This window comes from Schistocerca gregaria, chromosome 4 (assembly GCF_023897955.1).
Source record: "Schistocerca gregaria isolate iqSchGreg1 chromosome 4, iqSchGreg1.2, whole genome shotgun sequence".
Lineage (NCBI taxonomy): Eukaryota > Metazoa > Arthropoda > Insecta > Orthoptera > Acrididae > Schistocerca > Schistocerca gregaria.
The window spans coordinates 113699705-113771793 of NC_064923.1; positions in this window are offsets into that span (position 1 = coordinate 113699705).

Sequence of the window (72089 nt, forward strand, 5' to 3'; positions counted from 1 at the left end):
AAGTAAAGGCACGAGAGAGGCAATTCTGACCTTACGGCTACTAATGGAAGCTAAGCTAAAGAAAAATCAAGACACGTTCATAGGATTTGTCGACCTGGAAAAAGCGTTCGACAATATAAAATGGTGCAAGCTGTTCAAGATTCTGAAAAAAGTAGGGGTAAGCTATAGGGAGAGACGGGTCATATACAATATGTACAACAACCGTGAGGGAATAATAAGAGTGGACGATCAAGAACGAAGTGCCGTATTAAGAAGGGAGTAAGACAAGGCTGTAGCCTTTCGCCCCTACTCTTCAATCTGTACATCGAGGAAGCAATGTTGGAAATAAAAGAAAGTTTCAGGAGTGGAATTAAAATACAAGGTGAAAGGACATCAGTGATACGATTCGCTGATGACATTGCTATCCTGAGTAAAAGTGAAAAAGACTTAAATGATCTGCTGAACGGAATAAACAGTCTAATGAGTACACCGTATGGTTTGAGAGTAAATCGGAGAAAGACGAAGGTAATGAGAAGTAGTAGAAATGAGAACAGCGAGAAACTTAACATCAGGATTGATGGTCACGAAGTCAGTGAAGTTAAGGAATTCTGCTACCTAGGCAGTAAAGTAACCAATGACGGACGGAGCAAGGAGGACATCAAAAGCAGACTCACTATGGCAAAAAAGGCATTTCTGGCCAAGAGAAGTCTAGTAATATTAAATACCGGCCTTAATTTGAGGAAGAAATTTCTGGGGATGTACGTCTGGAGTACAGCATTGTATGATAGTGAAACATGAACTGTGGGAAAACCGGAACAGAAGAGAATCGAAGCATTTGAGATGTAGTGCTATAGACGAATGTTGAAAATTAGGTGGACTGATATGGTAAGAAATGAGGAGGTTCTACGCAGAATCGGAGAGGAAAGGTATATGTGGAAATCACTGTTAAGGAAAAGGGACAGGATGATAGGACATCTGCTAAGACATGAGGGAATAACTTCCATGGTACTAGAGGAAGCTGTAAAGGGCAAAAACTGTAGAGGAAGACAGAGATTGGAATACGTCAAGCAAATAATTGTGGACGTAGGTTGCAAGTGCTACTCTGAGATGAAGAGGTTAGCACAGGAAAGGAATTCGTGGCGGGCCGCATCAAACCAGTCAGTAGACACATGAAAAAAAAAAAAGGATGCGATTTATCGTGTCGCTGAGCGTCTCTCTCTCTCTCTCTCTCTCTCTCTTTCTCTGTGTCTGTCTCTCCCCACACTCCCACCCTCCCCCCTACCCCCACCCTCACCCCCACCCCCACCCCCACCCCCACCCCCCCAAAGTCCATCGCCATGGACTGACCCTCAATAAAACGTAAGAATTGCACCGATTAACGATGAAGTACATATTATTACAAAAAGTTATTGTAAAGATGGAGTGCTGATGTTACGCATTCTCATCAACCACATCGACAACTGGATTGCTGTGTGGGTCATATATTCAGATTAAAACAGTGCGTGTCTCTATTTCGGCGAATTTTACCTGTGCTTAGACATGAATAGACAAGTATGGTGAAGATAGTGACTGTCTCCTATTGTGTTTGATGATAATATATGGCCTTACTTAGTGCCAACACACATGAACTTGGTTACAACAAACCTCTATTCCTTAAGTACAATATTACTAACCAGCCAAAATCTGAGTGAAACAGCTCCCCTAGCAGTTAAGACTGATCAGCTATTATCCATTAGGTAACAGTCATCAAAATAAACTTAATCAGGTGTGTTTCAGAAGCTCGATCTTTAATTTTCTCCCGACATAGAAGTCCAGAGCTATTTGCTATTGTGAGAGTGCAGGTCACTTTGTCTTTCTCAAATGACTGATCCAAAGATCTCCAAGCGTTTTGCTAAGAATGTCTGCCGTTACCTGTGCTGAATGATCGGGACATCAGTCTTGTTGATACCATGTTGGCTGCATTGTGTCCAGTAAGAGGTCTTCCAACAATTACAGCTGTATCTGATATTGTATGTATCTTTGCATATTCAAGCGCAAGAGAAACTGATAGAGCAGTACTTGGATACAGTAAGATGTCTTAGGACGCTGCGAAGGTTTTAGAAAACAGTCCAGATTATCAAGGGACAGGTATAAATCTCTTCGTGCAGTGTTATAAATGTGTTAAGGAAAGACGTGTGATCATAACGACGCTGTCGCACTTACCAACATACACCTTCATGCAATGAGAGTCGGGCCAATGTCTGATATGTTACTAAAAACTTTGGTCCGTCCTCTGTCTCAGAGTTCTCAGAGTCGACCACGTACGTGCCTCACATTTGTTCCAAAATTTGAAGTGTTATTTGCAGCGTATGAAATAATTAAATTTCTTTGGAGCAAGTGTTTAGTTGTAAATTACGTGCACTAACATAAGCAATGTCATGTTTTAGAGGTACACACTTCTCCCACAAAATAGCAATTTTCAAGTTCTGCGAAACACTCCTCTGGCAGGACGATGACTTCCTCATATGTACAGAATTCGTTACCTGAAGCCATTTCATTTTGAGAACAAGAAGGACGCTCAGGAAGTCATATTCGGTGAATACGCCGATACAGCAGCAACCCATGATCCATTTCACGCAGTTTTGCAGTGACAGATAGATACAACTGTGTTGGGGCAGTGTCGTACTGAAACAGCACTTTTGTTCAGTTTCATGCGGGAGATGACAGATATCTCACAGTAGTAATTTACAGCGATTGTTTTTACTTTTTGTAATAAGTGTATGAATGTGACACACTTTGCATGACAAAAAAATTGTTGCCACAAATTTATGGCACCTATCTTTGAAGGAAATTTAGTGGAGACAACCCATTGTTACTATTACAGTTTGATTTCCGGGGTTTTAATTACGATCTCATCGATGCTGACAACGCGACGCAAGAAGTTCTTCGGATTTCGTTACATTGCTCCCAATTCCTGTGAAGCTGGAAGGCATACCCGGTTCTTGCCATAAATCGCGGCAGCCGTAGACCCCTAGCAGTTGACTTAAAGTTATCGTGTGAAATATTATTTGTCGTTCCCGTCAACACACTTACAGACTCTTACATCTCATACTTTCGTCCTACGGCAGCGAAAATCATATTGACTTTTCAGTTGTTTCTTCGGTAACAACATTTGCAAACAAATGGAGTAATCTTCATGAAAAAACAGATTTTCGATCACTTTCATCCAGTATCCAACCTTCACCATTGATGACTTAAATTATACCGAAATTTTCTTTTGTTTCCTTGTCATGTGTTTTCCATACAAACCTCAAAAAGCGAATTACTGAATAATAATGCTCTTTTTCCACCTCAGTGAAAACCGTAACACAAAAAACTGAAATGAATGCAGAGTGCAAACTAAGCAATGGATCAGTGTCATTTTAGTTTTAGCGTTGTCTAACAGTTGACGGCCACGTTGATAACGCCAAGATGCATTTGCAATGCCATCTGTCTCCAAACGCGAATACCAATCGAAACCTCTCTAAGGAGAAATACAGGTTTACACAGTGGTATCCCGCAGCAGATAGCGGTGCAGCATTAATTGGCCTTCTACTAGATTTACCGCTATTCCTTTCCTTCATTTAAACCATCTACTCGTAACCATACCTCGTATGTGGGAAACTTCTTGTCTTCATAATCGATAATAATGCGTCAGCGTACGCTTCCCAATACGTTCCAAAACGCAGCGTATAAGAACAGGATTTTTCCGTGTCTCATACCTCGGGGCTCTGTTGGCGATAGAAAGATTGGATCAACTGTTTTGGATAGCCCTTGGGTTATGGTCCATTTGGACACAAGAGAAGTATCGTCTTACTCCAACTTAACCAAACGGAGCAAATCGGTTCGGTCTTCTTGCGGTAGATGTGCTCTACGGCGCACCTAGAGGAGCTTATGGAGATACCATTTAGTTCATGAACGGTTCATATAAAAACCCAAGAAACATGTTTTCTGGGCCCAAAAATGGAGCCGCGGTTTCCAAGATAGCAATATACAGCAAATTGTTGTAATTTTTAAGACATATTCCTAAAATCCCAAACTCGAACCACCTTGAAAATTTTCTTCATTTCTTTACCTGTTTTTCCAGATACAGAGGTTCAAAATTATCGTTTTTTACACACAAAAAGAAACGTCAAATCCAGCGTAAGGCGAAAACATTATTTATAAAGCAACGTATCCCGGAGAAAAATGCTAAAATTGTCTCAAACTCGTGAGAATAGTTCTGGGAAGCACATGCAGAATTTTTGAGCACCCAATATCCGGCCTGAGGTATAAAAGTATGTAGTTCTGCGTTGTTTCAATTCCCCATAAGTAAACTATAAAATTTTTACTGATACGCAAAATTCTCTTCATATGAATGGCATGCCCTGCTGTGGCAGGGAAAAGAAGGGAAACAGCGAGAAAAAAATTCCTGTCAGAGCACAAAAATTACGCTAAAGGCGAACACGCTACTTTTTATTGAAAGCTAGTTCATTGTACCTTCCTCAGCACCTTTAAAATATTTCGCTAAAATTTTGGCTTGTGGACATAATCGTGCTTTCTATGCTGAGAGAGAGGGAGCCAGTGGTAGAAGGAAAGAGACAGAAGGGTATCGAATACTGGAAGATAGCTGACAGTGGTTATGGTACAGAAAGAGCGAAGGAGACAATAACAGTGTTGTAGAAAGAGAAGGACACAGTGGCAGTTGAACATAGTTGACCGTAACAGTAGTAGGAAGGGTGAAGGAGACAGTGTCAATGGGAGACGAATAAAGAGAAGGAGAAAGTAGATGTGGCTGAGAGCCATTGATAATGGGAGACGGAATCTATGAGAATGACAACGAGGAAGAGTGGGATAGTGACAGTTAGGACAGTTAGAAGAGACAGAAGCAAAAGAGTGAATGAGCTGGAAGTAGTAAGAGAAAGGGGGAGACAGTGAGAGTGAGACGAGACAGTGTTAATAGGACAGAACGAAGGAGACAGTGGCTGTGAGATACGAGACAGTGGCAGAGAGACACAAGGAGACAATGGCAATGAGTTAGGCTGAATGAGTGAGTGGGAATGGGCACTGGGGAGTGGATGGGTATGAGAGAATTACAACGATGGACTAGTGGGTGTGAGGGAAATACAGTTAGGGGAGATTGTGGGGGTGAGAGTTGCATTTTAAAAAGAGGTCACGTATGTTCGCATGCCAAAATGCTTGGGAAAACAAGGCGTGGAAGTCAGTAGATCCAGGGGAATGCTACTGCAGTTGTGGTGAAAACGTCGGTTTTATTCATTCTGAATAGTTAATTTACAACAAGGAGAAATTTTGTTTGAAGTTTAGGCTTGCTACATTGACGGCTGTTTGGCTTATGCATGACTACAGCGCGTTGAAGATAAGACTAGCATTTTCTGATAGAACTCAATACTAACACATAGGATAGTTCAAATGACTCTGAGGACTATGGGACTTAACTACTGAGGTTATTAGTCCCCTAGAACTTAGAACTACTTAAACCTAACTAACCTAACGACATCACACACATCCACGCCCGAGGTAGGATTCGAACCTGCGTCCTTAGCGGTCGCACGGTTTCAGACTGTAGCGCCTAGAACCGCTCGGCCACCTCGGCCGGCTCATAGGATAGTAATAAATATACTGTATGTTAATAAATATGAACATTCACATAGCAGATGCATAACATATATATATATATATATATATATATATATATATCAATTTATGCTTTGTCACTATTGCTATGCTCTATAATATCACCAGCGGAGAAATGCTGCCATCAGAGCACGAAAAGACGAATATGCTCCTCTTTACTATAAGACCCTGACTGAAAAGTGTGGAAGCAGCTACCTCATTCTTCTTTTCTCATGCTGTAAAATAACTGTCTCTGGGGAGAACAATCGGCGTTACATCAACGATACCAGTGGTTGAAACGTCCATTTCATTTATCCAGAGATAATTATTTTCCATTGTGATGCTGCTCCACAGCCAGAAAACTTTTATATTACCAACTTTCATATTAACAGTTATAATGTTGTTACAGGTATTATTCGTGTGTCTGGATTATAGTACACGTATGTAGATGAGATGTCCTCGGTGGCAATGTCTATGGTGATGTGAAGACTCGCGTCGTCGTTTCGAGATGTGTATTTCTTAATGGCCAGAATTTTGTACGAATGTTACTTCGTACTTGGATATTTTCAAGGCGTATCAGCTATGTTCACTAGAGCAGGATTCCTGGTTACCTTGTTCATGTTTTAGTGAGTCAAATGTATATAGCAACATTTAACTGTATTTCTTTTGGAATAGGTTTGTATTACGTCGCCATTACCGCTCTTAATACCAATACTGTCTGTGTGGTGTGAACTCCGAATTTTTCGTCGACAAATTCCTGTTTCGGAATTTTCTTAGGTTTCCCCTCTTGCTCTTATAAAGTGTACCTATGCGTTACGTCGGTTGCTATCGCGATGGGTTCGAACACAAAGTGATAATTGGAGATACGATAATCAGCGTCCCGTGGTCAAGAAATAGTCAGTTCGAGACATTGCATTCCCAACGATTACAGTGAACTTGCAACCACTTAAACTCTCTATTACAACATCGATTTTCTATAACAGAAATGTTTTGTTTTGATAGCAACCTGTCAGTTAACAAGAGGAAATGATGTATTTTCAGGTGTTACTGATTCCATTTTTCCTCAGGATATTTTGATGAACAACTCAGTTGGCCTATTCAGGTGCTGCGAGTTGTGTTGTATTCGTGATTGAAGGTCTCTGTTTGTCCACGTTTGTTTCATAATATATATTTCTGAAAATTTTGTTCTGTCTTCAGCGAACGCAAATTCTTCTTGTCGAACACCCAGACACGTTTCGGTGAAGTTTCCATATCGTCAATCGCTTCATTTAATTATAATGTCAATATTCTCATAGCTTCACAGATAACGAATACGGAATTAAAATTAAAGAAATAATTTTAGAGGCTGTCAGAAAACTACGGAACATTTGAGTATGAATCTCTCGAAATAGATTAACGAACACATAAGTCCTAAGAGTGGTTGTAAAAGTATTCATTAAACTATTTCAGCTGTGAAGCCTCAACTACCTCAAGACAAATAAAATCTTGCAACTTCTATCTCTGAGGATGAGTGTAAATTGGTGAGTATCCAGAGAACCATGTAGAAAAGTGTAATACGTATTTACGAAAAATAAAGAAATATTTACATACCTTCTACGAATAGTAATTGAATGGTCTCTCAAGGATAAGAAATAAGTGAAACATCTGAAATACGTTTTAATTTAAAAGTTATTACCAAACTTCTCACAAACATGGAAATGTATAGGCACTGAAGTGCATAAGACGATGTCGATTTCTCGCGTAACAATCGTGTGGGCGTGAGTGTATAAGCATTTGCCTGACACAATTTGCCGTTGTAATCTGATATTACACTCATGCAGCTCTTGTGTGCTCTAAGACGTTTACGTGAACGCCTGCTGCTCCCTCACTGCTGCCTATGAGCCTCCCCCCCCCCCTCCCCCACTCCCTCCACGATCCTCCGCCCTCAATCCACTAATCTTCAACTACCATTTTAAGCAAATCTTCAAGGTCACATCAGCGGCAGACGTTCGCGGCAGAAAAATGGGTCTCGATGTTCCACACCTGTTGTCTCATTCAGGTAATTAAGATGAATGTCAGGGTCGTTCTTGGAAAGAGACAGCACTGGCCTAGTTCGTCCATAGGTTATTGAACCCTAATTTTGTTGTTCCTTCCCGGTGAGAATACGTAGTATCTTCCAACACTACACAGTGCAATACTAACCTTCTTGCTCTCGCTCTTCCGTGGTGATGCAATCTGTGTACTGGACTCGGTCACCGACCCATAACCGCGCCTCTGATGACAGGTGGTGATTCCTGCTTGGACAAGGAATGATTAACCCTAATTTCACTAAAAGTATGTGTGGCAAGAAAATGAAAACTTTCTGGTACCTACAAAAGACCAAATCACTTATATAATGTCATTTAATACTTTTTGACTCATTTGACTATTAATTTTTCATTCAGTACGCTGTAAGAGGAGATCATAATCATATAATATGAACCACCAGTAAGGAAGTAAATAGGACCCACCACACCAGACACAACCAAACAGCGAGGGAATCCGCAGCTAACTGATACAGGTGCATCCTCAGTGAAGATACAGTCTTCATTTGTGTCTCGAAAACAATGAATTCCTCTGGCAAAGAACACACGTCGTCTTCAGAGTAGCTGATTTGAAGAGATTTCTTTATCATAAGGTTCTGTAGCACCGGTTAGCTAGACCGAAATGCCCTATTTCTGACGCAGAATATGTATAATGAATATTTCATTGTTTTAGGTCTGACTTGCCCTTTGCGTGCAGAGGAACCTAAAGTTTCTGCCCAGTTTTTATCAGTGTTTGGCGCGAGATACTTTTTTCATTGTCGTATGTCCAAGCGAAAATGTTGTCAGTTGAGGAGAAGGCACAAATGGTGCTTTGGTATGCGGAGTTTAAACCCATTGTTATAGACCAAACGCAGGTTCGTTCTGTTTACAAGAAAGTGGCATAAGCCACCAAAAAGGATAAAAGAATGGTGTAGGTAGCTTCTGGACACTGGCAACGCTCTGAAGTGGCATTCATGGTGTCGAAGTGTCTCTGAAGAGTAAGTTGATATTGCCTCCCAAAACGAAGTCTACGCAGATCTATTCGTCAGGTTTTGAACTTCAGATGCCACGTATAGCTATTTATAAGGTCTTCAAAACGCGGTTGTATCTGTATTCACACTACGTGCAGATTCTGCAAGCCATAATGCGGCTCCGCAACAGAGCCGGAGTTCGGGTAGTACCTAGCATGCGCTTGTATGTGATGGAGACGCTTAACATTTATAATGTCGTCTCTCTTGTGCTACCCTCGGCAGTTTTGTAAGGCCTGCGTGTTATAGGCAACTAGTAATATCACCACTGTTTGCCTTGACGTTGTAACCTGTATGTGTCTTAAGGTATGTAACTAATTTATATGTATACATGTTATATAAGTGGAATCCAAGCCCACTTTTATAGTGTTCTCTGTCCTCCCAAGATCCGATGATGGCGGCACTGTAATTAAATGAAGCGATTGACGATATGGAAACTTCACCGAAATGTGTCCGGCTGTTTGACGAGAAGAATTTGTGTTTGCTCAAGGCAGGACAAGATTTCCATAATCATACATTATGAAACAAACGTGGACAAACAGAGAGCTTCAATCACAAAATGAATATAACAACACAGCTCGCAGCACCTTAACAGGGCAATTTGGTCGTTTACCAAAATATCCTGCAGAGAAATGAAATCAAAAACTCGACTGAACACCTGAAAACACACCATTTCCACTTGGTTGTTATCATAACCAAAGGTTCCTGTTATAGAAAATCGATTTGTGAGAGAGTATTTAAGCGCTCGCAGGTTCACTGTAATCGTTGGGAATGCAATATCTCGAATTGACTTATTTCTTGACCATGGGACGCTGAGTTATCACTTAGTGTTCAAACCCATCGTGAAAACAACCGACCTAACACATAGGTATACTTTAAATGTGCAAGAGAAGATAACCTAAGAAAGTGCCGAAACAGCAATTTATCAACGAAAAATTCGGAGGTAGCCAGTATAACTGAAACACTGAGTGGTTCACACCACACAGACAGTACCAGTATTAAGCGCGGTAATGGCGACGTAGTACAAGCCTATTCCAAACGAAGTACAGTGAAATGTTGCTATATATACTGGGCTGACTGAAACATGAACAAGGTAACCAGAAATCCAACTGTAGTAAAGATATCTGATACGCCTTGAAAATAGCCAAGTACATTCGTACAAAATTCTAGCCATCAACAAATACACATCTCAAGACGACGACGCGAGTCTCCACATCCCCGTAGACATTATCAACGAAGATAACTCATCCACATACATATACTATAATCCAAACACACGAATAATAGTGTAACAACATTATAACTATTAATATAAAAGTTTTCTGGCTATGGAGCAGCGTCATATTGTAAAATAAACATCTCTGGATAAATAAACAGGACATTTCAACCAGTGCTATCAACGTATCGTCGATTCTTTTCCATAGACACAGTTTTACAATATGACGTGGAAGTCAGTAGATCCAGGGGAATGCTACCGCAGTTGTGGTGAAAACGTCGGTTTTATTCGTTCTGGATAGTTAATTTACAACATTGCTTGGTTTTACATCCAGACACAGGCTGTGGAAGCAGACAGACAACGTACTGACGCTAACTCTGATTCACAGGTTGTATGAAGCATAGTACTGAACATTCAGGGTTAAATGTGAATTTCTTCGTACTGTTTAATTAAATTCACAAGATCTTCCTTTCAGTACAGCAGTCTTTCATAAGATTTAAACTGACGTTAAATAATGTAAATATATTTATGCTTGTTCTACATCAAAACTTTGTCTCTTATCGCAAACCACAAAGAAAAATGAATTCTACAGGTATTTTCAATTTCAGTTTTTTCACGTAAGCTTCAGTTTCCAAGTATTTTGTGGAAACAAAAACGATATTAGAACGTTTAGCGGAAGTTATTTTGAAATGCAACTGAAAATACGTGAAGTGCGAAACATGATAAGTACATAATTATCTCCAGAATGAGATTCTCACTCTGCAGCGGAGTGTGCGCTGATATGAAACTTCCTGGCAGAATAAAACTGTGTTCCGGACCGAGACTCGAACTCGCGACCTTTGCCTTTCACGTTCACGTGCCCTACCAACTGAGCTACCCAAGCACAACTCACGCCCCGTCCTCACGTACTGGGAGAAGTAAAGCTGTGAGGACGGGGCGGGAGTCGTGCTTGGGTAGCTCAGTTGGTAGAGCACTTGCCCGCGAAAGGCAAAGGTCCCGAGTTCGAGTCTCGCTCCGGCACAGTTTTACTCTGCCAGGAAGTTTCACATAATTATCTGATCTAAATCATCCAGATTCTTCAATGTAACAGGAAACTGACTATTAGATGCCACGAGAGGCCAACCCATTACTATAAAATGAGGTGGGGAGCACTGAGTTGTCAGAGTGGATCGGTCAGAATATCTCAGCGACTTCAAATTTGGACAAGTATCGTCTGAGTAAGAAATCCATGAGGGACATATGAAACCTTCTAGAGCTGCCCAAGTCGATCTTTGGTGTTGCGACTGTGCTGTGGAAACCAAGACGAGGCGCACCTCAATACTACCCAAACATTGATAAGGCATAGCCGAGGCGCTGACGGACAACGACCATCGAGCATTTCTATGGTTGCTGTAAAAAAATCGCACGAAATAAGAAGAAGGAATCACGGGAGAGTTCCAAAGTGCTGCCACCAGTGCACCTAGAACTGAAAAGGAAGGGGATCAATGTTCGAGGAGCTCATCACATGACGTACATTTCTATAGTCATTGCTAAGGAACGCATCAGGTGGTGTGAACAGTGGCACCACCCAGTGGACAATGAGCGACTGGAAACGAGTGATTTGATATGATGAATCACATTATATCCTGCCCTAATCTGAAGAGAGTGCTTTGACAAAAAGGTAGTGCCAAATGTGGAGCATAGAGGGGATGGTGTTGCGGTATGTGAGTGTTTTTCGTGGATAGGGTAAGGTCTCTTTATTGAGCTTACGAAAACGCTAAAATTGGAACAATAGCAACAGATTTACAGCACTGTGTATTGAATAGAGTAGAGAACAGGTCTGGAGACGATGAATCTCTGTGTCAGCATGAAAAGGCACCCTGACATAAAGCAGCATCTGAGGGGCCTTGGTTTGTGGATGAAAACATTTCTGTAATGGGCTGGTCTGCCCAGAGGCCCGACCTAAACCCAATGGAACACGTGTGGAATGACTCAGAACGTCACCTTCGCTCCAGACCCCAGCGTACAACATCGCTACCGTCTGTGGTTTTTGCTCTTGAAAATTAATGGTCTTCGCAGACACTCAGAGTACTTACTGACAGTGCACCCGGAACGGACGAAGCTGCCACAAAGTCTAAGTGTGGGCACACCCCGTACTGTGTCCAGATGCTTTTCATCAGACAGTGTACTGTCGACAATGGTAGGTTGATTTGAATATGTCAATTCTCCAAAAATTTACTCTCGATTTTTAATTTGTTGTTTACAACAAAACACGGGAGCACTGGCTCACAGTATCAGTAACACTTCCTGTACTCACCTACTTGTGGTGAGTTAGCAAACTTCCACCTGCAGTGTCTAAAGAGCGGCTAGATACGGAGGAAGGTATGGTCCAGCCTTCCACTATTATCGTCGCACAACAGTCTAACTGTCTCAAAGTACTCCATAATCGATATTTATAAACTGAAATCGTAAGTTCTTGCCTACACTCACAGAAACCCTTTCATTTACAATTAACACTTCCTTTAGGACATTTACGTCCATTTAAGTTTATAAACTATGTAATCACAATAAAGAAAATCAGGTTGTTGAAAGAGAAAGGATAACTTAAACAAAAATAGTATATAGGTGGCACGAAGTGCTTATGTTATAACAACATGTCTATTTTCTATCACATTGTGTTACCTTATTGAATTATTGCTTGCTGGGAACTGACACAGGATAAAGTGATTTACCTATATTATAAAGAAATTAATGAACTAATCTGGACTATCGTAAGAGTTTCAGATCAGTAAACTGAAGTGCGGTGTTTCTTCTTTGCAGATCCTGCAGATCTTGCAGTGGTGTAGAGACGGTGCTATCAACAGCACGCTGGCTTCTATTCAAAGAACGATGTTTTTCCATCAGATTTCACAAGCAAAAACAAACACATGTCATCCCGTCTTTCAACCAGTCTTCAGTCAACAAAACGCTGCAATACTGTCCAACTTCCCTTAAATGTCTAAAATTTCACTATGGTTCCATTCCCATTTCTTCGTCATAATTCATGTACCTTAGATATCATTAGTGACTCAGCAAATGGCGATAATGATTTCACGAACTGCTCTAAGCGATACAATTTGTTTGCATGTCCTGACACTAAGTTATGGACACATGCGATCTGTAACAGTTCACTATAAATTTATTTCTCTTGGTCGAAATATAAAGAAGCAGTTACATAACCGATTGCGATACTTAAACACCGATCAGCACAAATAAATTCGTATGCAATATAATTCTTGCTTACGCTAAATGAAAAACAATGCCCTAGTTATACCACAGATCTCTTCATCACAGTTTATGTGTCAATTGCTTCAAAAAGTAAGTATTTTCTTCATCTTGTCAGTTTGAACTTGACGTGTCTTATACGAATAATTAATTTATGAATCTGTTTTTCTCAAATTGAATATATAAACGTAAATCTGCACATTTTTCAAGAACGGAGAACTCCTCAAAGGTGACCCACATGACTAAAATACCGTATGTTGTGTTAGTAACTCTGAGGCACTGTTTCTCTCAGATGGATCATTCTCCATGGTTAACTGATTAGAGCATTTCGTTTGGCCATATTGCAGAAATTATGGTCGTGATATTTTCTGTGTGGTACTCGATATCTTGATGTAAGAAAATAAGTATGGTATATTTAACTGACGGTTTGTACGAAGTGCCGAATTTGCTAGTTTCAGATTCTGTGTAATGTATACCTCATTTTATAATGTTAGTATCTTTCAAATGAGTCTCACTATTTGCGCTTTTGGAAGATTTCTTTTTGGTCTCTAATACTATTTCATTACAGTTCTAATAATTAAAGTGAAAACAGCATTTTCTACTGGCTGATACACTCATAAAATTTTTTTTAAATATAAAGAATTAGTGTATATACTAACAATGACTCAAAGATTAATTGGATATTAAGTTATGCATAATCGTGAGAATATTATTTGGTATTAAAGGTTTCGTTTGTAGTTTCACATTGTAAATGTAATGTATGTTTCTAACACCTGTTAATCATAAAAGAAATAAATGCTATAACTGCAGGAATACAATACAGCACATTTCTTTTGGAGCAAAGAGAGATTTATTTTCTTTATCATTTACAAACCTTATACTCACACATTTAATGCACTTCCACCAGAAATCATAATTTAAAAACGGAAACAAGTATATTCCGATTGTGTTAATCATTGTGTCAGGATCACTTTCACGGAATTTAATTACGTGGAGACAAGTGGAACACAGCCAGCTGGACTCTTAGTGGACTTTTCAGAGAATGTCATTACTAAGTGATGAGTGGTCTGCTGTTGCTGGTGGACAACTCTCACTCTACACAAAAAATGCCAGGTAGCACATCCATGGGGAACGTGGTGCGTGAATTCTGCAATAATTAGCTGCAACTCAGTCAGGTGCCCACTGGCAGTGTGTACGTACTTGCTTCAGTACACAATTACTCTTGTGGAATATCGCAGCAAGCGTCTGGCCTTGACGTCTTGCAGAAAGAGTCTCACATCAGGAGTACCTCGCCTTCGGCATTCTGGCAAATTGGCCGTACACTATGTGGCGCAGGAAACAGTTGGATTGTGGATTGTGTTGGTGGAAAACATTAACAGGTTTTAAATACGTTTATTAATCAAACTCAACAAATGACAGCACGCGTCAAGATGATAATATGAAAATAATCCAGACATCAGTTCACAAAATACCACCGTAGTATCTAGCATAATAACACGCGATGAAATCCGCTGCTCTGTAAGTGTCTTCAATTTTACAATAAGATAGCACAAATGAAAGTACCAGAAATAATAGAGCATCCGATAAGGATGACAAGAACAACCACAATAATCATATCTGAAACTTGACTACAAAATTCCAAAATACACTTCACCAAAAGCCGACACCCAAAACTAAAATAATAAATGAACAAGAAAACAGAGCGTAACTAATAAATAACAGCAACGAGGTTACCCACTGCTGACCACAGCACAGAAAAACTGAAAGAGTAATTGACTTATCAGCAGAAGTAAAACTACCAAAACACAATAAACAATAAGGGCAGGAAATGAAGAAATGAATCAAAATTTGTGCCAAGTCCAGGACTCGAATGCAGGTCTCCGACTTACTAAGTACATATGCTATTCACTATGTTGTGGCTAGTACAGCTGCACGGACTACCCTAATCAAACATCCTCCCCAACACACACTGCAGTTCACTCTTCAGCCTATCTTTACTTTCCCCTTCTAAAATCGTCAATAAGTAAAAAAATACAGATTCTCAGGGTTCAACACCGAGCGAGGTGGCGCAGTGGTTAGCACACTGGACTCGCATTCGGGAGGACGACGTTTCAATCCCGTCTCCGGCCATCCTGAGTTAGGTTTTCTGTGATTTCCCTTAATCGCTTCAGGCAAATGCCGGGATGGTTCCTTTGAGAGGGCACGTCCGATTTCCTTCCCCATCCTTCCCTCACCCGATCTTGCGCTCCGTCTCTAATTACCTCGTTGTCGACGGGACGTTAAACACTAATCTCCTCCTCCTCCTCAGCATTTAACATTCTATGTCCTTCAGCAGTGTAGCCAAAAACACAGTCAACTGCGTGACTAAGGTCTGCAGTGGTTACCAAGGGCCCCCATACAATGTTTTATAGCGGGGGGATAGGGGGGGGGGGAGGGGGGTTGAGGGGTAGAGGCTAGATCTGGGGGATGGAATACCTTTAATATCTTGGAAGATAATTGGCAGCCAGAAAAAAGTTTCAGTTCCGACCATGTTACAAAACTGCACAGTACCAACTTCTAAACAATTTTCTTGAAAGCAGACACCTGACTATATTTTTTCGTTTTCAGAGAGCTAGTGGTTTGGGAGGGGGCGGTCCCCCTGGCCCCCGGTTCAGGCGCCATTGCTGCATACAACCTTTACAACCTGCTTTAACTATAGTAGGCAAGGACACAGCACAGCTGAAAACAACAACATGTAGCTGGGCGGCACCAGGATACTTATATCCACGAACCCAAGCACAATCTATTCGATCAGGTAGGAATCGATGCCCCATGTAGACGGCACGCTACCACAAACCCAGCCCCGGACTTTGCTTGGCTTCCTCCCCTGTTTTGTTGCATCAACATGCCGCGCGGGATTAGCCGAGCGGTCTAGAGGGCTGCGGTCACGGGCTGTGCAGCTAGTCCCGGCGGAGGGTCGAATCACCCCTTGGGCATGGATGTGTGTGTGTGTTTGTCCTTAGGATAATTTAGGTTAAGTAGTGTGTAAGCTTAGGGACTGATGACCTTAGCAGTTAAGTCCCATAAGATTTCACACACACTTGAACACACTTGCATCAACTTTTGATCCCTCTTTTTCCGCCAGATGCCCTCTTAGATAATCGCTAGCTGTTTTGCCTTCTTCATGACTGTCTTTGTACTGCCGCCTCTCCGGTGAGGCTCCATCTGGTGACGACAATAATCGCCCCATAGTCCAGAAACAGGGCCCGCTACCACCAGCTAACTCCACGAGCAAGTCGCATCAGAACATAAACACTTCCCTCGTAACCATCTATCCTCCCACTTCTACCACCATGGTTACCATACGCTTAGTTGTTTAGTTATGTCAGTATCAGCAACGCAATATCCATGAGTGCAGTGTGTGCATGTTCTCCCTCTCTCGCCATTGACGGCGAACTAAAATAAACAAACAAAGAAATACACCATCAATTAGTCAAGTTGTGCGATGTACAAGCTAAACGTATACCCAGGGCTCTGTCTCTGCACTTGACATAACTGTTGAATCCATCATCATTATACTTGAACTCTGTCAGTCGCTTTAGAGTTCTTACCGCCACAATCCCTGTGTTCGCTTTTCCACCATGTCGTGGTCTGTATCGATCTCAAGCTGTAAGCAGAGCGTATAACGTATTTTGTTTTTCTATCGTTTATTTGTACTACCTACGTAGCAAAAACACATTTTTTAGACTGTATGTCTTCTATCCGTAGCCATATTTTTGTGTTTCAAGAAAATGTACATAATATTTCGACCAAATGATATGGCTCGATGGCTAATTCTCATTCAACAGAACTGGGGGTTAGAAATACCGGCTAGCCACCCAGATGTAGACTGACCATGATTCGTGTGATTCAGTTGAGGCTACTGCAAAGACGACTCTTTTCGAAAACCCATTATCACCTTCCCGTCGCATTCTAGTCCAATCCGCGCTCCATCTCTAAGAACATCGTCCGTAATGGGGCACTGACTTACGAGCCCAAAACACTGACTCACCAGCTGCCAGCACCTTTTTCATAGCGATGTTATTGCAACTGAGACAACTGTGCATGTCACATCAGCATTAGAAATTAATTGTCTTCAGTGTCAGTCCAGGAAAAAATTACGTCATCATCATCACATCTGCGCACGTGCCAATGCCAGAGAGGGGGCACCCCCGCGCACAGTGCACTCGGCAGCTGGATACATAAAACTGCACCCAGTCAGATATGCATGGAAACTGCTGCTCACTACGTCACGGCCAACCTGCGACCCGAGTCGTCGCTCGCTCTTTCCCTGCTCCTACTGTGTGGAGTGCCGTGTGGCCCTTCTCGAGGCGCCTTGCAAATGACCAGCGCAAACAAAATATGCTACTGCCGGAAGAAGACCAAGAGTGCCACCAATTGTCTGCATAACGTTCTACGATATTACTGCTTAAATATGCATGTATCATTGATTCTACTCTTTTTTCCGTGTGTATCCTACACTTCCTCCTTTTACGATGCATACGTACACCTACCTCTATGTCACTACTCTGCATTTCAAACTTAAGTGCCTGGCAAAGGGTTCATCGAGTTACTTTCACAATAATTCTCTAATGGTAAAAACTTGCGCAGCGCGCAGGAAACGTGGACACCTGAACCTTTCCGTGCGAACTCCGATTTCTCCCATTTCATCACGATCTTCATTTCTTCCTATGCAGGTATGCGTCAGCAAAATATTTTAATTTTGTGAAAAAATCCTGCAGCAACGAGAAACAGCTTAAAGGAAAGAAAAGAAAAAGTAATTACACACCATCTTAGCCGCGATGCTCTCATACCTCATATTTCGCGATAATATAAAACGTGCTGCCCTTCTTTTAGCTATTTCGGTGTCCTCCACAAATTCTATCTGGTAATACTCCCAACCCCACAGCAATACTCTAGCAGAAGACGGACAATCGTTATGCACGCAGTCTCTTTGGTGAATTTGTTGCATTTTTTAAGTATTCTGCCAATAAAATGCAATATTTAGCTCGCTTCCAGGCGACATTATCTATTGGAACGCAAATTGAAGTTGTCTGTAACTCTTACCCCCTAGATATTTCCTTTAATAGACAGCCTGTACATTTGTGTGATTTATCGTACAACCGAAATTTAACGAATTCCGTTCAGTAATCATGCGGATGACGTACATTTTTCATTATTTAGAGTCAATAGCCACTCTTTGCGCCATAAAGATATTTTGTTTAAATCATTTGGCAATTCGTTTTGAACTTCTGATGACCTTATTAGACGGAAAATGTCAGCGTCATCTGCAAACAATCTAAGATGCTTGCTCAAATTGTTTCCCAAATTATTTATATAGAGTAAGGATAGTAGAGAGCCTGTAATACTTCTTTGGGGAACTACTAATTTTATTTTTGTTTTAGTCAGTGACTCTCTGTTGATTACTACGTACTCCGACCTTTCTGACAGGCACTCACGAATCCAGGCCCGCAACTAGGACGATACTCCATTGGCTCACAGTTTGATTAGAAGTCTCTTATGACGAACAGTATAAAATGTCATCTGAAAATTTAGAAAATGGAATCAATTTGAGAACACCTGTCTATATCACTCACAGCTTCATGAGAATAAAGAGGTAGCTGTGTTTTCCAAGACTGATTATTCTGAATCCGTGCTGACTTTGTGTAATAGATCGTTTTCTTGGAGGTAATTCATATTGTTAGAACACAATATATGTTCCATAATCTTACTTCAAATCGACGTCAATGATACAAATCTCCAATTCAGCATATTAGTTCTGTTTCCTTTCCTCAGCACTAGTGTGACGTTTGCAACTTTCCCAGTCTTAGGGTACGGATCCTTGGTCGAGCGAGGGGCTGTATATGTTTGCTAAATAAGGAGCTAATATATCAGCATACTCTGAAAGAAATCTAATTTTTATTCAGTCTAGACCGGAGGACTTGCTTTCACTAAGTTCAATGGTTCAAATGGCTCTGAGCACTATGGGACTTAACTTCTGAGGTCAGCAGTCCCCTAGAACTTGGAACTACTTAAACCTACCTGACCTAAGGACATCACACACACCCATGCCCGAGGCAGAATTCGGACCTGCGACCGTAGCGGTCTCGCGGTTCCAGACTGTAGCACCTAGAACCACTCGGCCACCCCGGCTATTAAGTTACTTAAGGTGCTTCGCCACGCTGATGATAGTTACTTCTATGCTATTCATGTTGGCAGCAGTTCATGAGTCTAATTCTGGAATATTTGCTTCGTGTTTTTTGGTGAAGGAATTTAGGAAAACTATATTTAATAACCCCGCTTTGTGGCCCTGTCATCGGTAACAGTACCACGCTTATTCTTTCCTAATACGAAAAATCGTTATGCTTTGTCACCTTAAAAAAAATTGTTTTTCTTTTTGTTACGTAAGTTACGATGTTATTTGAGTTGTGATGAATACTATCATCTTTTAAAGTGTAGCTTAATACACAACTTAATAATATTTTTGATTCTCACACTTCGCAATAACGACTGTTATAAGCTGAAATACCTAGGAATATGGCTCTTATATAATTCTCGCACCACTGCTGTCTGTGGTGTACGGAAACCTGAAATCGCTGAAATTTAACAAAGCTTCAGTATCCGATAGAACTCCTACCAGATGTTGTACCATACTTCAATCTGAGTTAGCCCCACTTTTAACCGTAATGTATCATAGACACCTCGAACCAAAAGCGGTGTCCAGTGTTGGAAAAAAGCATCAATCTACAAGGAGCGTATCAGAAGCAAATCACAAAAATTATATCCGTTATCCTCCATTTTTTGTAGGATCTCCTCCATGCTATACAGCACGAATTCCGAAAACGTCGGTCACCTGAAAGCCAACTGCCCGTCTTCACACATGACAGACTGAAAGCTATGGATCAGGGCAGTCAGGAAAATGCACTTTCTCTCGATTTCCGACAAGCATTTGTCTCAGCACCTAACCTGCACTTACTGTCAAAACTACGATCGTATGGGGCACCAAGTGAAATTTGTGACTGGACTGAGGATCTTTAGTGGGAAGAACACAGCAATTTATTTTGCATCAACAGAAATGGAAGAGACTTCGAATATGCTCCACAGAAGTGCGTTGGGACCCCTGCTGTTAATGTTGTATAGTAATGACTTTGTGGACTAGATTTTAAAAACGTCTGACTCTTCACAGATTATGTAGTTACCTGTAATGTGATACTACGTGAAAAACAGCTGCACAAAAATTCGGTTTGATAGAGAAGAAGGAGATTAGTGTTAAACGTCGTATCGACAACGAGGTCATTGGAGCACAAGCTCGGATTGAGGAAGGATGGAAAAGAAAAGCGACAGAGCCCTTTCATAGGAACAACTCCAGCGTTTGCCATAATCGATTAAGGGAAATTAGGGAAAACCTAAATCAGGTTGGTTGGACGCGGGTTTAAACCGTCGTTCTCTATAATAAGAGTCTATTGTGCTAACCACTGCGTTTCCCCGCTCGGTGTACGGGGTTAGATCTTGATAAGATTTCAAAGTGGTGCAAAGATGGGAAACTTGTTTTATATGTTCAGAAATGTGAACCCGTTCACTTCAAAAAATGAAAATAATTACCATATCAACGAGCCACAATTGGTATCTATCAGTTTATACAAATACCTGGGCGTAACGGTTTTTAGCGATATGAATGGAATCGATGACTTAGGATCAGTCTTAGATGTAGCAAGTAACTTACTTCAGTTCAATGGTATGATACGTGAGAAATGTAATCAGTCTACAGAGGAGACGACATACAAAAGACTCGGGCGACCCATACTAGAATACTGCTGAGGTGTGTGGGACCCCCACCAAGTAGGACTAACAGCTGATATTCAACGAAAAAGAGAAAGGCATCACTAGTTTGTTTGACGAGTGGGACAGTGTCAAGAAGATGCTGATGAAAGTGGACTTACAGACGTTTGAAGATCGAGGCAAACTGTCCCAAGGAAGACTAGTTAGTAAATTTCAAGAACCAGCTCTAAATGATGAATCTAGGAATACAGTACAACAGCCATGTATCGGTCCGCGAGCACTGAGGCGCTGAAACAATGCTTATTGCCGCACTCCATACGTCAATGGAACGTTAAGAAAGCTTTATAACAGAAAGAACGAGAAGTAACCTCTGTCACACTTCACAGCGGTTGGCACAGTACTGATGTACATGTGGAATTATATTTATAAAGAAAATTGTTTTCTAGTTTTTAAGTCACATTTATAGGACGGGGGCACATAGCGCTAGGAGTAGGAGAATAAAGTACGTACAACTTACGTTATCTATACAGGGCGAATCAGAACTCCAAATTTCTGAGACTGTCAGTTATTTTTCTGAGTATTATGACATAAGGGGCCTCTGTTATCCGATGGCTCGTTACAAAGTAGTAAACGTACGTAGTTATGACGTATTTGGCTTTGTTATCAGAATTGTTTCTGCTTATGTGAAAATATTATTGCAACCGTGAAAAATCTTGTAACTGTGAGTCAGCAAAACGTAATAACGTGAAAGGATCCAGTTTTTCGTGGACACCTACGCACAGGAGCAAAACTTCTGTTTTGGTTGCCGTCGCTGCGGGAATTGCTGAGCATATATCATCATCGTACAGCTTTTCCGTTTCATTCAGTGAACCGAAAGAGGAAACGCATATTGACCCATTTTTCATCAGTTAACCCATCAATACCGTTGTGTATCACTGCTGATGTACAACTGGCAATGTCGGAAAGAATAACCCAAGCGGTAGAGAATTCGAGAATCGGGGCGGAGTGGAAGTTGTTAACAGCAAGTACCCTGACTGAAAGGAACAAATATGTTTTCGAACAACACACACAGCACATATGGTCGACATTTTCACTGATGTACAGATATTTTCAAGACACTGTCGACATGAGACGTGAGAAATCAAACGAAACGTAATTCCTCTGTAACGAGTTACCGGAACCACGGGTACAATACATGAAAATACTCGGAAAATGTCTCGGGACAACCACCGAAATACATGCATAACCCATTTAGGTAGAATGATAACTTATCTTGAGTACATTTCCTGTACTATATGCTGTTCCACGAGTATCGGTCATATTTTACTTTAAAGTATTCTTTGTCAAGTAGGAGAAATACGATTTTTGAAATCCGTGTTTGTAATTCGGTGTTAGTGTTTTCTCGATAGTTTTTGCCGACGTGGATGCAAGTAAAAATATTATTGGATCTGAGAGAATTTACAAGAATTACCCTTTCCGGTTTAAAATGTAGGTTTTTCAATTCTTGTTCGAGCATCTGCAGTTCTCTTCATCAGCACGCCACGTGAGGGGCCTGAACTCTTCTGCCTGCCGGGCTAGTCGTGGATTTGGGACGGGGGCGAATAGTGCATCCTTCCTCGACCTTTGCAGGGTGCAAATATTACTGGATGCCAACTTCAGTGGGTGCCGTCTACAGGACACCCGGCAGCCAATGGCGTGCGTGTTGTCCGCACGAAACACCCGTTCCACCTTGAGCACGCTCACACTTGGCAGCCAGTGGCGTACAATTTGCACGCATGATGTTACACTGCCCGGCGATAGCTGCAGCGCTCTGTTCACGCGTTCGAGAGAGCGAGAATCGATTGTAGTTTGCATACGTATCATACTTTGCCAACATCAGCATAAGCGCTTTCTTATCGTTACGGGAACCCAGACACCACACGCCCGCTCTCATGCTCTGCGTGCCCGCCAGCCGACGTCTTCGTCTATGGCGTGCGAGATAAGGAGCCCCTATTGTTTTTCGAACAATATGCTCTCCATTTTAGCACAGTCCTCAGGTATTTGTTATAAAAACAAATTGATTAACTATTGCCAAAAAGTATTTGAAGGATCTTATGATGTCACACACACTCCTGTGTAACGTAAGGACAACGTACATAGGTAATTTAGTGCTCAAAAATTACCTTGTAGTATTTATCAGCCAAGTGCTGTCCATTCGAGGTCCCTGCTGTGCAGTGATGAGCAGAGTAACGTACTATGTCAGTATAAAATAATGACGTCAGAGAATAGTCTTTAAAAAAAATTGTCGAATGGCACCAAAATTGGAGATTGGTGATATCAGCAGTTTGGTGTGACCTCAAATCGGAAACAAAAGTAAACAGCTTGTTGATGATTTCAACGCAACTGTGACTGCTTTATGTACATCGAGCAACATGGTCTCCATTCTAGCTTATTGATCGGGTATTTGTTATAACACTCAATTAATTTTATTTTGCTCATTAGATATATCCAAACGATATGATTAAATCTCACCCAAATCAGCGTAACGTCTCATCCACGTCCGAAAGTTCAAATTGCTCTTACTATGGGACTTAACATTTGAGGTCATCAGTCCCCTAGACTTAGAACTACTTAAACCTAACAATCATGACATTACTGATTTCCTGAGAGACGGTAATTTCGACGTAATAATACACAGAAACAGAGATGAAATAATGGGAGTACAGTAGCAATACTGGTACGCAATTGCTAATAATTGCTAAAGTAATGTAATTATATTCCATAAGAGAGTAGTGAATTGACCCACCAATAGACATTGTCTAGCCGCGAGGGATTAGCCGAGCGGTCTAGGACGCTGGAGTCATGGACTGTGCGGCTGGTCCAGGCGGAGGTTCGAGTCCTCCCTCGGGCATGGGTGTGTGTGTTTGTCCTTAGGATGATTTAGGTTAAGTAGTGTGTAAGCTTAGGGACTGATAACCTTAGCAGTTAAGTCCCACAAGATTTCACACACACATTTTGAGATTGTCTATGAAAAATTTTGCCATAAGTATAACCGTCAGCTTCTAGCAGCTACAACCCCTAACGAAGCAGTGAGAGAAGTGTTTCAATATGTACCTATAATAGTAAAGCGTGCACGTATGCCACAGTGTGCTCAATGTGTTCTAACAGTGTACAGTAGTACTTCTATACTCCGCACGCCAACCGAAAACTGACGAGCAGTTCTCAAGTATCGATCTAACGAGCTTTTTGTAAGCTACCTCCTTCATTACTGAACTGCGAGACCTGACGACTCTTTCAATGAATCTGTCTTTCTTCTGCCTTACCTGCAATTAGTTTTATCTGGTCATTACACCTTAAATCACTCCGGGTCAACCAGCAAACCGCCCATCTACCGTCCACCCACTGTTTGTCTTAGTGTATTTCGCCACAGTTTCCTAGCGTTGCTTCTTGTCTGTGTGCTACAGCATTATCCGCGATGAACCTTCAGATGTTACCTGCTGAGTCTTTTATCTACTGTGAGGCCACAAAAGTCGTGGGTTACCACTTAATATTCGGTCGCATGGTATAGTGCAGTAACTGGATGTGGCATGAACTCAGCAAGTCATTGGAAGCCCCTGAAGAAATTCTGAGCTTTGCTGCGTCTACAGCCGTCCGTAACTGCGAAAGTGTTGCCGGTGCAAGATTAGTACACGAGCTGACCTTTCGATTATGTCCCATAAATTTTCTACGAGATTGAAGTCGGGCGATTTGGGTTGCCAAATCATTCGTTCGAATTGTACAGAATGTTCTTCAAACCAGTCGCGAACATTTGTGGCTCGGTGACATGGCGCACTCTCATCCATAAAAATTCCGTCGTTTTTTGGAAAAAGAAGTCCCTGAATTGTCGCAAACGATCCTCAAGTAGCAACACCTAACCATTTCCAGTCAATGTAAACATACACATGGCATTACGGAGTCTCCACCAGCTTCCGCAGCGCCTTGTTGACAATCTGTCTCTACGGCTTCGAGGGGTCTGCTCCACAGATCCGAACCCTGCCATCAGCTCTTACCAACTGAAATGAGGAATCATCTGATCAGGTCACGGTTTTCCAGTCGCCTAGGGTCTAACCAATATGATCATCAGGCCATCAGAGGAGCTCCAAGCGATTGCGTGCTGTTAGGCACTCACGTCGGTCATCTACAGTGTGTGAGGTAACGGGCGAGTTGTGGCGCTCTGGAAGTATTCTGCCGCGTCCACGTGGTGCCGAACGTTAGCCGGGGTCCCAGGAGCACGTGGCTGGGAATTCCTTGGTGACCCTGTGGCGGTGAAAGAGACTTGTACGCCAAGAGTGCCAAAGATGGCGGACTTTGTAAAGCCATCATGGCAGAAATTTCACTGTTCATACGGAAATTAATATTAGCCAGATGAATAATGATACCTCAGAAAGAGAACATGTACATTACCATTATTTGCACAACAATTCTGATAGTGTAATCAGATTTTCAATATCTTTATTAGTTTCAAGTTTAGTTTCTCACTGTAAATTATACAAGTAACACCCAGCAACGAATTTCCAAAATCTAAACGGTTCATCCGGTTTTGTCGATCGACATGTCTTTAGGAAGCTATTTTTGTAAACCTAAATTTGTATGAATTACAGGCATGTAATTTGAATAGTGCATGAGTTATTGGAGGTCGAAGTGGCCGATTACTATCGATCGTGTCAGGCCATAGGTACTCCACATTTACACGAAAAAACTGTAGCCGCATGTTTATAAATATATTTATTCATCTATCTCTTTGTTTATATCCCATATATACTATTTATAAAGAAATTGGTCAATTACTTACTGTGTTTTAGAAAGCACAGGAACATTAGGCTACTGGTCTACCTTTTGTTGCTATTCCTTTGATACATGTTTATTTAATTTGTTTATGTATTTAATAATGTGTGTTAGAGCAGTACGGGAGAGTACACGAGAGTTAAGGACAGTGAGGCCCAAGGGACAGTGGCACAGGAAGGAGAGGCTGGGACAGTATGACGCGACAGACGCACGGTCGCGAGAGAGACTTGAAAAGTGTGGAGCGGTTTTCGGGTGGTCGCGAAAGATAGAAATACTTCGGAGTGCCGATATGTCAACTTGTGACATTTCCGAGCCTTCTACAGTGAAGACGTAATATGCATCTAGAAGTGAATATCTCGCGAGTTATGTTGTCGTTCATAACTAATTACGTGCAGTAGGAATCTATTGTTCCCTTGTTATTCAACTTGTATTTTATTCAGTTGCTGGACCATCGTCAGAAATAAGTGTTTTGATGAAATATACCACATTCTCAAAAGTACTTCTACTATATCGTTCTCATCATTTAAAGTCGTTAAGGTAGTACCTGCAGATTTTATTGAACTGTAATCTTTTATTGATAAATTTATATGTTATATTCGCAACTGCCGTGTGATAGGAACCTTCGACCATTCGATTCATGTGTGTTTTCATATTGTATACTGTAGACTCATCAGTATTTGGCTTATAAATGCGGCAACTACGTATCCCTGCCCCTAGACAACGAAACCAGCCAAAACTTTTAATGTTTCAACTCTAAGTCAGTGGGTACGTAGTTGAGGGCTACATCATACCACCCTCATTTTCTTTTGATAGCCCGCCAGCGATAGTCTTTTAACACCGACTATCGCCTCATGCCCTAACAAATACGTTCACAGTACGTCTCGCATTTATTTCCAATGTTATTTTGTGCAGTGTCGTTCGTGTTTTAACACTCACAACTCCACGCCAACGTCGCTGCTCTCAGTCATTATGTTACGGCTATTGGCCACTGAGTTGTCCCGTCGTGAGAGGTAATGCCTGGAATTTGGTATTTTCGGAACACTCTTGACACTGTGGATCTCGGAGTATTCAATTCCGTGACGATTTCCGAAATGGAATGTCTTGTGCGTCTAGCCCCAACTAAATACTTGCTTTCGAAGTCTGTTAATTGACGTCGTGCGGCCGTAGGCTTTTCGGAAACGTTTTCACATGAATCACCTGACTACAAATGACGGAGTGGCCAATGCACTGCTCTTTTACATCTTGTATACGCCTTACTACTGCCAACTGTATATGTGCGTATCGCTATCAAAAATGGTTCAAATGGCTCTGAACACTATGGGACTTAACATCTATGGTCATCAGTCCCCTAGAACTTAGAACTACTTAAACCTAACTAATCTAAGGACATCAGACAACACCCAGCCATCACGAGGCAGACAAAATCCCTGACCTCGCCAGGAATCGAACCCGGGAACCCTGGCGCGGGAAGAGAGAACGCTACCGCACGACCACGAGCTGCGGCCCGAGGCAGGATTCGAACCTGCAACCGTAGCGGTCGCGTGGTTCCAGACTGAAGCGCCTTGAACCGCTCGGCCACTCTGGCCGACCCATATCGATATCCCATGACTTTTGTCGCTTCAGTGTGTATTCAGTGTATATTGTGAAATGTAATAATTCCATAGCACGTAACAAACGGAAGAGTTTTCTATTTATATAAGATGCTGTAAACGTCGACCTCCATGATCACTGGACAGTCTACAGTGATGTCTTACTCGCTCAAAACTCCCAGCAGTTTGGCGTGTTGCTTGCACGCCGGCGACAATCCCGGCAACCATGTCCATGTGGCGTATCGACTGGAGCCACATAAAACTAGAACCTTCACACGCCTCCTGAAGAACGAGTCCACTGGTGCCAAGTCCGCCGATCCAGCTGTCTGTGGAACTGGACCGTCGCGAGAAAGTCATAGTTGTCGCAACGAAATGGAGTAGCTCTGTAACGAGCCACAGAACAGAGCGGGTCCCATACACCGAAATACTCAGAAAGTATCCCTTTACAGCGTCCACAATTTCTCGAGGAGTTCTCGTTCATCCTGTACTTCTTCTGAAAGCTTAAATGCGTCTGCGCTATAGATTATAGCAAACTATAGTAATGAAAATGTCAAGCAGTTATTTATTTTCTTTGTTTTCATTCGTCAAAGACTAAGGGTAGAAACTACAGTGTATCGCAGGAGGAATAATTAAGATTCAGGGATATGACAGAAACGACCATTCGAAGAAAGAACACTAGTAAAGATGGTCTCTGAAATGCATAACTTAAGAATCATGAGCACTAGTTCATCTTCTCTATGGTGAACTTTCCGTATGAGAGTAGAATAGCGCCATCGCAAACCTAAGACGACTCATGTTACGACTTACCAATAGCAAAATTAATAATCAATTGATGAGGTAACATTAACTGTGTTTCTCTGGCTTTTGGACCTTTTGAGTTTGTTTTGCAATGTGATTCCTGTAACAGACAGAATAGTTTGGGAAAGAATAGGATATTACAAGAAATGCCACAGAACACCAAACCATTCGAAAGAGTAGTGTTCGTTGTTGTTGGACCGTTATGTAAGACTATGGAGGGAAAGAAATACATATTGATCATGTTAAATCGTTTTTGCAGATATCTTCTCATGATCAGAGTATCGACAACATTGCTAAAGTTTATTATGTAAAACGGTGGATTCTGTTCTTTGGATCGCCGTTAAGCATTAATCAGTAATCAATAAACGAATTTTATAAATATACTGCTCCAATAGACTTGTAAACTGAAGCAAATAACGCAGCTAAGAATTACATCAGTACATCCTGATGGAAACGGACACTGTCGAGGTACGTAGCACAAAAAAAAAAAAAAAAAAAAAAAAAAATGCACATGTGAGTTGGTTTAAGTCCCTATGAATTTATGTATGGAAGGAAGGTACACTTAACTCTTGGACTTTGACCAATCGACCAATGGAATCAGGAATGAACACATAAAGGAATTAGTGCTCAAACATAAATATGTAGGCACTAAAGCGAAACACTTTAAATGACAATCCTTTCGTCCGCAAGCAAAGCAAATTATTACAAAGCACTTCGGTTGCAGTATCGGGTTGAAGATCTTGTCTACTTCAGAAACACACTGTTAAAGAAGAGTCAAGTCCGAAAGTTAAAAAAGTTCTGGGGTGCTCCGTACTCAATCTTAGAGTTGTTGGCGCCAGTCACACTTGAGCTCCAACTGCCTTTTCGTTCGATTGTCGTGCATGCCGATCACGTAAAGCCATTTCCGGGTAGATTTCCTGTAGCATCGCAAGTCAAGAACAATGATCCGCCCAGAGGCAGACCAGTTGCTCCTAAATCCAGGAACCGAATATTGTGAAGTGACAGTCTACACTTCAAGGTTGAGACGTCACCACACACTGTGCGAACCAGCTCCAGACATATCTACAATCTCTGTAGAAGTGTATAATGTGAGTGTTGCCAGGCATGTGTTTATTTTCAGCCACATGTGTATGTGAATGTGTAGAGCAAATGTAGAATTCCAGTTATTACGCAATGTTGTAAGTATAACAAACTAATTCCACTGGGTTAACACAAAAAAGCATTTGCATTTTTTCAGTGTTTAATTGTAGTGTTTAGAACCAATTAACCTCAGTTAGCTGTAATTATAATGTTTACTATAATTGTGTATTCATTTAATGCCGTGCTAACTGTACCACAGAAGACAGGTATGTTGTTTAAACCACGATAAAACATGTTAATTACAACAAGTAATGCTAAACTTGTGATTAAGTAATTTAGTTCGTAATTCGAAATGAATTCGCTGAATGTGAATAACTTGTCCTCAACTGTGTTACCTATGCCACCTGTTGGTGACAAACGAAAATTTGTGCCAGAATAGAACTCGAACACAGATTTCCTAATTATCTCGTTCAGATGCGTTAACCAGGTCCCAGGAGCGAACCAAAGTTCCGATATCACACTGCCTAAATCGTTATACTATATTCTCCTACATTCATCACTAAATGCTCAATGTTTTACTCTGCATTGCTGCGCCAGTGAGAAAGAGACTTACGATGTTATCGTCTTTTGCCCCATTTGGTAAGTGACATCTACTTTCATGTCTGGATCCACTGATGGCGATATACAGCTGTCTGAAATTAATTCAAAACAAATTTCCTGAATGCGAATAACATTGCGAATATATCTAATACAGCTGAGGCTAAGTTATTCGCGTCCAGCGAATTCTTTTCCAATTACTTTCAGTTTGCTGTACAATGTCATCAATGTCTGCTCGTACAGACTTGCAGTAAATGTTGCGTGCCAGCGTGTATCATCATCAATTTCTGTTAATCCTCACTTAATCCTGCTTAGACCCAAACGTGCCTGGGTCCATTTTGGAGGGAGTATCCTTCGCCCTGTATTTGGTACTTTAGCCAGCCGAGATCTGTTGGATGTTAAGAACAAAATGTTAGCTCATCAACAGCAGTCTAGTACGAATTCAGTAAAACCTTCCAATGAAAAGATTGTATAAAAATATTCAAATAACCGCTACTAAGCACACTGTTTTTATGGAACTAATTGTAAAGCAATTAATTACACATTTAAACATAATTCATGGTGAAAATAGTGTAGTACTCGCGAGCTGTTCAAAAGATTACATGCTGTGAGTGCCCACTTACAATTAAACGTGCTATTGTTAACAATTACTCCCAGATTATCAAATGCTAGAATTGATACTATTCATTTAAGAGCAAATCTACCTAGAGATGTGGCGCAATTGTTAGCAAGCTGAAGTCGCACTCGGGAGGACGAAGTTTCAAACCCGCATCCAGTCATCATGATATAGGTATTCCGTGATTTCCCTGAAACGCTTCAGCAAATACCGGGGTGATTCCTTCGAAAGGACATGGCCGACCGACTTTCCATCCCATCCTTCCCCAATACGGTGGGACCGATGATCCTGCTGTTTGGTCGCCTCGCCCCCCCCCCCCCCTCCGCTCCCTACTGAATCAACCAACCGACCAACCTACAGCAGTCCCAGAAAGTATATCTCAAATGATAGTTTCAGTAGCGTGCTATTGCATTCAGACCAGTTCTTACAGATTAATTGAAGGTAAGCTAGATGCAATATCTGCTACGACTTAACCGGTTAATTTTTACAAATTATACGCTTGCTATAAGTTAGCTACCACATACGCTGTAAAGGATGAATATTAATTAACTATTATGGTTTATACACCCATCGCTAAATGGAAGAATAATTTTGAAGTGTATGAGATATATGCTTAGCCTGTGAGGTGACAACAGGCTGGCATTCATGTCACGTATGGACTAAAAGACTATCTACTGATCAATAAGAATTGAAGGCATTTTGTATCTCTGAATGAACATGATATTCATATGTGTAAATTACTCCCAAGTTAATCTGCACAAAATTGGCAATACTCTTAAACAGCAGAGTATCCAGCTGTGAGACCGAATTGCGTCTGAATGTATAATTTAAGTTTACAATTACAGAGGGATAAGCGGAGACACTTCTGTATGAAGTCAGGATAGCTGTTAGGAACCTGTGTAACACCATTGTCTCCAGTGAAGCATTATTACAATTCAGTTATTTATCCACAATGTTTACAAGTCGTCGTTCTCCTGCCTCCAATAGGTAAATGTATTTTGTAATAATGGAGGTCATTTTCAATCAGTATCATATATCACGCTTTTTTTAGTGAATAACATGGTGCATTATCGCTATTCCTCCTAAACTGGTGCTTGCTCTGTTTATTTTTACGACATCGAATTATTAGGCCTAAGTTCTAAAATGTCAGCTGTTCCTAGACGTGGAAATCGAGCACTGGGGTACATAGCTTAGAATTTTGGGCACTACTTTGCCATACAAGTGTATACGTTGAAATTAACTCACATTTGCTTCTATACTGCAGACTTATATGACGTCACATTAATTGATTTGAGTCTTACGGTCTTTTTCATATACTAACCGCAGGTATGTCCAAATACTCATTGTAAACATATAACTTTTTGCACTGCCTGTGTATTTTGTTGGCATTTTAAATTACTGCGACATCTTAGATGTGGGAAATAATTAATTTACGACTCTGTTACGTTTTACCACCGTAGGTAGGACAGAAAACTGTTGTTATAGCACACAGCTCTCAGTAAGATTGTTTCATTTGTAATAATGGCAGAAAATGTCATTCAACAGCATCGCTTATATTTTTCTAGTGAATACCATGATGCAGTATCTGTCCCTCACTCTTTGCTTGAGAACAATTTAGCTGCGGAAATGTTTACTTTGACGAAGCGTTGTAACTTATATCAACAGTATGCCTAATTAGACACATCAACTGTATCTGCATGATTTGGCTAGGACGTATTTTTATACAGTCACAACCCTGTTAAGTAAAATTTTAGCGACATCGAATTACTGGACGTACATTCTCAAATGTCAACTGTGATTAGGTGTGTAAATCTAGCATTGCGGTCCATAATTAACAATTTTTGACTCTAGACTGCCGAATATGTATATGTGTTGAAATTAACTCACACTTTATTTTATACTGCAGATATATTTTTGCAATATTGTGACACTAAATCAAGTGATTTGCGTGTTACACCGTTTTTTGATGTAATAATCTCAACGTGGTCTTGAAATGTCGGGCCAAACTTCGTAATTTTTGCACTGCCTACATATTTTGCAAACATTTTAGAATTTTTGAACGGCTTAGGGGTGGAAAACAATCAATTTATAACTCTTAAAAATGGTTCAAATGGCTCTGAGTGTTATGGGACTTAACATCTGAGGTCATCAGTCCCCTAGAACTTAGAACTACTTAAACCTAACCAACCTAAGAACGTCACACACATTCATGCCCGAGGCAGGATTCGAACCTACGACCGTAGCGGTCGCGCGGTTCCAGACTGAAGCGCCTAGAACCACTCGGTCACACCGGTCGGCAATTTATAACTCTATTGTGATTTTTAACAGCGCAAACATCAACCGGTAGCAGTAAGAGATTGTGGTACACTGATCAGACATTTCTACATTTTACAACACAGCCATCTGCTGGTGGCAGCAGCAATTTTTCACATTTAGGAAAAGGTGATATTCAGACCTTTAAATAGTAGTTCTGTCTAAAGCATTGCAATCGCACTGTTAAGTTCGTTAGAAGCTTAGTGAGCCGGTGTCGTAATTTTGAAATGAGAGTTCGTATGAACGTCGCGCAGTAAATATTTCGCGTGAAGCGCCGTTGCGACACAGGCGGAGGTCAATTGTGGATACTAAGCCACTGAATATTAAAAGTAACGATATTAAAGAATACACCCGACTGACTACACAAAGTAGGAGAGCACGTACTTTCGCGAGTGAGTGGTTCAAAATAAGAATTAATAATGGAAGGGAAATGTATCATAAGTATAATTAAGTCGGTACACACTCAGTTGTATACCAACACACGAGATAGAGGCACTTACGTTCTAAATACTATAATTCCCCATGGCCTAGGTAAAAATAATTGTGATTAAAATGCATTTATTCATCTGAGAATGAAAATTATCGGACTTCCTAATTATATGAAAAGAAAGACTGCAGGTTCTGAATGTCGAGGCAAATAGGCCTATGACCTAAATATTGAAACTGACATTGGCGGCCACGGAGGGAAAGAGATGAACACATTCACGTACATCTATTGCTGAGCAGCGCCGTCGTGAATATCGTCGCCCCCATCTAAATTCTCCATACAAAATTAAAATAATAGTCTTCCAGATTTACAGGAGCTGGGATCCATGGTACCGAAAATCAGGAAATCATATCGTTCATAAATTGCTTTCATTATATAACACAATTCCACTTTAAAATTTACCACTAAGACATGAGAACAACGAAAGGTAAGTAATACTAAAACTAATAAACGAAGAGCGTACAGCTTCGTTTGTCAGTCAGTGTTAAATACTTTTCAAGTTGATCTTTGGTGTAAGAGTCGAATAATTATCTATACATTTATCAATAGGTAAATAAATATTAAGTTCATTTATATCGTCCGTATGGGTGAATTGTCCGAAGAATGTCAAATTTCGGGCAATGAGCCGCACCACTTTACGCACTGGTAGTTCTTTCACTCCTTTACACATGTATTTGGATTGCACTGTTTGTGTCTTTTACGCAATTTCTCATAACCAGTTTACTTACACCGTTCTGGTGCCGGCCCTGGCACTTGGCAATGAAAACAAAACATTGGCACTAGGGTACATAAAATGTACATTAACTTACATAATACACCCAAAAATTACTGCATCGCCCTTCACGTCGAATTTATTGATACTATATTACATTTTATACAAGTCCATATTTGAGTTCTTTATGATGGTTTGCAGCGTCGTTGTTCCTGCGAACAAATAACGTCTTTAGTATCACGTTGACAACAAAATTACATTTCACAAGTCTCTTCTGTGATTCTACAATTAAATTATTCCTGAAAATAAAAATGTTTCACAAGAACGTCGTATATTTTGTAGTGTCGGTCCCCTCTGTAGGGTTGGCAAGGGTATTTGTAGTGGTAAGTGTGATAAATTCTTCCTTATCGTTGCTTATGCTCTCCCCTGCCACCCTCTTTTATACCAGAATCCATTTGACAGCTTCCTTTCTGTGTTTTATAGTTGTCTTATCATGGGCAAGATAAACATGTAACAAATAAAATTCACAGAGTTTAGTACTTAATCTAACTTAGCACTAACATACATATAAACACAGATGGTGTTGTGCCTTAAGTTCAATGAACATGGGTGTCGTTTTCATTTCGTAACGTGGGACGTAGACCATGAGCTGTAGTGGTAAGACTTTATTTAGCGGGTCAGGAAATCGTGTGTCTACATCTCTTTGTACAATGGTGAGTGCCCATTTGAAGGTAGATTTTGCTTCTCATTCAATCTGTCCTCCTGCATCACGCCGTCAGTCAACAACGCGCCAGTTACAAGTAACCGCCCACCCAACCATAGCCTGGCAGCACGCTACGCCCCGCTTGGAGTCCAGTAACCGTGCACCCACCGCTGGGTAGCGATGCAGTGTGTGCCGGTCAGTACATCTGTATGAAATTTTTCTGTGCAGCGTTCGCAGCATTTAAGAAACTACTGCACGTGCTTCAACTCGCCGTACACCTTGGCTGTGAGAAAGGACCACAGGGTACCTTCTATATTCACTGCACGAAAGTAAGTACTGCATTTTTTATTTAGCTTGCCACCAGCACACTGTCCTATAATTTGCACAAACACCCGTACAGTAGCAGGCTTCCTCGATTCACCAAGTATCCATTATTTCGAAGTAGAAGGCTCGTCGTATAAAACTTGTTCTCACTTGCCTCTATGCGTATAACTCAAATGTCACTGAATAAATCACTGTCACTGAATAACGCACTGTAATTGGGTAACTATACACTGTCCCGTTCATTTTTACCGTTCAAAAAAACTATATCTCATGAGACCATAGGCTACTTTTTAGTAGTTTATGCCTACGTTCGTTATTTGCTTCGTTATCCTCTTTCGAAACTCTATTGGTGTACATATTGCTCAAAACATTTCATTACACAAGTAGGTAGGTGAACGTGTTCTCAGAAAATACCTGCCTCTACTATTACAATTCGCGATCGCGATACTATCTTTCATCTGACAGAGCATAAGAGAAAACGTTTTCGGGAACAACAGCACGTCTCTAACTTAGGATCGTGCTACGAATGCACTTATAAACCGATACGACAATACAAAAAAAATTATGCTTATAGAAATTGTCTCCAAATGAGGCAAAATCTATGCATTAACTACCCGCGAGTTACTGTGTGCCGGGGGGGGGGGGGGGGGGGGAGGAAGGGAAGGGAATTTCATCTTTACGTCACCCAAGATTGTAACAACTCATGGTAAACCAATCAAAAACACATGAATAAACAAATAATCTTACGTAAATTCGCACATAAATAGAAAATTAAAATGCTAGGTAAAATGAACAACAGGTTGATACTGAAGCTTGGGTGCTGCACTCTATACTGTTTCCTAAGTCTGTGTCCGTGTTTGTTTCCATGTTCGTGTGTTCATCATTGCATCACTGGTATGTAAGAGAAAATCAGTGTATGCATTCCTCTAAAGTCAGCATAGACTCTTAGTGCCTCCATGCCGAAGAAAAGACAAGTTATTAAAATTCTGTGATGCTACTTCTTGAAAATAGTAATGGCAAATAACACGGCTCAAGCTAGAAACGTTCAAACTTTTGCAGGTAGACCAACCATACCGTACATAACTTGCTGGTCCAGACGATTTTCTGCTGGCGAAATGTCCATTAATGTGAAGCGTTCAAAGGACTGCCCATTTTCCTATTGCAAATCCAAGGCACCTTTCATTAAAACACCTACCGACCGAACCTGAAGTAGCTGGTGTCACGGAGCGACAATCTTCCTCGATGCGCTGTTTGAAGTCATCAAGTGATGTAGATTTGGTGACATAAGCACGATATTCCCACAAAAATAAATGAAACTGTGTTAAAATGGGCGATTGTGCAGGCCTGAAAACCTTTGTATTGTAAACATTTCTCATTATACCTGTTGTTCAGTCCTTGCAAAAGATGTACAGAAAGGACTGGGTGACCATCATCATGCATTTTCACACGACCTCCAATATCCAGACTAACACTTTCAGAGAGAGCACCTAAAGTTTCGATGAAAAAAGCTCGATACATCTCTCGTTCAGAATATCTGCGAAGTAGTGTGGAACAATGATATTATCTCGAAGGGTTCCATACTAGGCATTAAACAACCACCTCCATTGACAATAGATATGACATACACACCTAGTATTTCTTGCGGCACAGTAATGCATGTTATGACGGTACACTGCACTATAATTTGTGAGTATGGATCCATCAGAGAACATAACTTTTTGTCAGACGCCTAGAGTGAAATTATACACGGAGCATTCACAGAAAGCAACTCTCTGACTGTAATGCGAAAACTTCCCATGCACCTCCTGTGCCAGTGACAGGTGGTACAGGTGAAACTTGTGGCCTTGTACTGTTCGCCACGCAGATCTATGGCTGTTACCAGTGACAGAAGCGACTTCTCATAAACTGCCGTGAGGATATAAAATCGTGGAAATTTAATGAGACAATGACGTTTCTTACATTTACCCACCTAAATATATATTCATTTCACTTATTTATTTGGGATCTACTGAGAACATCACTTTGTCTTAATCACCACGTATAACTGACTGCATTCCCTCATAGAGCATCCACGTCATCCCATCGACTGTCTGGTGCTACTGCTAAATATATACACAGCTTTGGATTTCCGTTATGCAAGTTATTGTGTAACCAGAAGACTATTCAGAAACCTTATTTCACGACAGAGTAGTTGATTTGCACTATTCATTACCTTTTCCCCCAACATCTACATCTACATCTACACGGGGTCTCTGCAAATCACATTTATGTGCCTGGAAGAGGGTTCATCGAACCACCTTCACAATTCTCTATTATTCCAATCTCGTATAGCGCGCGGGAAGAATGAACACCTATATCTCTCCGTATGAACTCTGATTTCCCTTATTTTATCTTGCTGATCGTTCCTCCATATGTAAGTCGGTGTCAACAAATATTTTCGAATTCGGAGGAGAAAGTTGGTGATTGGAATTTCATGAGGAGATTTCGTCGCAACGAAAAACGCCGTTCTTTTAATGATGTCCAGAACAAATCCTGTATCATTTCTGTGACACTCTCTCCCATATTTCGCGCTAATACAAAACGTGCTACCTTTCTTTGAACTTTTTCGATGTACTCCGTCAGTCCTATCTGGCAAGGATCCCACGCCGCGCACAGTATTCTAAAAGAGGACGGACAAGCGTAGTGTAGGCAGTCTCCTTAGTAGGGCTTTACATTTTCTAAGTGTCCTGCCAGAAAAACCTAGTCTTTGGCTAGCCTTCCACACAACTTTTTCTATGAGTTCCATCCAATTTAAATTGTTCGCAATTGTGATACCTAGGTATTTAGTTGAATTTACGGCTCTTAGATTAGACTGATTATCGTGTAACCGAAGTTTAACGCGTTCCTTTTAGCACTCATGTGGATGACCTCACACTTTTCGTTATTTAATGTCAACTGCCACTTTTTGTACCATTCAGATATTTCTTCTAAATCGTTTTATAGTTTGTTTTGATCTTCTGATGGCATTATTAGTCGATAAACGACAGCGTCATCTGCAAACAACCGAAGACGGCTGCTCAGACTGTCCCCCAAATCGTCGTTTATATAGATAAGGAAGAGCAAAGGGCCTATAACACTTCATTGTGGAACGCCAGAAATCACTTCTGTTTTACTCGATGACTTTCCGTCAATTACAACGAACTGTGATCTCCCTCACAGGAAATCACAGATCCAATCACATAACTGAGACGATATTCCATAAGCATGCAATTTCACTACGAGCCGCTTGTGTGGTACAATGTCAAAAGCCTCCCGGAAATCCAGAAATACGGAATCGATCTGAAATCCCCTGTCAATAGCACTGAGCACTTCATGTCAACAAAGAGCTAGTTGTGTTTCACAAGAATGATGTTTTCTAAACCCATGTTGACTGTGTGTCAATAGACCGTTTTCTTCGAGGTAATTCATGATGTTCGAACACAATACATGTTCTAAAATCCTGCTGCATATCAACGTTAAGGATATGAGCCTGTAATTTAGTGGATTACTCCTATTACCTTTCTTGAATATTTGTGTGACCTGTCCAACTTTCCAGTGTTTTGGTACGGATCTTTTGTCGAGCAAACTGTTGCATATGTTAAGTAGGAGCTAATGCATCAGCATACTCCGAAAGGAACCTAATTGGTATACAGTCTGGACCAGAAGACTTACTTTCATTAAGACATTTAAGTTCCTTCACTACTCCGAGGATAAATACTTCTACGTTACTCATGTTGGCAGCTGTTCGAATTCTGGAATATTTACTTGGTCTTCTTTTGTGAAGGCATTTCGGAAGGCTGTGTTTAGTAACTCTGCTTTGGCAGCAATGTTTAATATATGTTTTCTTCTAGTTAAGATGGTGTCTTATTTTGGTCTCGCATCAAAAAATTTAAAAATCTCAAAATAAAAAATTGCAGCATGTGAAGTAGCCAAAGGGAACACAGATGTCTAAAAAATTTGATTGATGGACAGACCAAACTGGTTCAGCAAGAATGGCTAAAGGACAAGTGCAAGATATTTTCATAAGTAAGGGAAAGACAGATGTTTCGAATACAAGAATTAAAGAGAATTTTAGAGAAGAGATAAGCACCAGTATGAATATCAAGAGCTCAAATGTGTGAACCTATGTTAAACAAAGAAAGGAAAACTCAAAAGAGGAAGGAATAAATCGAGGGGCTGCTCATTGGAAATGTACCTGAAGACAGTATTACAAAAACTGTAGAGCAGCAAATTTAAAGACCTAAGTCGAATCAAGGAAGCTGGAGTAGACGACATTCCATCAGAATTATACAGATTCATGGGAGTATCAGTCACAACAAAACTTTTCTAGCTGATGTGCAAAATTTATTAGACGTGCGAAATTACCTCACACTTTCAATATAATGTAATTTCAAATAAAGTCAGCGTCGATAGGTGTGAATACTGATGAACCGTTGTTTTAATAATTAATGATTGGAAAATACAGATAGGAATTATTTACTGAAGAACGGAAAAACTGGATCCAGAGAAGTGTACGAAAACACTAGGCAGTAATGACTTTACAATCCAGTTTGGAAGATACGTTAAAGAAAAGCAAAACTTGTTTAAAAGCATTTGTATATTTGGAGAAGCCTTTTAAAAATCCTGACTGAAATACATACTTTGAATTTCTGAATGCAGCAAGGATAAAACACAGGGAGCGTTAGGAGGTCTACAGTTTCCACAGGAACGAGACTGCAGTTATGAGAGGAGGATATGAGGGGAAAAAAGTAGTTGAAAAGGGGGCAAGAAAAGGTTGTAGCCTTTCCCTGGTCCTATTTAATCTGTACTTAGAGCAACTAGTAAAGGGAACAATGGATAAATTTGGAAATTAAAGATGAGGGAGAAGAAATAAAAACTAGGAAGTTTGCAGGTTTCTAAAATGGTTCAAATGGCTCTGAGCACTATGGGACTTAACATCTGAGGTCATCAGTCCCCTAGAGCTTAGAACTACTTAAACATAACTAACCTAACTACATCACACACATCCATACCCGAGGCAGGATTGGAACCTGCGACCGTAGCGGTCTCGCGGTTCCAAACTGAAGCGCCTAGAACCGTACGGCCACTCCGGCTTTCCAGTTTCTATTACAGACAGCAAAAGACTAAGAAGAGCTGTTGAGCATGGCGTGTAGTTTCTTCAAATGAGTTTATGGAGTGAACAGCAACATAAGTAAGACTAGAGTAAAGAAATGCAGTCAAATAAAGTCAGGAAATGCTGAGGAAGTTAGATAAGGAAATGAGACAATAAAAGTAGTCGATTAATTTTGTTATTCGACCAGAAAGATAACAGAAGGTGGTCAGAATAGAGAGAATATGAAATGCAGACTGGCAGTACCAAGAAAAGCAATTCTCAAAAAGAGAAATATGTTTGTATCGAATACAAAATTTAAGTATGTTTGTTTTAATGGTATGTTCGTTTGATGGGGAAACCAATAATAACTGATAAATTAAAGTTTCAAAAGACCTCTCTGGAAAGTATTTTCTGGGGTGTAGCCTTGCAGCGAAGTGAAACGTGGATGTTAAGCAGTTCAGACGGTTAGAGAACAGAAAATTTTGAAATGTGGTAGTCGAGAAAAATACGGAAGATTACACGGCTAGATCGAGTAACTAATAAAGAGCTCTGCAACAGACTTGGGCAAACAGACTAGCATGGGGAGATGCTCCAAATCAGTCTTCCTGACACTTTATTTTTAAACATCAGTTAAAGTGCCTGCTTAACAAAGTTCTGGCTGCATGTTATGAATGATGAACATCAGTAAAAACAAATTTTAAAAATTAAATATACTATCAATGCACTGTTTTTGGGAGAATGTAAGAAAAGATATGAACGTGTAATACAGCAACTCCAGAGTGATCACAGATATATGGGAGCTATGAATGCTTGCAGAGTATTATTTTACAAATGTAAACCAAAAGTCGTCGGAATGTTACAGATAAATCAGATAATAAGCTGTGAAGATGGGGTGTTTTTGTTCAACTCAAGCACAAACTCATTCTAATAATCTCCTCATATGATCGCTCCAACAGGTAGGTTGTTTGGAGTGGATATGTCTTCAATGATTAGATATTGTAACTTTTCACTTTTTCAACTCACGACTCAATAAACAAAGAGAGTTAATTATCCAAATCAGTAACGGTGCACACTACATAAAGGAAATGAAATGGGAAAAACTGAAGAACCAATAATAGCTGAATGCTGATGAAGCTCCTGAAAATTCGTATTCACCACAACGATCTTCATTGTTTGCATTCCACTGCAACTTTTTCAGTGCATTTTCTCCCTATGATAAGTGTATTCCAAGTAACTATCTTCAAATTTATTTCTCACAATAAACTCCTTATTTATCAATGTTCAATTTCATATACAGAGTGGTTGTTATTAAACTTACGCTAGTTGAGGCAGTGTACACGTTAAACTATTTACTGTTTGGGTACCCAATTTCATAGAAGTGATGTTCTGACTGTGCACGGCAGGATTTAGGTTGCCAGTATTGTTATTGGCATTAATTGTCGTTAGGCTTCGGCGCTGGTACAACGACGCAGTGTTCAAACATAAATGAAAGTGTGCACTACGGTTGCCAACAGTCAACATGGGCCTGAACAAGGTGAGCAGGACTTTTCTCATTAAACTGTTTTATTACCGCAGCAGCAGTAGTGGTTCTCCTCTTCGCGAGTATTGACCTATTACAGGAACACAGAGACGTCTTCTTCCCACACCGGGGTTGAAGAACATGATTCGGAAGTTAGAATCAACTGGCAATTTTGGAATTCCTCCTGGAAGAGGTCGACAGCCAGCTGCATCATAAATTGTTGAAGATGTTTCTGTTGCCTTGGCCGAGAATGCTGTACCCAAAGCGCGACCTTCAAGCAGTGCACGAGCTATGACAAGAGAACTGAACATTCCATGGTTCACCGTTCGAAAAGTGCTGTAAACAACTATGAAATAGTGTCTCTATTGCGGGTGCAGACTGTAATGGACGCAGGTGGCCAGCATTTTGAACAACGTTTGTAACCTGGAACGTAAACATTGTACGGAAGCAAAAAAACGTGGAAATTAAAATGAGTTTATTCTGGTTTATTCATTATTTCTCTTTCTTATTTACTTACGATTGTTTCCACGAAGTTTCATTGTCCTACCATCACTCGTATTTCATGGGGGCCTTACTAAGTAGCGGAAGTTTGATTATAACTGTTCTGTACATTAGTACAATAAATTCGAGACCATTCTCCACTTTGTATCTACTCTCCAGGAGGTCTCTCCAAGAATTTACTTTCTCAGGGAGGTCTCACACACAACTATTGCTTTGCAAAGCATTTGGCTGCCAAACATAGCGCCAGAAATATAAATTATTTGCAGTGAACACATAGTGTGTTGTGGGGCGACCACTCTGTTGTAGAAATAATTCGAAAGCCAAGATCGCTTAAATACTCTTTACTAGATGACCCGTTTCAACCCACTTAGGTGCCATCAACGGATCTGAACGTAGCCTAACATGCATAAATCATTTGGATTTAACGATACATGAGGCAGACCAGCCGATACAAAATTATTGTCGTAGAAATAAAAATTAAAAACATAAATAATAGATACAGAAAAGAATTAACATTATGAATATGACCATTTTTGTCATCTGAATGTAGCTCAACATGTATAAATCATTTGGATAGAACGATACATGAAGCAGACCGGCCGATATAAAATCACTGTCATAGAAATAAAAATTAAGAAACATAAGTAATAGATATGGAATAAAATTAACTTTCTGAATATGACCATTTTTGTCATTGTTATATATTCATGAACTTAAAAAGAGTGCAGAGTTATGTATAATTACAAATCATATTTTCATAATGCTTCTGTTTGATTTTTAAATTAGTAATGCAATCATTGTTTGTCTTCTATGGTCATAATTAGAGCTCAGATTTTTGTGTAATATCAAGACGCAACCGTTTATAGATTTATCAAGTGAAAATGGCTAAAATATATAAGAAAATGTCTAATATCACGAAAATATTTTATGAAGCATTTAACAAAAGACATTAATTTCGAATGAAATCAAATCTGAATTATATCATAGCCTACTACAACTGAAGAGCCAAAGAAACTGGTACACCTGCTTAATAATATTGTATAGGACCCCTGCCAGCACGCAGAAGTGCCGCAACACGACGTGGCATGGACTTCGGTAATGTCTGAATTAGTGCTGGAGGGAACTTACATCATGAATCCTTCAGGGCTGTCCATAAATCCATAAGAATACGAGGACATGGAGATATCTTCTGAACAGCACGTTGCAAGGCATCCCAGATAAGCACAATAATGTTCATGTCTGAGGAGTTTGGTGGACAGCAGAAGTGTTTAAACTCAGAAGAGTGTTTCTGGAGCCACTCTGTAGCAATTATGGAAGTGTGAGGTGTCGCATTCCTCTGCAGGAATTACCCAAGTCCGTCGGAACGCACAATGGACATGAAGGAATGCAGGTGATCAGACAGGATGCTTACGTACGTGTCATCTGTCAGAGTCGTATCTAAACGCATCAGGTGTCCCATGTCACTCCAACTGCACACGGCCCACAATATTACAGAACGTCCACAGCTTGAACAGTCCCCTGCTGACAAGCAGTATCCATGGATCCATGAGGTTGTCTCCATACCCGTACACATCCGTCCGCTAAATGCAATCTGAAACGAGACTCACACGACCAGGAAACATGTATCCAGTCATCATCAGTCCAATGTCGGCGCTGACGGGCCCAGGCGAGGCGTAAAGCTTTGTGTCGTGCAGTTATCAATGGTACACGAGAGGGCCTTCAGCTCCGAAACCCTTTATGGATGATGTTTCGTTGAATGGTTCGCACGCTGACACTTGTAAATGGCCGAGCATTGAAATCTGCAAAAATTTTACGAACGGTTGCACTTCTGTCACGTTGAACGATTCTCTTCAGTCGTCGTTGGTCCCGTTCTTGCAGAATCTCTTCCCAGTAACAGCAATGTCGGAGATTTGATGTTTTACTGGATACCTGATATTCACGGTACACTTGTGGAAGTGGCCCGGGAAAATCACCACTTAATCGCTGCCTCTGAGATTCTTTGCCCATCGCTCGTGTTCCGACTATTCCACGTCGTTCAAACTCAGTTAAATCTTGATAACCTGCCATTGTAGCAGCAGTAACCGATCTAAAAACAGCGCCAGGCACTTCTTGTCTTATACAGGCACTGCCGACGACAGCACCGTATTCTGCCTGTTTACATATCTCTGTATTTCACTAGACATCCCTATACCAATTTCTTTAGCGCCTCAGTGTGTATTATCTTAATACTAAGTTAAACATGTCAGAAATACGAGAAGAACAGTAAAAAAGCACATTTGAAGATGATTAATTTTTTATTTATGAACTCTATACTGCGTTGATATACGAAAGTTATATTCTGTCACATCTACTCGTATTTACTACAAAATGTTTACTGAAATTACGAAGGTGCCCTACATAACCTTCCATTCTGAAGCGCAGTGAACGACCAAGTACTTCTCCATATTCCCTGCAGTCACAAATATTGCGTTTTAGAAAGAATGTCTTTATAGGAGGAAAATCGCAGGACGTACACATTTTAGGAGGTGAAATATTCCTGGAGGGTTGGCTGCTGCAGTACCTTCCCCCACGCTGAGGATGCAGGAGATAGCAGTAAAAATTAAGTAAACAATACTTCTTGCCAAAACATCGTGAAACTTATTCACTACCCTCTGCCTAATATCATTTCTTGTGTCAGTCCGCTTGCCTTTAACATTCTCAACAGTTTCTAACGATATCTGCAAAGGTAACCCAATAGATTCTAATTGATTAATGCTGCTTGCAAGGAAGCCATTGTTTCTATGGGTTTACCGCAGACCGTTTTCGATTTTAGTATTTTGTGCTTCTTGTACTGAAACTAAAGATTCTCTCGAAATAAATCAGTCACACTCACCACAACTTGAAAACGTTCGGTACAAAAGCCAACAACTTTAACCCATGCATCACACCTCGTCAGGACAGGCTCGGACGGCAATGCTTCGGTAGCAATTCGATATAGAACGACACACGATAGTGGGCTGTGAGAAACAATTTCTTGGTGTATGAAATTATTTGGTTCTGGGTAGCCCGAAGTGATATTGTAATATGTACGTTGCACTGTACGGGCGACCGATTTAGCGGATTAAATGCCCATACAATATGAGTTAGGTAGTTACGTCTTCAGTATGTACAATGCAACATCCGGAAACATAACAAGAACGTTTTCTTCTTGAATTCTCTCAAGCAATAGCACTTTAAGAATGTCGATCACAAATCGTACTACTCATGAATGACTTGACTTTGCAAGAAATCTAGTCTGGAAACAATAATAAAAATCTAAGTAGTTTTCCTTTCTTGTGGATTCCACAGGAATCTGTTACGTGCAGACTTCTCCACAAATGGATGATATTCGGGCACTTGAAGTTTATACCATGGAATGTTAGCAGCAGTCACTGTGGAGCAGGTACCAAGAAACAAAAAATATTTGCGGAGCTCAGAGTCTTATGTATCTGTGTCAATGACCTCTGCTTCTTCCACGATTGCGCTGCTTTGTTCTTTTGTGCACATCACGATACGAATGTTTCTGATGTTCGGACCTCGTAGAGCACCCGATCTGTTTATTGTGCACGATATAGGACGATCTCCCCGTCTGCTGTGGAACTATCATTCATCGTAACCCAATATCTTAATTTAAATGATAACTTTGATGCAACAAGAGTCATTATAAACACATACTGTTGAGAGTTTCTAAGAAGAGCTGTTTGACAAACTTTCCTTGGTGTACACGTTCCCCAGTTCTGAACCGGCGACAGTCGCTAATAGTCGGAAAAAATAGGGCCGATAGCTCTTTGTTTGTTCTGCTGGTAATCTCCACAGCATACAAAGCCTTTTAAGAGACGTGATAATACCTACTACAATGCTATATAGAGTCTTGTTATGCTACCTGCTTTGCTTTTGAGAAATGAAATTTCATATCTTATAATATTAATCGGAAGAACGTCCTTCATAAACCGACTAAAAGCGCATTTAGCCACGTTTTATTGCACTAGAATATGATTTTGCATGTCTCCAACTTTTACAATTGGTCAGATTCGGATATTTTTCTAATTAAATGCCTTTCTGAAAGTGTGGAGTAATATGAAAATGGTAAAGAAGCCATAGTACGTATTTTGTGTATTGTTGTTGTGGCTGTGGTCTTCAGTCCTGAGACTGGTTTGATGCAGCTCTCCTTGTTACTCTATCCTGTGCAAGCCTCTTCATCTCCCAGTACCCACTGCTTAGTGTAGTCATCTCTTGGTCTCCCTCTACGATTTTCACCCTCCACGCTGCCCTCCAATACTAAATTGGTGATCCCTTGATGCCTCAGAACATGTCCTACCAACCGATCCCTTCTTCTGGTCAAATTATGCCACAAGCTTCTCTTCTCCCCAATCCTATTCAATACTTCCTCATTAGTTATGTGACCTACCCATCTAATCTTCAGCATTCTTCTGTAGCACCACATTTCCGAAAGCTTCTATTCTCTTCTTGTCCAAACTATTTATCGTCCATGTTTCACTCCCATACGTGGCTACACTCCATACAAATACTTTCAGAAATGTCTTCCTGACACTTAAATCTATACTCGATGTTAACAAATTTCTCTTCTTCATAAACGCTTTCCTTGCCATTGCCAGTCTACATTTTATATCCTCTCTACTTCGGCCATCATCAGTTATTTTGCTCCCCAAATAGCAAAACTCATTTACTACTTTAAGTGTCTCATTTCCTAATCTAATTCACTCAGCATCACCCGACTTAATTCGACTACATTCCATTATCCTCGTTTTGCTTTTGTTGATGTTCATCTTATATCCTCCTTTCAAGACACTATCCATTCCGTTGAACTGCTCTTCCAAGTCCTTTGCTGTCTCTGACAGAAATACGATGTCATCGGCGAACCTCAAAGTTTTTATTTCTTCTCCATGGATGTTAATACCTATTCCGAACTTTTTTTGTTTCCTTTATTGCTTGCTCAATATACAGATTGAATAACATCGGGGACAGGCTACAACCCTGTCTCACTCCCTTCCCAATTGCTGCTTCCCTTTCGTGCCCCTCGACTCTTATATGAAGTTATAAAATTTAAAAATATGTAGCGATAAAATGAAACATATCAAAGATGGCAATGTTATTCCTGAACATTCACGCTTTGCATGTGCGTAGGAGCGAAGGAAAAATATTTAATTCCAGAAAAATCTGTTCTGTAGTCGTAAGACTTCATACAGCTTACGAATTTTCTAACAAAAAATACAAAAAAAATTAAAGTTGATTGAATTCTGAAATTTTATGAAGCTTACTTTGTTTGAAAGAGTCATAATCATATGTGAAATAGTTTACACGTAACTTCAAACCTGGACTCCCCCAATATCCCTGATCACTTTACAGTATTTGAATTTCTCCCGGTTATCATGTATAAGACGTTCATTTACGAACATTGGGGTGATAAACTATAAATTAATAAGGGATAATTAACACTGTTGCAAGAACAGCTCTTTTAATATTTCTCGTAATGTAATGGTATTTTAGTACTCCGCATTGTTTATTCAGACCATTAAATAAATATCTTGAATTGCTATTAACGTCTTATTATTAACATTTCTTTTTTATCATTTAGAGTTGGTGTTATCTTGGTTATAGAATCTTATTCTGAAAGTTGCTTTGATTATGCTGGAGCTTACATTTGTTCTTTTTGTGAGTTATGACAACTAAATCGCGAAAAATATAACTTAATGGTCACTGAACGAAGTCAAATTTAAAACTGGTATATTTTAAGTTTCATATTGCACTGACAAATGAACAAGATAGGTCAGTTCCAGAAGCTGCTGTGCAAATCCTTTTGGCCACCAAGTCCTGTTGTTGGTATATAAGCTGTCCGGCGTGATACCGTTTACTGTGAATGCACGCGTAGCAACTTGGAAGAGATCTGTCACAGGTACTGTTATCGCCTGCATCGGTGGCACTGTACACGAGGCGTCTGCCTTTGCTGCACTCTATTTCTGTAATCGAATAAGGCCACGATTTTCTTGAAAAAAAAATGGTTTGGGTTTAAGCGTTATGCAGTGTCCATTATTGTATGTGGTTTCTATAGTTCCGGACCAGTTTCGTAATAGAAGAAAATACCACAGATTGCTCAGGTTGATTTCACAGTCACAAAATTTTATTGTTCCACAAAGAGCAACATGTTGTGTCAGTTCATAAGGCTAAGCATATATAGTTGTTAGTATTGCTTTGCCTTTTTTCTGTACAGTACATTTTGGTGTTCAGCTTAAAATCTAGCTACCACGTTGTATTGTGTGGCGTTTGAATTATGAACTGTTTGTGCCAATTATGTTGACTAAATCAAAATTTCTTAATCACCAACTGCTGATAAAGCAAAGACATTCGGCCTTTAATGTTTGTTCACTTAAAATGCTGACAGACGGGTTCCAGGTGTTTTCTGGAAAGACAATTACAGACAGAAGCTTAATGTTCCAGGAAATACCTCGCAATCTTTTTCAGCACTCGAACCACCAGCCATTGTGTGTGGGCTCACTCGGGTTGCCGTACGAGGCCCTGAGCGAAATGACGGGAATAGTTACGTCTGCTCACGTGTCGGTCCTTGACTTCCTTAGTAACTGTGGCTGTAAATACAGTGCAAGCGATTTACTTCACTGGTAGTGCTGCGAACATACTGGCCGTACCGAGCGCTGCGGTCCGACGGCACAAGTGGTTCTCCGTGCTGGTCCAGGTGACTGCCCTGTCACTGACGCTGGTGACGGCCCACTGTGTGGTGGCAGAAGCGGAGTGCAACCAGAGGCTGTGCTCGCAGTTGCTTCCGGAAGGACGGCGTGTGGGCTGCTCCGCCCACTGCGATCCGCGGCTGTTGTCGAGGCAGGTGTCCTCTGGACGCTTCATCCAAGCCCGACCAACAGGCATTACAAGCATTGATCAAAAATGATAGTCCATTGAGAATGGCTAGTTTCTAGCTGAGATCTAGATCCGCCAATAAAGTTTAAAAAGGTCGACTGGTAGCTGAAAGCCGGCCGGAATGGCCGAGCGGTTCTCGGCGCTACAGTCTGGAGCCGCGAGACCGCTATGGTCGCAGGTTCGAATCCTGCCTCGGGCATGGATGTGTGTGTTGTCCTTAGGTTAGTTAGGTTTAAGTAATTCTAAGTTCTAGAGGACTGATGACCTCAGAAGCTAAGTCCCATAGTGCTCAGAGCCATTTGAACCATTTGATATCTGAAATCAATTATTTACAAGTTACTGGATTTATGAGAGGAAAGGGGTAGGGTGAAGTTAATTAAGTGGGAATTAGCGAACTGTGATACCAGAAGAGCAGGATTTCTGCTCAAATGAATGATAGCAAAATCAAATACGGGTATCATTGGAGTACGTCCAGTACTGAGTGAGAAATGAAGAACGTGGGTAAACTTCTATGAACAGCGTAGTGAATGCATAATCTTAGCCAAGATAGAGAAAAAGCCAACATCCAACACAGCAGCACTAGTTTTTATGCGAACTTACATAGGAGGTGAAGAAGAAATTGAAAAAAATGATAGAAAAGGAGGCACCTGTATGAATATCGAGGCCTAAGATGGCAAGCCGGTACTAAGCAAAGACGGAAAACTGAAACGTGAAAGTAATATATAGAAGGGCTACATAAATGAAAGCAACTTGAAGACGATGTTACACAAACAAATTAGGAAATGAATAAGGGTGGTAATTATGGTAGATGCGACACAAAGACAAGAATTTTGACAGAGCATTCAAAGACGTACATTAAAAAAAGGCCTGTGGACTAAACGAAATTCCTTCAGAATTATTGAGATACTGGGGAGAGGCAGCAGTGACAAGCTACTCCACCTGGTGTATAAGATATATGAGACAGACGAAATACCCTCAGACTCCATCAAGAGTGTCGTAATTCTAAATCCAAGAAAGGTAGGAGCTGACATGAGAATGATGTTACCGAATTATGAACTGCAAAATACTGACTAGGTTTATTTACCTAAGAATGGAAAAAATGGCAGAATTCCACTTCCTGGGAGATCAGTTTAGGTTCCGGAAAATATTTTGGAACATTTTAAGAAATACTGACTGTTTCCAAAATTATCTTCACCTCTGTTGATTTCATCCCGTTTCGAAATGAAGACGACAGGGTCAAAGGATAATATGATATCACGTGCGTGAAGCTGAAATATAATTTTGGAGTGGTTAAAAATAAAAGTGTTAAACTTAAAATACACTTGTAAGACACTATTACTTGAGGCAAAATGAGCGGGAAGCAGAGAGAGACATATTTTAAGTCCTCATATCTCAGAACAATATCTTAGAAGCCCCAAGGCACACCAAAAGAGAGGAGCAGTCGTGGAGAAGCAGATGACGAGAAATGCAGCCAGTCTGACAGACTGAAGAATTATCTGAGCTGAAAAGCGTCAGCAGGAGTCGATGATATGCTTTAAACGTTGACCACTACAATAAAAAGTGTGGACGTACTATAATAATAAGAGGTTTAGCGTTCGTAAATTTAAGGGTACTAGGTAAGTAATTTTGACCTCCTGTTTATTAATGAAAGAAACAGTACAGAATTAGGACTCCTCGTGGTCTTTGTAAACACAGAGAAATTTGGAATAATCTGGTGGAACACTGAAACAAATGGAGATAATGTATAGATACAGATGAAAATCAAAAACTTACTCAAAAGCCTAAGGAATGTAATAAAAGTAATATAGTACATGTAGCTAAGACGGGAAAAAACTGGAGTTTCATCAGTGTGTTGTTCATTTTGTTGTCGAATGTCAATAAAAAACGTGGAAGTAAATTCAAACCATAAATGAAAGTTCAAGAAGAAGAGTCGCCGATACTAAGGTTCACAGCTGACTTAGTTCATGAATAGAAGCGTAAAGAATATTTTATCTAAAGAGTGATGATCTGCATATCGGCATACAAGGGACAGTCTTAAAGTTTTAATTATCATTTTGAAAAAAGAAGCCACGATCATGACATTTTGTGGTTATGTTAGTCACTTGAGCAGAGTCACCCTCTCTTGAAGCTGGCCAGTTGGCGGAGGCCTTGATGGTAGAGGCCAACAAAAGTGTTATAAAACGTTCCACCTCGAAAGTAACCTCGGCGTCATTCTTGAAATGCCTTCCGCGAAGTGGTTTCTTCAGCCATGGACTGTGTGCTGTGATCAGTGTCCTGTGGAGTATGAGCTGGGACGTTGTCGTTGAGTAAAAACACTCCCTTGGATAACTTCCGGCGGCACTTCGTCGTAATGGCATCCCGCATTACATCACAAGATCTTGGTAGTGCGCTCCTGTAATCGTTTGCATTATGTGTTACCACCACACCATGGCTGTCCCAAGAAGTACTCAGCATCATTTTGCCTATTGGAGTTGGGTCATCGCCTATTGTAGCGTTGAATCCACATGGTTCCACTTCTTGGTTTGCTCCTTTGACATGAGGTCATACTGATATACACACATCAAAAAAAGTTTTGCATCACTCTGGTTCCCAGAACTCCTGAAGATAGACGTTGACTGTGGATATTGTATCACAGCCACAGTCCGTTACTGTTTACAGATGTCACTAAACCCGTTCAAAGATTTAACAACCATGGATGAGCAGCTCCTATTAGTCGGAGGTGGTCCGATAGCCGATCAGTTCCAGTCATTCCACCAGGAAGGAGGTACACGGCCCGTGTTGTCTGTAGTTCAACCATGCCCAGACGATCAATACCGCGGTTCTACCGTGCCCGAATTGTCACTTTGTGCCGGGAGGGGCTCTCAACAATGGAAGTGTCCAGTCGTCTCGGAGTGAATCAAAGCTATGTTGTTCGGTCATGGAGGAGATACAGAGAGACAGGGACTGTCGATGACATGCCGCGCTCAGACCAAGTGCTGCTACTGCAACAGATGATCGCTACCTACGTATTGTGGCTAGGAGGAATCCTGACAGCAACACCACCGTGTTGAACAGTGCTCTTATTGCAGCCGCAGGACGTCGCGTTATGACTCAAACTGTGCCCAATAATCTGCATGTTGCGCAACTTCACTCTCGACATACATGGTGACGTCCATCTTTGCAACCACGGCACCATGCAACGCGATACAAATGGGCCCAACAACATGCCGAATGGACAGCTCAGGATAGGCAACACGTTTTCTTCACCGATGAGTGTCGCATATATCTTCAACCAGAAAATCGTCGGAGATGTGTTTGGAGACAACCCGGTCAGGCAGAACGCCTTAGACACATTGTCGAGCGAGTGCAGCAAGATGGAGGTTCCCTGCTGTTTTGGTGTGGCATTAGGTTGGACCGACATAAGCCACTGTTGCTCATGGAAGGCACCGTAAACGCTGTAATATTCGTAAATGCCATCCTCCGACCGATAGCGCAACTGTATCGACAGCATATTGGCGATTTCCTTATTGGCGAGGCATTCGTTTTCATGGACGACAATTCGCCCCCCCCCCCCCCCCATCTAGCACATCTTGGGAATGATTTCCTTCAGGATAGCGACATCGCCCGACTGGCGTCCAGCATGTTCTCCAGACCTGAACCCTATCGAACATACCTGGGATAGATTGAAAAAGGCTGTTAATTAACGACATGGCCCACCAACCACTCTGAGGAGTCTACGCCGAATCGCCGTTGATTAGTGGGACAATCTGAACCAAAAGTGCGTTGATGAACTTGTGGATTGTATGCCACGATGAGAACAGGAATGCATCAATGCAAGAGGGCGTGCTACTGTGTATCAGAGGTACCGGTGTGTACAGCATTGTGGACCACCATCTCTGAAGGTCTCGCTGTATGGTGGCACAACATGCCATATGTGGTTTTAATGAGCCATGAAAAGAGCGGAAATGATGTTTATGTTGATCTCTATTCAATTTTCCTGTACAGGTTCCGGAACTCCCGGAACCGATGTAATGCAAAACTTTTTTTGATGTGTGTACCTGGGATCTTTAGCATCGTAACTAGGCTGCTAATGCAGTCATGTGGTTTGGTCCGACACAGTTGTCCCCTGCTGTCGCGGTTCGGCAAATTTTTCGAATCGGTGTGAGAGTAATGGAAGCCAGCGGGCGGTCACTGCTGTCCTGATCAAAATGTCGTCTAAGATGTTGAGCTCTGATCCATGACTTACTTGTATTTTTTCCACTATCGACTCGATTATTAGACGGCGGTCTCCGAATAACAGGCACTCTGCTTCTGTTGCGGTTCCCGTTGCTTTAAAGAGAGGTGGTCTTCCGCTTCGTTCTTCGTCATTTTGATTTTTTTTGACAACGCTTCAAGCGTCCGAGCCTCCCGAACTACCGTACTGTTATGATGGAGCATAGTTGCCTTACCCACCAAATCAGCATGAACTGTCCCAGAGTTGCTTGTCTTCTAATGCAGAAAACCAATTTCCGCAAAATTCTCCACTTTATCAGAGGTCTTCTCCTTCTTGTCTTAGGTCATCTACGGTACTTTCGCCCAGGGATATCAGTGTGTACCAAGACTGCTGTCGTGTAGCTGCAAACTAAGGAAAAATTGGTTACGTCCTTTCCTTCCGAGATGATAGTTAAATCTTTATGGTTACCCCTTGTACTTTTTTTTGTCCTCAGTATTCTGACCGGTTTGATGCAGCCCACCACGAATTCCTCTCCTGTGCAAACCTCTTCATCTCAGAGTAGCACTTGCAACTTACGTCCTCGATTATTTGCTGGATGTATTCCAATCTCCGTCTTCCTCTACAGCTTTTGCCCTTTACTGCTCCCTCTAGTACCATAGAAGTCATTCCCTCACTTCTTAACAGATGTCTTATAATACTGTCCCTTCTTCTCACGGTTTTCCACATATTCCTTTCCCCTTCGATTCTGCACAAAACTTCCTCTTTCTTTACCTTATGAATCCACCTGATTTTCAGCATTCGTCTGTAGCACCACATCTCAAATGCTTCGATTCTCTTCTGTTCCAATTTTCCCGCAGTCCATGTTTCACTACCGTACTATTCTGTGCTCCAGACGTACATTCTCAGCAATTTCTTCATCAAATTAAAACCGATATTTGATATTAGTAGACTTCTCTTGGCCAAATTGCTACTGCTAGACTGCTTTTGATATCCTCCTTGCTCTGTCACTCATTGGTTATTTTACTGCCATGCTTAAGAAACAGAAAAGATCGATAGAAAGCAAAGACGGATGTGATGAAGAGTATGGCTATAAATGTTTCAGAAGTGGAAAAGAACAGAGAAAATGTACAAATTCATCTATTTCTAACATTTCACAATACAGCAGAAGCTAAGAAGGTCGATCGATGTTGTTTAGCACAGTCAGTGATATATTTTTTCGATAAAATTAGCCTACCGGCGTAAAACTAAGAAATCAATTTCTGAAACTATACGTCTGAAACATTGCAGTGTATGTAAGTCGAGGGCAGTTAACGTCAATGTTGGAGGATATAGCTGTAAACATTTTAAATGTGATTATGCAGAGGAATTTATTAAATATAGAATAAGACTACAACGTAAAAAAAATCGAGGATGGGAGTAAATTCAAGAATAACAGACACGTTACAGAGTGGAAGTCAATGCCAGAATAGCAGACCGTTAATCTTCCATATGTTAAGCCATCCAGAGATCATTAATTTTTATCTGCAATGAAAAGTATATAAAGCTCAAGGTAAAAAGAGACGATTGACATTGAGATTAAAAAAAAAAAAAAAGGACTTAGAAACTGAAAGGAAACAGAAATCGATCAAGGAGGTGATGGGTAGTAGACACAGAGACCGGCAAAGGGTTAAAAACATGTCTTTATTCTGTCGTCTTATGCATAAAGTCTCGAGCCATATTAACTCACAGACAGGCAGCGCCACGTTATTATTTATGCTGCGTGTTGCAGGGAAAACAGTAACCTGTTAATTCTGTCATGGCTTCAAAAAAATATTCAGTTGAAACGTCGTGGCAGATTAAAATTGTGTGTCACACGAAAACTCGAACTGGAGACCTCTGCCTTTCGCAGGGAAATGCTGTACCAGCTGAGCTAGGAGAGCATGACTCACGAACCATCCTCGCAGCTTTACTTCCGACTGTACCTCGCCTCCTTCGCTGCAAACTTCACAGAAGTTCACCTCCGAAACTTACGGGACATGCAGTCCTGGAAGAAAGAATACCGCGGAGGCACGGCTTCGCCCAGCTAAGGTCCCGAGCTCGACTTCCAGTCTGGCGCACAGTCTTTCACACCAGAGCACACTCCGCTGTCGAACAAAAAATTCGGTCTGGAACTACGCAGCTATCAAGACATTCGAGCTATACCCGTCTGACTCTTAAGCAACAAGCAAATATTATAAATGAAACATGAAAAAAAAATCATTCAGGGCCATGCACATCTTATTAAAAGGCTGAATTAAGATTTCAAAACTTTCAACGACTTAATAAGCTTCCCATTTCCCTTGACCTTTACAAGTGTGGCTCTATAAAACGGACTATTGTTTTCCTTTAATAAAATTAGCGACGTCTAAACTGCAGAGGCATTTGTTCCTTGAAATTTACGAGTCGCCTTAGGAGCTGTGTGCCCTCTCCGTATCTACACAGAAATCTAAAGGCACGCTATGCTGGAGGCCTTGAACTTAACACGGTGACCGGCTCGACCTACCTATTGATTGCATAATATTGACTTTCGTGGAGGTGTTTCTGGACGCCCAGAACGCGCTCCCACGTCGATAGCAAAACATAATTTTACTTGACATAGAATACCTGTAATACTTTTTCACACAAAGTGCCCATTAATTGGACTCTCTACTGTCAGTCAAAACTGGTAATGCAGACTAATCGTAAACTTTCCATTTAAGACGCAATTTAATCTGTGCTTCTAGTTTACCAGAAAGATGTGGAACCGAATTTTCCTCTTACTTTTATTTATTTTATGTCAGTACAGTAGGATGAGTTTGAAAACAGATTTTAAATTCCTCTATCCGGCTATTGTTCAACTTTACCTGTAACAGAAAATCCTGCTTGGAATTTCAACAATATTTTCACTTAATTAAGGTTGTGCGGCATCACGGCCTGGCGCAATTCTTTCATTTGGACGTCACTTTGGCGACCTAAATGCCCTTAATTCCTACGGCACCCTGTTTTTTCCCCCACGGTCACGCTTCCAAAAAGTAGCCGGACCCAACCTTAGTGATCGGGGGGGGGGGGGGGGGGGGGGGCGAACCAGTGTTACCAACCTGACAAAGATGTTGGTTAGCAATATTATGAGAGGGATGGATTGCCACTCACTGTAAAGATAATGAGTTGCAGATAGGCACAACCAAAAGAGTCATGTGCGGTCTGGAAGACCCATCTGTTACTTAAAATGTTTTTACGGTGAGTATCAATCTATGCTTTTCATAATATTGTCAACTTTATATGTACCAGCTACAAAGGTTCAGCAGGAACAGAAAAACGTTAAGTGGTTCATTTGCGTTATATTGACGTAGTATTTTTGATTTTATCCGTTTAAGAACCTGTAAACTTGCACAGAGATTGCTGAAAACAGTCTTAGTGAAAAGGTAATCTGCTTACCCGACTATCCTTTCAGTTATAGATTTCACACAGTTTGATCAACTATAACTGATGCTTTATTTCATGGTCATTACATTAACATATGGTAAACAAGTGTCGTGGACTGTTAGTGACAATTTAGGTGGAAATCAGTCATGTGTTGTTCAATATTATATATCCGATCTAATGACAGCTCCTTTCTTTGCTCGATTTAAATCTAAGAACCATTCTGTGGCGAATGAGACATTTTATACACATACTGCTTATTGTAGACGGCAGTAAGATAATTCTAAGGTTTTTTTATGTCTTGTTGGTTTCCTTTCCGGCGAGGTAGAAGAACTGAAATGTTGTTCCCTCTTTAGACTACATTATTGTAACACAGTGATGTGACAATTAAGTAAAATCACCAAAAAAGTGTCTCTACCTCATAATCATTAATTTCAAAAAATCATCGGTTTCGGCGTCTAGTAGTAGGCCGGAGCTGCTCGTATTTTTAATACATGAATATGTGATCGATAATCTTTTTTACTAAATTTATTGTACTTTTAATAAACCTACTTCCCCTGCAATCTGGCAAGCTACTTTTTATTATCTTGCCTGCTGCTTTAACTATTTCTGTGCAGATACCGCCGTCTTCTGTCGCCTTACCTTTCTTCATACCCCAAATAGCTTTATACAAATTTTATATAATTCCTTTATATAATTCCGTAATTTCCTAGATTTCATTATTAATTACCTCCATTATCACTGATCTCTTGAATTATGTAAACATGTAACGAAACCTTGGAAGATTAATGTACTCTCTGTTGATAATTACAGTGACATCTGCCATCTCAGCTTTGCAGAACGTGATGTCTACCTACGATAAGTTTCTGTTTTGTTTTCTTCACATTTATATTTTTTCAGTTGTTTCTCTTAAGCAATTTTCATCATCACTTCTCACATCCTCTTGAATATTATCCAATTTTTTTTAGTTCGTCTCTTATTGCTTCTTTGAAACAATACTTTTGTTCAATACTGGGCTTCGTGTTTTAAGGATTTCTTTTCTTCTTCATACCTGATACGCCTTTTGTTGCATAATTATGAGGGTAATCTCAAAAGTAAGGTCTCCAATTTTTTTTTTATAAGTGACCTGTTTATTTCTACAATGCTTCACATCTGTTTACAGTTTCAACATTTAGCTATTTTTCGACATAATCTCCATTTCTGTCGATGAATTTTTGTAGACGCTGTGGCAGTTTTTGTATGCCCATGTCATACTACCTTGCCGCTGTGCTGTTCAGAAAGCTAGAAACCTCTTCTTTCACCTCGTCGTCGGAGCTGGATCGCTGGGACCACAATTAACGCTGCCAGATAGGCCTACTGTGAGACTGAAAAAACTCGAGCGGGCAATCCAGAACCGGAGAAGAGGAATGTTGAGCAATTGCGTACACATTATACAGTACATGACAACGCTCGCCCACACATCGCTCGGCAAACCGCTGCTCACCTGCAACAGTTTCAGTGGAACACCATCACCCACCCACTATATAGCACTGACTTGGCGTCCAGTGACTGTCACCTGTTCCGTACGTTAAAAGAACATTTGGCCAGAAAGCGATTCAGCTCCGACGACGAGGTGAAAGAAGAGGTTCGTAACTTTCTGAACAGCATGGCGGCGAGTTGGTATGACGTTGGCACGCAAAAACTGCCACAGCGTCTACAAAAATGCATCGACATAAATGGTGATTATGTCGAAAAATAGCTAAATATTCAAGGTGTAAACTGATGTAAACCATACTATAAATAAACAGGTCAGGAGACCTTACTTTTGGGATTACCCTTGTACCTTTGCCACTTTCGTCTAAACCACTTGACTCTTTCCTTTATATTGTGCTGCACTAATACAACACCCGCAGTACAATATTTAAGTGTGTGAAAACAGCAGCGCTGTGATGTAATGTTGGAAATGATATGAAAATGAAAAAAAGGCTGTGACATGTAAATGATTATAAAAACGTAGCGATTGTGAGTGCATAGGATGAACAGCTGCCTACGTACGATCATGTTCCATTGTCGTACGAATACAAGAACGACTGTGAGAAATTAGGAGGCGTGACCGTGGCGCACTCTTGACTTTGAGTAGAACGTCCTTCATGCCGCAGAAGGTAACTAGACGACGAGTACTCCAAACATTGCCCATGCCGTGGGCTCCTATACTGTAGAACACACGGGTGGGAGTTCATTGCCTCTGCTGTGTGCGTGCTGTGAAGCAAGCGATTTAAAATTTATCTGACTTCAAACTCATTTTACGCCAATAAAGTACATTTCCGCACATGGATTCCTTACCAGAACTGCATGTAGCAAGTACTTTCTCCAACCCCTAGATAGACCCTACATATCCAGAATGTTTCACAGTTACACTTACAGAGTTCAATTTATTGTAGTAAATATAGAGAGCAAAAAAAGAAGAAACAATTTATGATAGAAAACAATGTCCAGAGATCTCATCCTATGACCCTCCAAAGCATTGAAAAACTAACATGCATGGTGAGCCATCTGATAAGAACTTGCACCATCTCCACTGAACATATGAAAAATGTGATTAACGAATCAATAGGAGAAGTTAGTAAAATAAGGGTGATGTGTGATGTACACAGAAGGACAGAAATCGTAGTGTGCCTGCTGTAGACAAAGATACCTAGAAGCCAACTGTGCTGGAAAGTTGAACACAACAAAGAGCGTACCCAGGATATGAGCAAGGTGTTGGAAGCGAAGGGAGAGAGGCAATTCGTGTTTAGCGAAAGGAAATTGGAGAATGCAGCAAGTCACAATTTCATACAAAATAATACTCAGACCTATTGAAAACCGTCTTCATTAATCATTTGATCAGCCTCCATTGCTCGAGTTGATCGCACTCTGTCCTCTCAGTTAGCCTCTATTGTTTATGCTGTGCAACATCATCTTTAATTTTTCCTCTCAGAGTGACTTTTGTGGTTTTCCAACTGGGGTGTCTGCATCTCTTGATGTTGTTGAGAGTAATCTTTAATTTGGAAGGCAATTGTGCCACTCATTTGTGCACTGATGTGCATTGGTTGTAACTCTGCTTATGGTCGCTGGTGCTAGTCTGCTCAGTAGGTGGTAGGCCTCGTTCAGTAGGGAACAAACTGTTTCCAACTCAGCAGATTGTATGCTCCTCACAACAAAATTGTATAGCATTCCCAATTAAGTTCATCAATGAGGGTGACAATTCTCATCATAAATAGGCTGAATCCGTGCTCCTTTACAGTAACTTCATTAAGAAACTAGAAAGACATTGTTTAATAATGCATCTTATTTTAACTATTATTTGACAGAACATTATGAAATAAACACATGATAATTTCCGCACCATAATGTGGGAAGTAGCGTAGTTCACAAACATTACCAGATCTAGTTCAAGTAGTGTGTATTGTCTCAGCACTATCAGACTATGCCCAACTACTTCTGCTGATTGGCTAATGTTTATGTTATATCATAACCAAGCCAATTTAGAATGCTACTTGCTTTTGCAAGAACTGAATTCAGTATTTATAATTGTGAATGTTACTGATAGAATTATCTGGAATGATGAGTTAACACTGAGAATTTATTGAGGAATGTGCATAAAGTACAGCAGAATATATACTTCAAGGATGACTACAGGTTTTTGGTTTATTTGAGAGTACATGGGCAAGAAGGGTACATTGCAGAGTGCTAAAAAAATGACTATATTCCAGTTTTCGGATAGTAAGTAAACATTGTAAAGTAAATTCTTCATGGTGTGCACATTTAAGGTAATATTATTTTTCCTACCAACAGGTGAAGAACAGTTCTTGGTTCATTTATTGAGTTTCATCTTTTGTGGCCATTATTCTGATGCAGTTTTAAACTATTATTTTAATGTGTTTATAAAGATTTTTCTTTGTATTAATGCCCTATTCTCTGAACAATTAGATTCTATACTACATTAAAGTCATAAACATACTAATCAAAAATGGTCAGTGTAGCATTTATTCTTGTTAGCTAATAACAATACTCACTGTATTCTAAATGACCCAATTATTTTCTGTTAGAAACACACACAAATACTTTTGAATATCCAAACAAACAACATTAATTACAGTTACTTGCAAAATTTTAACAGAAATGTTTAAGTTTGATGAAATCACAAGTCGAAAAGAAATCCGTGAGCATTTTGGTAAGCTTTCTGACTTGTCCCTTCAGTACTGGCTTATAAATGGCTAGCAAAACATTTGCAAAGTACTATTTTCTTCATAACATATGAGATGACAGAGGATGGCCAAAATAAAACTGGACAGGAAAATACTTAAGGCTGAAGTTAAATACATTGGCCAAATTAATGAATAGAACATGCTACAAATTGCCACAGTTTATCTGAAAATCATTAAACTGCTTCACTAAATGCCTGTCTCATGGTTATTTCATTTTGGCTGCCCAGGAGTAATTGTCTTGTCCCCACCTGGTGTCACATTTCAGATACAAATAGTGTCCTACACACACACACACACACACACACACACACACACACACACACACACACACACACACACACACACACACACACCTCCCCCTCTACAGCATGAGAGATTTCGTCCTACAGGCCTTGGGACACTCGCCATGTAAAAAAATTAGTAACTTATCTCGGTTGATACCTCTTAAAGTGTTGTAGAAAACACAGATTTGTTAATAAACAAAATAAATAATGAATGTGCTTGTTTCTTTTCTTACCCTTATCCTATTAAATGCTGTTAACAAGCTTTAACTGAAGTACCAAGCTGATTATATTGATGTGAATGGGCCTGTGTTGATTTTGTCAGTTTCCATAAGTAAGGTATCACTACCCACTGAAGTCCTGCATAGAAGTGTGTTTTTCAACACTCAGGTACAGTATTGATATTACATCTACAAACTGAGCTATGATCTTTACAATTGCATTTTTACAGATTTATTACCCAGTTGTGGTATAGGAAATCCACCGAGAGTAAAGGTGAGCAAATTTTGGAATTGTAATTGTATTAAACTTTACAGTATGGAGTGAGAATTTATTACTCTGGCATTCATACCTAATATTCCAGGTTGAACTTGGTTTGCAGTGACCAAGGGCATAATGCATACCACATTGGTAACACCATTGACAAAGTTCTGCCAAATTATATGAATTTTGTCTTGAGGGATTATCCTGTACAGTTTGCTTTCTGTCTTTAAATATGCATGTGATAGTCTTTATTTGTGGGAAAGCAATTTCTAAAGAGCCAATTTTTAATCAGTGATTTTGTGATGCTGAAATAAAAAATATTTCAAACATATATATCTGCAAGGAGTGATGATATTACATAGAAAACCTAAATATTGGGAGCCCATAAAGATTAAAAATTATTTTGTATTTAATGTTTCTTGTGTAAACATGCTGAGTTCTGTGAACTATGTAATACACTAAGGAACATGTGCAAGACAGTTGGACCCTGGTTTCATTTGGTCAGAAAAAATTAAAATGAAACCAATATTTTCTTCACTATGACCTTGCCACAGTGGTAACAGAAGTTCCCATCAGATCACCAAAGTTAAGCCTGTTGGGGTTGGGTAGCACTGTTAGCCATTGTCCTGTTGTGCTAAGTGCTGCTGACTGCTTGACTGACAAGCAGCAATATCAGTCACGAGAGCAGAGCATGGCTGGGGTAGTGGTGTGCGGACCACAGTTTCCTCCATATCTGCACTCGGTGACACCTAACGGCTGAGGATAACACAGCAGTCAGTCAGTACCATTGGGCCTTCAAGGCCTTTTCAGATGGTGTTTGTTCGCTTGTTTTTGTTTTTTTAAACATTGTCTTGAACATGTTCGAACCATGTTATAAATAGTTCTACATATACTGAGTATTACATCAAATTGTGTTGATAGTAAGTATTGGAACAGAATAGATAACTGAAGATAATAAAGATACAGACATATATTTCATATCCCTTAGAAGCAACCCTGACAATTTGTACTGCTGCACAAATGCATGAGGATATCACACTGTTACAAGCATTGGCTGTCACTGTAATTAATTTGCTCAGGAAACTTGTATACGTTTTGTTATAAGGCAGAGCTTTGTTACAGGGCAGAACTTCCATACATTTGAAACTGCTTACCGTAGTCTGAATGGTCACTACCAAACTGCCAAGTGACAGTTGGATCACCCTGTTGCTGAGCATGCTACCCAACATGATATGCTTGAATTCAATGACTGCTTCACTGATTAGATTCTTTCCACCCACACAATCCTGCTGACCTCAACCTTCCCTATCCCCTACCCTACTCCCACTCAAGCCCTACACACCCTTCTATCCCACCGGTGAATTGGCAGAATCATTTTCCAATCTCTACTTTTCTCCATTCCCCCCATAGCGCCAACTTTGCCTCCTGCTGTTCACATTTCACAAGTGGGATTTCAAACTGTTTACACCAGCAATTTTTGTCAGTTCTACATGTGTGTTGTAACATGAAACAAATTTCGGTTACTGCTCTTAAAACATTTTGGCAGCCTATTGTACCACTTGTGTCTATTTAGAATTTTTTTGTTTTTCTGTAGTAATGGTATTGTGATCATGTATTTTATTACACATATTTCACTAATCTTGGTAATATACATAAAATAAAATGTAACTGTGAAAGTAAATATCTTTTTTATGTTTTCTTTTATCACATCCTGACATGAGGTCCTTTGTACACAAATTATACCTACTTAAACCATAGTTCTTTTTTGTAGCTCTTTTTCTGAGGTACATATAGTGAAATATTTATATTGGATAGTACCATCATGGATGTAGATCTGACACATATGTTACTGTTCTCTTATACAACAAGAGTGTTCTGTTACTGTGTGTAATAACTCAGAGAAATACTATTATTACAACATGCTAGCACTTTGTCAAAAGGAGGGAATTATGTTTGATCCCAGAGGTATAATGCTTATCCCTGAACTAGTTAAAAATTTGGTATTTAACAGAAACAAAATTCAATATTATTCCTCTGTCAAAGATAATTTTAATCCAGAGAGTTATGTAAATGCAATGAATGGTTTACCTGCACTTTTTTTTATTTATTCTATTTGGCCTTCTATTTAGTCAAGGTTTCGAGTACTTGGAATGTGTTTATTGTTTACAGATTCATCACCTCAACAAAATCATAGCATTAGTTTGTAGATTACCCCATAATTTCATTGTATGATGTGCATATCATTACTGTGTATAGGTATTTAACCCCCATTCATAATATTAGTTTTCCTGAATTTGCCTGATGAACTTTTAATTGACTTAAAAGTAACTCTTACAAGCATATCTCATATATGAAGAACAGTAACTTTACAAAATTGACATTCCTCATATGGTCTGTTCACTTCATGAAATAGTAACGAACCATTCAAGTGTCAATGAGCAAACTATACAGTATAGCATTTACTACTGCAGTTTTGGGCAAGCTGTTTTCCAGCTGGAAAGCAAGTAGCTTACAAAATGCTTTTTTATTTTTCATGTGCAGTCCTCTCCAGTAGCGTATACAAAAAAAGAAAAACCCAAGGAGGGGGCGCTAAAGATATCTTGAGCTATATCAAGAATTCTGTGAATCTTCTCAAAAGTCACTTTATTGAAGCTATACACATCAATAGTTGCCCATATTTTGTGTTAGTCATGGGAAACTATTGTTACATTGTTAGCAAAAATATTGTTACAAATCTCATAACAATATTTTTATTGATATTACTACGAATTATTATTTGATCTTGACTAATCCTCACACTTGTACTAGCTACAACTAGGGCTTTTTATTTATTCATTCTTCAGTCTTAATACTTCTGCTTCTGAATGTAAACTAGCTTACTGTTTGGTAAATAGACCATATTTACAATGCTACGAATTGAAGGTCCTCTGTACAAGAAAACAGTAGGACATTTGTGACTTTTCTCAAACAAATGCCAGACAGAATGACGCATCGAGATCACTAGAATGGCCGTGACTTTTCTCCTAGATACGTAGTAGCTATCTATGTGCCAGGCAGAAACATATACAATATGATGACACAGACACGCGTGCTTCATAGGAAAGTACAACTACTTGATAACTCACTTCAGCCTAGATGACTGATGAAAGAAGTGAACGAATAGCTTGGGAGCTGACTGTCGGGGGCACTGCGGGAGGGCAATGTGGCGGCCCCAGGAAGGAGGGATGCGCAAGCCCCAAATGTGTCCGCCACTGGTCCTCTCATATTTAGTTGTGTGAGTAGCCAGATTTTATGTTTAGTGCGTCATTAGGAAGCCTTTCTTGATCATTAGTGGCCCTTTAGTTGCCCAATGGAAAGCTAAACACACTGTATAATGTTAGTGACCTGGTTGTATTGCTGATATTCTTTGGTAATGCTAAACTGTTCAATACTCATTCTTTGAAATTGGTTGGAGATGTAGTCTAATATTTCAGTGATGGACAAGACACCATTGATTTAAATTGAAGATTACTTCACTTTTCCTAGAGCCAAAATATGTAATGATGAAGATTAACTTTTTTATAGTTTATATTTCAAACACACTAAGTCAGCTACTACACTGGATGAACTCTAAACAGTGGCAGGTTCTTTCAATGTTGAAGTCCTCATTCAAGTTGGTAAAAAATAAAGCTTCACAAAATAACATTTCAAAGAACTTAGTCACTGAAGCTTTACTAACACTTTAACACAAAGAAGTTATGGGGATGAATACAGCCAAATTTTGCAATGAAGTTCATGAAATGATCACACTGAGTGACTGTGACAGATAGACCTGCTCTTATTAGTGACTTTGATATTGAAATTAGGAATGCATGAGTGGATTCTATGAATTTTTACATTGAGATATTAAGGTAAAAATAGCTAATCATCTCTCTGCCATGGAGAAGTTAGTGTGACATTTACTGGCAGTAATTTCATATTGCTATATAAAGAGAACTATATTGAAATTAGTGGCAATGACACTGTGGGGAAACAAGTAATAATTTGGTTTAGCTGTGTAGTAGAGGACTGGGAAATAAATAAAGTTGGATGGATTATTTTATTCATACCATGTGCACAGCTGTGGGATTATACCGAGCCTCTTGTAAATTTTACAGTACTGCAGTCTTCATTTTTAATTATGAAATTACTCTGATAATCAAAGATACATTCTAGTTCAGTAAAATTAGGCCAAGAGAATTATAAATTCAGTTATGATATTATAAACCTACTTAAAGGTCCTACTAATAATATTATTTTCTGCACTGTTTAATTATGAATAACTTTTTAGTTAATGACTTTTCACAAATTAAAAATTTTTACTGAAAGAGTGAAATGAGGGCTTTCAAACAATTTATGTCATTCTGGAAATAAACAATTGTTACCTCATGATATGTTTCCAAGCATATGGTTTCTGAATAAAGTAAATTATAGGTTTCTCTTAAAAGAATATGTATACTGAAAAATTAACTATATTGTTAGCATTAGCAGAACTCAAATAAACTGATGAACAATGAATTTTACTGCAACTTCCCCTAAACAAGAACTTTAGTGCTCTATGTAAAAGTGGTACACCTACTGCCAGCATAACATAAAAAAAGAAAAAGAAAAGGGAGTATCTAAGGATTAGAGTTATAGCAAATGATGTTGCTAAGTTTCAAGTTCTACATCTGTACATGTCTTCTGCTGCCTCACCTTGAAAAAGTGAGTCTAAAGTTCTCAAATCCAAAATGATGCATTTTAATCGATGTTTATGAAGTTACTGTTGATGGCTTAAGCATTGATGAACAATGAATTTTACTGAAACTTCCCCTAAACAAGAACTTTAGTGCTCTATGTAAAAGTGGTACATCTACTGCCAGCATAACATAAAAAAAGAAAAAGAAAAGGGAGTATCTAAGGATTAGAGTTATAGCAAATGATGTTGCTAAGTTTCAAGTTCTACATCTGTACATGTCTTCTGCTGCCTCACCTTGAAAAAGTGAGTCTAAAGTTCTCAAATCCAAAATGATGCATTTTAATCAATGTTTATGAAGTTACTGTTGATGGCTTAAGCATTGATGAACAATGAATTTTACTGAAACTTCCCATAAACAAGAACTTTAGTGCTCTATGTAAAAGTGGTACATCTACTGCCAGCATAACATAAAAAAAGAAAAAGAAAAGGGAGTATCTAAGGATTAGAGTTATAGCAAATGATGTTGCTAAGTTTCAAGTTCTACATCTGTACATGTCTTCTGCTGCCTCACCTTGAAAAAGTGAGTCTAAAGTTCTCAAATCCAAAATGATGCATTTTAATCGATGTTTATGAAGTTACTGTTGATGGCTTAAGCATTGATGAACAATGAATTTTACTGAAACTTCCCCTAAACAAGAACTTTAGTGCTCTATGTAAAAGTGGTACATCTACTGCCAGCATAACATAAAAAAAGAAAAAGAAAAGGGAGTATCTAAGGATTAGAGTTATAGCAAATGATGTTGCTAAGTTTCAAGTTCTACATCTGTACATGTCTTCTGCTGCTTCACCTTGAAAAAGTGAGTCTAAAGTTCTCAAATCCAAAATGATGCATTTTAATCGATGTTTATGAAGTTACTGTTGATGGCTTAAGCACTGCAGATAAGCTAGCTGAAGTATGAAAACCTGCCAAATGTAGGGAAAACTTTAGCCCAGCATACAGCTGCAAGTTTTTGAGGGGAACATGGTGTTAAAAGAAATAAAATACTGTAAAATAATAATAGAGCACTTGTGTACTTAATACCTGAATCTACAAAAACAAAAATTGTGACAATGGTGTGCAAGGGCTGTTAGATTAACATGAAACAGATGGAAAAAAGTACTTAAATTATTCACTAATACAGAAGTAATTGCCATAGGTGTTAACACATTTATTCCACTGTAGGACAAGATGGTCAATGTCTTTGTGGAAAAATGTCTGCAGTTGCCTCCAGAAGAAATAATTGTACCCAGGCATTCACCTATTCATCTGAAGCAAAAGGACAGCCATGATTGTCTTTGTTCATGGCTCTGAAAATGTGGAAATCACATGGGGAGATAGCTGGCCATTGTGGCCAAGTGGTTCTAGGCACTTTAGTCTGGAATCGCACTGCTGCTACAGTCACAGGTTTGAATCCTGCCTCGGGCATGGATGTGTGTGATGTCCTGAGGCTATTAGGTTTAAGTAGTTCTAAGTCTATGGGACTGATGACCTCAGATGTTAAGTCCCATAGTGCTTAGAGCCATTTGATCATTTTGAATGTGGAGAGAGATTGAGACTTTACGGAGAATGAGTAAGGGTTTCGCAGCGAAACTTCTGCTGCTCACTCTGTACAAACTTGGCAAGCATTTTGTTGGCAAGTTGCTTCAGATATACTGCAGTGTTTTGTCTGGGAAGTCTTCACACAATGTCCATACAGTCCGTAAGTCTTCTCATGTGATTTGCGTATTTTTGCAGCCCTGAAGAAAAACATTCTAGGCTATCCATTTGCTTCACACAAAGAAGTGCACATATGGGTACAGTCATGGTTCCATAGGCAACTGCCAACATTATCCCATGAAGGGACTGACCATCTTGTCTGACAGTGGCTTACATCTATTAACAACTATGGTGATTACTTTTCAAATAATAAACAGTTTACTTACTTTGCTTCCCATCAGTCTCATTTTTATTTCACTGCCCCTTATACATGGAACTCTCATATCATGAATTTTCTGAAGTTTTGCATCAGTATAACCAAATATATTACAACAAAAGATGAATGTGACAGGGCTCATATCCCATGGAGAGCCAATCACAAGATACTTTCATTTCATTCATCAATTTCAATTTCTTTTTCAGGTCTACTATATTGACCCAATGATAAAATCTATAGTGGTAGATTCATGATTAGGTTGAGATTTTTTTTATTAGATATACTAAGATAGATTTTTTGATGTGAGCAGTTCAAACCTTCTCCTCTACCTCCATCCCCCCCCCCCTCCCACCACCAACATGCAGAAATTCGTGAGACCGATTTTTTTAATCAGTTTCTTAGTTTCTTTGGGTGGTGGTGGTGGGGAGCAAGGACATAACTGACAAAGGACATACAAAACTGGACATTTTAACAACTCCATACATTCTTGTTGCAATAAACAAATTTAGTTTACTACAGCTGTACTATCATGTTATGTTAAAAAATGTACATTCTGATGAATAAATTATTACTCTGTCAACTACACTAAGTACACAGAACGTAAATGAAACTCAGAATTTCTCTTGTGGTCACATCTATTACAACAGTAACTTCAATACATGAGGTCATGGCAAGTACCAAGAATAAAAAAAAACTACTTCTATGACAAACTGTTATCTTGACTCTAGTCTCTAAGGTTGTGTGTTAACTTTCACATATTCTTCTGTTTACATATTGTGTTTCTTCAACAATAAAGTGAATTTTGTATCTACAGTAGAGCCAGCTCACATCACTATTGAATCTGTTTATTTTTTCATGAATTATTAGTTTCATTTTTTGTACTACCATTACTCATTATTGGCCAACAGGCAATGGATCACCTAATGTCTAGAGCTTTGGATCCTGCTTTTCATACCTACATATCAGACTTTGATTTTGAAGCAAAGGCAACCTAGACATTGAAAGGCCAGCTTCACTTGATTGTGGAACTACATGCTATGCCAGTCTTCGTGCAACAAACTTAACCTCATGTGCATCACAATGGCAGGATCCATATGTGACAGCTCCATTCCAAATGGCAACATATGTTGGCTACCACCATATGCCACCCCAGATCATGACCTACACCAGTTGATGCAGGAATTCATACAAAGCCTTCTGTCTCAATCCAGCTACAATGTATGTCCACATCTTACCCACAGCAGAAGCAGGACAATTATGCCAGACTCATGCTGCAAGGTACTGATCGGCATTCAGACCTACCAAGTCATCTTTCAATAACCACAGCTCTTCCATCCATGTTTGCAGGTAGTTTTCTCATCCATGCCTACTGTGCCATGCAACACATTTGAGCAGCACCTCACTATACTCCCCACCCCCTCCCCACACAGCAATCTTGGGTGATGTATCACATCTTCATCCCACTTCATATGGTGCCATTAATCAAGATTTTACAGAACATCCACCTACACCACAGCCTCCTCTGCAACATATGGCAGTTCAACTGCTGGCTATGCAACATGTTCCTGTGAGCTGATTTCCCAAGCTGTCTCAACTACTAAAGGAAGACTTCTACATCTACATAGATACTGCTCAAACCACCATATGGTGTGTGGTGGAGGGTACCCCATACCACCACCAGACATTTACTTTCCTCTTCCACTCAAAAGTAGAGCAAGGATAAAATGACTGATTGTGTGCCTCTGTACAAGCCATTATTTCTGTAATCTTATCTTCATGCTCCTTATAATAAATGTACACTGGCAGCAATAGAACCATTCTGCAGTCAGCCTCAAATGCTGGTGCTATACATTTTGAATTTTTTGTTTGGGAATAATTCTCAAACACACTGATTAACAGATATTGTCATGAACTTCAGTTAAAGAAGAAAACTTGTACTATGAGAGTACCTGGTGAAGTGTAAGCCAACTTTTGCTCGAAAAACCTGTCAATTTAATATCAGTTTCAAGTTTATACTCTGAACAAATTTCCTCTCAGTTTAAGTCTTTACTAATCTGTAATTCAATTTGAGGCAACATACAGTTGGTGACTGCTCAGCCACAGATCTGAATTGAAAAGCCTTAAGCAAGACTGTCCATATTGATAGGCACCATATAGTAAGAGGTAAACTATACTGTTGGCACGATATCCATTGTCAAACAAAGCTTTCAGCCAAACAGGCCTTACACACACACACACACACACACACACACACACACACACACACACACACACACACACATACACAGAGACTAAATCTTGCCTTGACAGCCAGAGACTGTCGTCATGTGTTTGTGAGTTGCAAGCAATTCACATACACATGGCCACAGTCTCTCGCTGCCAAGGCAAAATGAATACATATTTACATTTTCTTCTAGATATGTTCAGTTTGGTTTGATGCTTTCGATGTCACATGATCTTGTAGAAATAAGAGTAAAACGAGGACAAGTAGCAACAGTTACAACCAGTTTTTGATTTGTAAAAAAAAGAAGATTCTAGTGTTGTGACCTGCCGGGGAGTGTTGTTTTGTTTTCAATTGTGTGTGTGTGTGTGTGTGTGTGTGTGTGTGTGTGTGTGTGTGTGTGTGTGTGTGTGTGCAAATCAGCATTTCCACTATACGGTGAGGAACAACTATCCTTTTCATAAAACTGTCCACCATCCTTGCTACCCTCCCTGTTTACCTCTCCCTGTTGCTTCATAACTTGGGTATTGAGTAACTAATCCACTTTCTCTTCTTCCCTTTTTTCCCCTCTCTCCTCCCTGATGAAGGAACAAAGTTCCAAAAGCTAGGAATGTAAATTTTCTGTTCTGTTTTGTGTATCTATTGGCTGTACTGAGCTGAGGTAAGTACTGGCCAGGCCCTCTATCTCTTTGATATTATTTGTTTCACATATTTATATGAGATTTTCCATTAATCATTTAAACATTATTCTTCCTTTTTTACTGCTGTGAGATGACCAAGGAATCCAGGTACAGTTACTGGTGTCACTGATTTTGTTGTTATAAACAGTGCTTGATTTATGACAGTATGTGTACCGATATCTATGATTAAAAAAAGCATTAAAGTAATGGCTTAAGACATTAAATTACAAAAAAAAAAAAAACACTCCCTGGTAGGTCACAACACTAGAACCTCATTTTTTACCAGTCAAGAACTGGTTGTAACTCTTGTTACTTATGCTTGTTTTACTCTTATTTCTATAGGTTCATGTCACATCCTGAAGGTAAATCCAAACACAACATATGTAGAAAAAACTGTTGTAAACAAATGTTCATTTTTGTAGCCCGTTATATACTTCAGAGACTGATCAGTCTGAAGTACAAGCAGAGGGGAGGTGACGTGTGGAAAAAATCAAGGAAAAAGAACTGAACACATGACAAGCAAAAAGCTGCGTATCATTGGCTGAATGTGTTACAATTGACTCATCATACATTATTCTAAACATATACACATCGAATATTTGATGAGGCTTCTAGACCAGATGAATATTAAGTTTTTCTTCATCCCATTCAGTTTGGTATTGCTGGATGTTATGCATCCAAAGACTGGTTCAGAGTCATCTGACTGCAATCCCAAGATCTCATGGAATATTGTCTGCAATAAATACAGGTCCAAGTGGTGTTCTGGCAGAAATTTTTGAATGTCACTAATTATTATTACATCTATATGCAAAGCAGCTGACGAATAATTGAATATATTATAACAAAAAAATCAACATTCCATGCTGAGTAAATCACAAAATATTTTGATTTCATATTTTTCACAGCTTCACTTTTGAAGAAATGTAAGCAACGAAGTCAAAAAATAC